This window comes from Colius striatus, chromosome 3 (genome assembly GCF_028858725.1).
Source record: "Colius striatus isolate bColStr4 chromosome 3, bColStr4.1.hap1, whole genome shotgun sequence".
Classification (NCBI taxonomy): domain Eukaryota; kingdom Metazoa; phylum Chordata; class Aves; order Coliiformes; family Coliidae; genus Colius; species Colius striatus.
Window position 1 is genome coordinate 96,835,563 of NC_084761.1, and position 61,847 is coordinate 96,897,409.

Here is a 61,847-nt window from a genome sequence, read left to right on the forward strand (position 1 = left end):
CAAACTCTGCCAGGAGACATACAAACTTCTTGTACCACAACATCCTCTGGCAAGGAAGCCTGCTGTAATTTTTAACTTGAGATAGAATCACAGAAACAGAGAAAGGTTTAGGTTAGCAGGGACCTGAAAGATCATCTATTTCCAACTCCACTGTCACAGGCAGGGACACCTTCCACCAGCCCAGGTTGCTCCAAGCCCCATCCAACCTGCCCTTGAATACTTTCAGGGATGGGGCAGCCACAGCCTCTCTGGGCAACCTGTACCAGGGCCTCACCATCCTCACAGGGAAGTTCTTCCTAATATCTCACTTCAACAGCTCCATGTACTAGACATATTTCCTTCAATGGTCTTTAGAGACTAGGAACAGTTTCTCCTCCACCGCCTCCATTCCATTTAGTTTATCATCCTCATCTTTAAGCATCTCTTTCCTACTCTGAGGTGTCCTAATCTACTTAATCAGACTTCATAGAAAAACTGCTGCTAAGAGCTACATGGATTTATTGTGCTCCTATATCCTGTATATGCTGTTCTCCTATGTCTCCTTTAAGATAAAGGTGTCAAACTTAAACACAGTTTTCAAGATGTGGGTATCCAAATATTAAGGGTTTGTTCCATGTCACAATACTCCATGATTTCTACTTCACTGCTATATTTTTGTGATGCTTTTGGGTTTACTCTGTTGAGCTTTGGGATGTTTTTATCAAAATCTTAAGTATTTATGGAAGTATCTATCATAATGCCAAGAGCTCACTGCATTTTTAGGTTTCATTTTTCAGGTATCTAGTGTGAAAGGAGATTATTTCTGCAGTCCCTGGAGCTGACACCTGAAGGCATTGTTTCAGCTGAAGGTATCACACTGTTCTCACCACATTCAGCTTCAGCTCTTTCAGCATGCTGCAAAGAAACCCAAATTAGTTTTGCCTCCCTGAAGCCAAGGAGGTTTTTCTGACTCCAAAGTTACTTTTCAAGAATTAGATGATGTCCATAGAAGTATTCAAAAAACAGTTACATGGACTCTGAACACAAAGAAGGGGGTTTTTTACACTAAATTATGCCATCAGCTCCTTCTTTATCAGTTTCACATGTCTTCGGTTTCATTGCATCAACACAATGGAAAGAAAATGAAGCCTCTTAGAAACTCAAGAGACCAGAAGTCTGTTCTAAGTGTTACCAGAGTCCTGCTGCCTGGCCTGTGGCAAGTTGTTTCGTCTCTGGGTTCTCTCCAATAATTCTTAACTGTGTTTTGATGGAAAAATCTGCTGGTAAGAGGTTAGTATATCTCCTCATGCAGTGGTCTTGCTCCTCTTTCCACAGTATAAATGTGAAGAGTGACCTTGTTGGGAACAAGGAAAAAGTCTAGAGTCTTTTCTCTGACAGTAGCAAGCTGCATAGGGAAAAGCATAACAGCAGATACAGGTAGTAATATACCTGTATACTCTGGCAAGTATACACCACTTATACTCTCAACAGAGTATATAGATGCATTACCAGTATACCAACCAGAGGCACAGGTGATATCTCTGTTTGATATCCTTACCAGCCTTTTTTCCCTCCTTTACTTCATTTCTTGGCAATTTTGACAGCATTGTGCTTTAACAGCTAATCTGCAGCCAAGAGGATATCCATTCTCAGGCACTAGCAATCTGGCAGCTCTGCCAGGGCCATCACTGTCAAGATGTGCAGGAAAACCCAGAATTTCTCACTAATACAACACTGCACCCAGTTATTTCATAAAATAAGAAGTGATCAGAGGTAGGTCACTGTTACACAAAGGGATTTTCATACCTTTTCATGCTGAAAATATAGGAGTAGGTCATAAGAGGTCTCCTAAACAAGCTCTTTTCCTAGCACTCATGCTAGTTTTGCTCATGTTCATCTTCTCTCTTGACCCCTCACTGCTGTGTAAGATACTCCCCTTACATGCAATTCTTTGGATTTGAGAAGCACACCTGGATGGGGGAACCTGAGTTCTGGTCTTCATTGGCAATTGGTTGTACTCTCCATAAATAAATATAACCTAAGGCAAACATTCACTTTTCACACTTTCTCCTGCAAATATGGCTCTAAATGTGGGGGGAAAACCAAACTCTATGACCACTTCTCAGCTTTCAATAACTTTTATGTTCATTTTTCATGTTTTATTTGCCCTCACCCTGGAAGGAAAGCAGAGCAGTAGAAAACATTAATCTCTAACCACAGTAATTTCCTGAATGCCAGAGAACTGCTGTCAAAACCCAAGGATTCACTCACTGCTGAAACATGTGTGTTAGATTACTGCACTTTCCTTTTTGCTCCTGTATCATGGCCTGCAATCAGCCACTGCTCCAAACCAGAGGCTGGAAACAGCTGCTGACTTCAACACCCTTCCAGGCTTCTCCTACTTAACACAGTTGCAATATTAACTTTTTACAGCAAAGACATCTTTTTGGATTGTGTGGATACTTCTTTATCCAAACATTGCACAGTAACCACTAAATTGAGTTTTCTTCCTCAAAAAGAGCTGGACAAAACCCCTGCATTGTGTCTCTACCAGTCTTTTTAATGTGTCCTACTGATTTCTGTGCCTCACTTTCCAGATTGCTGCCTCTAACGTGAACCATTTTCTCCCATTGCCTTTCAAGCTGCTCATAGCACACACTTTTCTGGAAATGTATTTTTCTTCTTTTTCTCTCTGTATATTTATATTCTAGTCCCTACTAAAAATAATGATGATCATTTTACTAATGGCTGATCTTCCTTGACCTGATTTAGCTCTTTAGCAAGCTGACGCAAGAAGATTATTCATTGTCTTCTCCAAAGTAATTTCAGTGAGTCTTTGGGAGTCATGTCTTCTGTCTGATTGACTCATTAGATTTCAAGATTCCTAACAGCCAAGATCAGAAAGATTGATTTGGATATTACCTTCTGGGAGTTTGCTCATGACTTGCGTGTCAGACCTGGATTTCTCTTGAGAGGTAGCAACACACACAGATCCCACAGATTTATTGCCAGAAGAAAGAATAAAGCTACCAAGTGCCTTGAGATATTAATTTTGACACCTGACATGATGCTGGTATCTTGTGTGGCAGCCACCCTCTGTCAGTGTCCCCACAACAAGCACTCTCTAACTTCATAGAATCACAGAATGGTAGGGGTTGAAAAGGACCTTTAGAGATCATCTAGGTCAACCCCCTTGCCAGAGCAGGTCCTCACCTAGATCAGGTCACACAAGAATGTGTCCAGGAAGGTCTTGAGGACCTCCAAGGAAGGAGCCTCCACACCCTCCCTGGGCAGCCTGAGCCAGGGCTCCCTCACTCAAACACTGAAACAGTTTTTTCTCATGTTCAAATAGAACTTTTTGTATTCCAGCTTCATCCCATCACCCCTTGTCCTGTTGCTAGATACAACAGAAAAAAGGGATGCCCCAACCTCCTGACACCCACCATTTATATACTCACAAATATTGACTTCCCAGGAAATGCTTAAAAAGCAAAAAAATGGGAAGGTAAGTGTGATAGCCCCAAGTAAAACCAATCCTTGTAAAATGGTGGCTGTTTGCAGACTGAACATTGCCAAGATATCCTCAGAATGAAGTTCAACTCTCCCAGCCTTTGCAACCTGCAGTTTTGTGGGGTGACTGAGGCTGGCTCACCAGTGTCTGCAGTGATCCAGGAAATCTAACAGTGGAGACAGAAAATTTGGCTCCTTTCCCTGAAGGATCCTGCTTAATACCTTTGTTTCTTTGTCTTTAATTGGGGGATAACATGTAAAATATTGTTGAAATGTCTCTCTAACCACTTCCTTCCAACTGGGATGTGCCATTTGAAAGGCACACTCAGTAAATGGGGTCAGCTCTTCAGTGCAAACTGAGATCTTATCCCACATTTAGGGTTTGGATCTCCCATCCTTCTCCCTGGGAGGTCAAAAAGTAGGGTAAATGCTGTAGTTAGCAGGTGGTTTCTTGATGTTTCAGCATCAGAAATACACTGGCACAAAGTTTCACCTTACAGTGCTGTTTAAAGCACCTTGGAGGAGCAGATAGGAAGAGGAGAAGAATACCTCATCTTCTCAGCAGTAGTCAGGTATAACAGCCACCAGTACAGCTGCTGAGCTTCTATGGGGTTTGGGGAACAAAGTTCACTTGCAGAAACAGTGAAGAAATGTGGGAACTTGCCAAAGGTGTGAAGAGACACCTTTACAGTGGCACCAGGGAAGCCTGATTCAAGGCTTTCATTTAAGCTTAGCAAAGGCATCCTTTGTGTTACATCCTTGGATTCACCTGGTAAATACATCTGCATATCATCACTGGCTCCTAAAGCAGTTGCTATTTCAAGCTCTGGAGTCCCAGGCATATGTATATCTGTATATCTGTCACTGCTCATTCTCCTCCCTCCCTCTGCTTGCTAACATGAAAGCTCTGCCCTGGAAGACCAAGTTCACTGACTGCAATGACAAAGCAGCACAGAATCCCTTGGGAACAGCTAATAACAAACCAATGCTGCCATCCAAATAGCCCAGCTATTAAAGTAAGGTAATTCCTTTAGCAAAACCTGTCATAATGGGGCTGCTCTGACCAAGTTCATCTCCAAACTAGAGTACTAGCAGCAATATTTCCCTTTACTAGCCAAGACAAATCTGATGTTCCTTTCAGCCTCTAAATCAGAATAAAGCCATGCAGTCACTTTAAAGCCAAGGGAAAGAGAACAAGCCTATCCTACGTGTCATGCTAAAAGTAAACATCTGGCTAATGCCTTTACATGCCCATTGCTACTCCTGTTGCTAAACTCATTAGCTCTTTTAGCTCTGTAGGTTGCATCAGATGGCAACAGTAGCTACATATATTATTCTCCTCTTATGGTAACTTTGTATATTTGTGCATTTGTGACTTCTTCTTTAGAAATAATGTTCTGAGATTGGGGAACTGTTGGGTTGGCAGCACTCATGAGGACACTCTTGGTTGGTTTAGGGGGGTAATGGCAGGACCTGAGCTGAACCACAGGAGAGTTGAAGCAAAATGACCCAGAGATGCATTTCTGACCTTTCACTGGGATCAGGGAAGGCTGAGCTGATCAACAAGGTGTTGAAAGAGGGATAAGGAGACATCCTTCTCCTGCTCACAGTGCTGCCATAGGCTTCCACTTCAGACTGGAATACATTTCAACAGAAGGAAAAAGTCAGGCATACAAGAGATGTAACTCTCTCAGACCAAAAATGCCTTTAAGATTTTGAAACATAGAGGTGGCCGTGTTCAGTCCAGCCTTTGCACACGAGTTCCCAAAGCAGCTGCATTTGAAACACAGGCTGGGGTAAGCAAGCAAATCCTGAGCTGGCTGGTGTTGTATGTCACCAAAACTGGGAAGACAAACCTCTGCCAGGAAGGATTTTGTTTGAGCTGGATGAAGAAGAAAGCCAGCTGGACAGCACGTTGGTATATTGGGCCAAGTTTCTCTGGAGACGTAGAACAAGACGGTGCATTATTTCTGTGGGAGGAAAAGGTGTCACAATTTGTTCCTGGAGGGCTGGTAAATGCCTTGATTTGTACTGAGAAAGACTGTAAGAATGAGCTACTGTTAGAGATTACCACTCACTGCTGGCATTAAAAGAAAAAGAATGGTAAGATGAAGTTCTTCTTCACCACACCTCTTTTGCTTTGCAAATATTACATGGAGACAAGACACTTGCTTGATGTGACCTAAGTACAAGCTCAACTTCCACTGTTTAAAATTTGGCATCTGTAATATGCATGGCATTACATTGAAAAGGAAACACAAGAACAACCCCACACCAGCAGCAAACCAGAAACAAACAAAGCTGGTGAATGAAGGTATTAATGTAAGAGAAACTTTCTTCCAGGTGAGGTTTTCATAGTGAGACTCTCAGGTCTTGGCTGTTCGTACACCAAGTGTCCTTGCCCACAGGGAGCCAGCTTCAAGAACCCATTTTCATGTCATGTATGACATTGTTTGTATTTACTGGTGCTAAAATAGAGGGTGGATGCCTGGGACATCCCTACATTCACTTAAGAAAGCAACCAAGCTACTGGGAGAAATGACAATGGGACTTGGATCTTTAGACACAGTACATTTTATTTCTACTAAATTCATTGTTATATTCACAGTTATATTTATGCATCATGCAAACAACTACCAAAATGTTTTAGGCTGTTGGGCTTTATTGGAATCATGGTGACTATCTTGCTCCTAAAGCACACTCCTGGCCTGGACTAGCACACATACATCAGCTCACAACCCCATGACCACCCATTATCTCCCTCTGTGCTATGTGCTTCTCTCCTTCTGGCCACATCCACTTACCCCTCCCCCTCCTTTTCTGCCATCCCCATTGCCCACATCCATGCCTTCATGGTCTATATGGACACATGGAAAAGTCTAGAGCAGGACCAGCTTGGAAGTGCCTTCACATGGAAGCACCATGCTGAACACTATGTGGTCTCCAAGTTTAAAGACCTTCATGCCCTGAAAGTGTCCTCTGCCCCTGATTGCCACAAGAAAGTCCTCAAGCCAAAGACCCAGGACTCTCTTTACTAACTCTCCCTTCCTTGTGTTCCTGACATCTCCATTTCTCTACCCAGCTCCTATACCCCCTGTTCATTTAAAGAGCAGGTGTTGGGATAATGAATTTCTCAGTTTAGGGTTGCTGGGACAGACCAAGATGATGTCAACTTCTCTTTGTGGGCAAAGCTCTAATTTATCCTCCTTTCCCAAAAGCTGCTTCTCAGAACTTTTATTTATGAGCAAAAGAATCAACCATGAGAGGGACCCACTGAAAATCAACAGGGGTTTGATTCAGGGCTCTAACCATATCTTCCATTTGAGGCAGCTGAGGGTTTGAGTTTCTAACTGGTAGGAAAAAACACAGTGATATTAAACAAATGCTGATGTTTGGAGGAAGAGAAATTTCTCAAAGAAACAAAAAATGCCAAGAGAAATATTTTTGTGTGATAACAGATAAACCCTTTGTTGCAATTTTGACCTTTTGTAGCATTTTTATTTATACATTGAGTTCTGCCGTGATTTATCTTTTACACTGTTATTTGTCTCGTTCTGTCCATCAATGACTGCTCTTTTCACATCTCCATCAGTGATTGTTCTGTTAATTGCTAATCTGGTAGTTATTTCTGAAGTAATTTGCCTTATATTTTGCTCATTCCCCCTTGATAAAGTGTTTGGAAATGCGGATCTAAAACATTCTGCTGGGTATTGAAGTTTTGTATTATATGGCTCTTAACAGAGCAAAAGATCAAAACATCCCTGAGGAATGCTTCATTTTGAACACATCAACATCCCCACTGAAATAACAAACACATCCAGCCAGCCCTATAAACCACACTTATCTGCTTGTTCTATCTCCTCATCCCACCTGCCTTGGGTGCCCAGATATCAGCAGGGCACTCAGAGCTGTTCTCCTTGTACCCCAAAAAATCTGGCCTCTCCCCTTGGCTCCTGTCCATTGTATTCAACTGTGTCTGAGATTTGGGGTGGAGGCTCCTCCTGAAATGCCCCTAGCCCAGGCATGCTGATAGGCACTGATTACTGATGACCTGAAAGATGCTCTGCCACCTTGTTTTATGCCACCTCTTGAGTTCAGAGAGGCTTCTGTTACTTCAGCCTTGCTCCCCAGCTTCTTGTGTCAGCTCCTGCACCCAGGAAGGCAAAACAATTTCTACTTCTGATAGCCTTCACTGTTCAGCACAGCCAGGCTCTGTAAAAGCACTTTCATTGGACTGAGTGGTCAGAAATAAGGAGTTAATGTGCTTGGTAACCCTTTTCCTTTATTTCCTTTCACCTTTTTTTGCCTCTTTATTTTGTCTTTTTCTAATCAGTTGCCCCAATATTAAGTTAAAACCCATCAGAGGAAGGTAATAAATTCCTTTCTGCTTTAGTTGGCAACAAACCATGAAATGACAGCAAAGAAAGTTTTGGCTAGATGAAGGAGACTTTCTAAGAGGATAGAGAGACATTGGAGTCACTGCAGGAGAAAACCACCATGAAGGATGAGTTTGGAAGAGGCAACTCCATCTTTAGTAAAGGATCTTGGGCCAGATCACCACGTGGTCTGGGAACCACTGATGGCTATCAGAACTGTAGTTAAAACCCAAACCAAACCCAAGGCAGGCACAGTCACACACAAAGGAGAAAACTAGCAAGTGTGGCAACGTTGCTGATGTGGCAATGACTGGGATGGTTTGGGGGAGTGGGATGGCAAAGTCCCTTGGCTGGGCAATTTTAGGTAGATGTCACAAGAGGATTGTCTGATTTTCTTTTCCCCTCCCTTCACCAGCCAATAAAATCTGTTTCTTCTCCATATCCTTCTCACCTCATTAATTAAGACACAAACATTCAAAGAGTGGCCTGGCTTTTCCTAGACTTCAACCTAAATTACTGCCCATATCTGGAATTTCTCAAAAGCCCCAGGCTGGTCACCACAAAGTGAGAAGCACAGGTTTGAATAATGTCTTGCAATCACTTCTAGCCCATTTTTCACCATGCTTGAAGACCTGGGGTTGACTGGAGACAGGAGCCAGCTGAGCTAACCAGCATCCAGCTGGATACAGCCTCAGAGGAATATGCAGTGAGGACCAACCCCAGCTTCCCAGAGAATTGTTGAATCACCTGCCCACAGCAAGTCTAGCACATCTTTAAAATCATTGAAATATTATCATTTCAGCACTGTTCTGCATGGAGTGTGAGCAGGCTCTGTTTCACCCAGTTCTAGACCTGGGAGATGCTGCAGACACCTGATCTTCCTTTGGAGGGTAGGGATGTGCCCAGGGCACTGCTCTCCTTGGTATATGTTGTGTAAAGCTGGACTACATGCAAATGTTGATCAAAATCATTTAAGCTGTGGTCTTTTACACCAACAAATTGCTTTTCTTCTTTCTAGGGTCAGGTAGAACAAACCATTTCACTGTGAAAACATTGTTCATTAGGTGTATGCCTCCTTTCTATTTCAAAAGCCCTCTTCCCACTACTCCAGAGCACTACCCAAGTCCTAGGACAAACTCTGCCCCAAAAGGCTAAACATAAGGAGGAAAGAGTAACATGTCAAGAGGGGAAGGAGCTGTACCTCCTTCCAGCTCAAGCCCAACAGATTGGCAAGGTCCCAGGTACTCACAGATCTCTCCCTGTTTGCTTCAAGTCCTTTAGTTCTTCCCCTCAGACCTACCCAGCAGTTGTATTTGTGTTTAAGTGCCTTAGCATAAACCTGTTCCTCATTAGTTTAAATTAACCATAATAGCCCTGGTTTAGACTGAAAGAAGGAGACAGATGGAAAGCAATGAGATAACTGGATCTTAATGAGTTGATGCTCATTAGCTGAGCTATAGTGACAGAACAGGACATGCTCTCTCCCTGTCTTGGTTGGGAGGGGAAGGGCATCAGTGCAACCTCAAAGGTTTTATGCATGGTTGGGGCAGATCCATCAGTCCTGAGCAGTATATGAAGCAGCAGCCCCCAGCCTTATCCCCATCAAAACATCCACCTTCAGCTCAGCTATCCCATCCCTGTATTCCATTAGAACCCTGACAGAACAAGCCTCTTGGCAACATAGGCAAGTTTTCTTCAGAGAGGTCCTGCTCCAGAGAGGAGGAGAGCTCACTCAGAGAGAACAAGATGCAGGGCAGATGCAATCTTCATCCTAATGGATCCTATCATGTCATTTGGGAGAAACCTTTCTTTTCTGACCAAAAAGGTGGTTAAAATCCCACTGTCCATGAGAATCTCAGTCCAGCCTTAACTTTGGAGAAAGGCACATATTTTCTTTATCTCTCTATGTCACTGGATAGATTAGAAGAGATATATTTATCTAGACAGCAATCTGTGTAGCTGCAAAAATCCAGATACAAAATTCCATGGGTTGAGGTCATCCCATGCACCCCAGCTAAGAAATGATACTTCATTTTGGTGGCTGACATGTTTGCATCAAAACATAAGGAAAATGAGCAATTTTAACTTCAAGTGTTGGGTATTTGGGTTTTTTTGTTTGTTTGTTTAATTTACATTTTAAGAAACGTAAAGGTTTTGTTGGGTGGGTTCTTTTAAGCCAAACCATTCCTTTGAACATTTTCTTCATGCAATATTTTTTCCTGTTTGCTTGTATTTTCCAGTTGCTTTGTTTTGTTCATTCCCAGCAGGCTCAAAAACCCAGCTCTAGAAAGGAGGGTGATATCTGAAGGAAAAGTGTATGAAAGGAATAAGGGAAATCAAGAAATGTGTCATTTCCTGCAATGATTGTTAAGGAAAATAACAGAATAAATATACTCATTTTTTTGCTCCTCTGCTATCCACTGAATCAACAGATCTTCATGATCTGACAGAGCAACAGTTAAATCACCTCACTGTCCACTTGGACTGCCCTTTAAAATCATTTGTAAGAAACAAAAGTTTAAAAACCATGGATAAACAGACTCCAAGGAAATATTTCCTGTGTACAGTAGAAAGGAGCTGGGGGAGAGCCCCTGTTCAACACTGGGGTCAGTCCCCGTCACAATGTATGGAGGCAGGAGGTAGGGTCACTGGGAGGAAACCAGTGTAAACAGGATCTTCTTTTATCAGTGGGAAAAGAAAACTCAACTTTAAATTAGCCAGAAATATGTGCCTATATGTTTTAATCATGAGCTGCTCTTTCCAAGTCTTGCAGCAGAGTTAAATCAGACATGGAGCTGTGGATCACGTGCTGTCCCTGAGCACCAGATGCTGATTGTCCCTTCTGCTTGTGGAAGGAACTAGTGATGGGCAGCCTGAGCAGGAACACTGGGCTGGAGAGGAATGATGAGAGGACCAGTGTTAGCTTGGGAAATGTACTTACTGGAAGCCCTGGAGGCAGGGCAAGAAAGGAACCCTGCCAGCCTTTCAGAGAATCCCTACTAGTGGGAATGCTGGAGCTGGAGAGGGCCTCCCAGCCTTCCAGAGCATCCCTAATGGTAGGATGTTGAGACTGGGGGATCTCTGCCAGTCCTGCAGAGCATCCCTCTCAGTGGGATACTGGGGCTCGAGGGGGACCTCTCAGCCTCGCAGAGCATCCGTCATGGAGTGATGTTGAGGGTGGGAGATCCTGCCAGCCTTGCAGAGCCTCTCTCCTGCTGGGGTGTTGAGGCTGGGGCGGTCCCTCCAGCCATGCCGGGCACCCTTGCCGTGGGGTGCTGCCCTTGGCTGTGTGCGGGTGCTCTGCAGAGGCTGGTGCAGCCCCCGGAGCGCAGCGCCCGGACCCTCGGCCGGTTGGGGTTTGGGGTGGGGGGAGCCGGTAACGGACCCACCGGGCGGACCCTGCGCTCTGCTGCCCCCCGGCGGCGGCGGGCGGCGCTGCGGCGGGACCCTCACACCCCGGGGGGACCCTCATACCTCCGAGGAACCTTCACACCCAGGGACCTTCACACCCCCGGGGACCCTCACACACCCCCGGGGACCCTCACACCCAGGGGATACCCTCACACCTCCGAGGGACCCTCACACTCCCAGGGACTTTCACACTCCCGGGGGACCCTCACACCCCCCGGGGAGCCGTCACACACCAGGCCCCCGAGCTGTCTGCACCCTGTGCGCCCCGCACCCCCGCCACGAGTGGGTGCCTGCCCATGCAGGAGGATGCCCGCTGGTGCCTGCCCCCCGCCAAGCTCGCGCCTGTCCCCTCTGTCCCCTCCGTCGGTTCCTGGACCCCCTCGTTGTGCTTTGCCTCTCCCCCACCTCCCCGAGTGCCTGCCTCGTCCCACCGCCCCCTCCCCGCACCATCTCGCCTCCCCAAGCCGGGTCTGCAAGCGCCCGGAGCTGCTGCCGCCTTCATCCTGCCCCGGGCTCGCCCCGCAGAGCAGCTCTGCCGCCTCCTTACCCTCCTCCTCCTCCGGCGGCACCTGACGTGTGGAGCTCCCGACACCCCCCCTCCCCGTCCCGGCTCCCCCGTCGCTCCCTCCCCTCGCCCCTCCCGGAGCTTTCCCGGCGAGCGGGAAGGCGAGCGGAGCCGCGCAGTGCCAGCCGCCCAGCGCAGCCCCCCGGAGCATGCGAGGGCTGAGGGGGGGCACGGACCTCGCTGCCCCCCCGGGAGGGCCGGCGGCGGGGCTGAGCGGCGGCGGGAGCCGCTGGCAGGGAGGGGGACAGCGCGGCCGGCCGGCGTGAAGCGGGCTGGGGGTGGGGGTTAGTGGGGGACGAGGAGCAGCGCATCCTGCCCGCCCTCCATCCCTCCATCCCGGCTGGAGGGATCGAGCCTTGCTCAGGGGCTGGACGAGGAGGGGAGCGAGGTGCTGAGCGAGTCGTGGAGGGGGCTGCGGGGATCATGTCGGGGGGGCTGCGCCTCGGCATCGCTTTCTCCTCGCCCTCCATGGAGCCCGGACCTTTTCTACAATGACTTTCTCTGAGCTAAGCAATGGAAGCTTGAGTGGGAACCGGACAGGACAGGGTGGCCAGAGCACTGCCAACCGATCCTGGGGGCTGCAAAGTGAGGAGACCCCCGAGGGCAACGGCACCACGCTGACTTTTGCCTTGGACGTGCAGGCGGTGGGCGTCGGGGTCTTCCTGGCCGTCTTCATCCTCTCGGCCATCGTGGGGAACATCCTCGTCATCCTCTCTGTGGCTTGCAACCGGCACCTGCAGACAGTCACCAACTACTTCATTGTCAACCTGGCCATCGCTGACCTTCTGCTCAGCACCACCGTGCTGCCTTTCTCGGCCACCTTGGAGGTGTTGGGCTTCTGGGTGTTCGGCCGCATCTTCTGTAACATCTGGGCAGCGGTGGACGTGCTGTGCTGCTCCGCCTCCATCATGAGCCTGTGTATCATCTCTGTGGACAGGTACATCGGCGTCAAGTACTCCCTCAAGTACCCCACCATCATGACCGAGAGGAAGGCTGGGGTCATCCTCGTCGTGGTCTGGCTCTCGTCCATGGTCATCTCCATCGGGCCGCTACTGGGATGGAAGGAGCCTCCACCACCGGATGAGAGCATCTGCAGCATCACCGAAGAGCCTGGCTATGCCCTGTTCTCCTCCCTCTTCTCCTTCTATTTACCCCTCATGGTCATCCTGGTGATGTACTTCAGGATCTACGTGGTGGCCAGGAGGACCACCCGGAGCTTGGAGGCTGGGGTCAAGAAGGAGAGGAATAAATCCATGGAAGTTGTACTGCGTATCCACTGCCGCAGCGTGCTGGAGGAGCCTCTCTCCAGCACCCGGAGCAAAGGGCATAACTTCAGGAGCTCCCTCTCTGTGCGACTCCTCAAGTTCTCCCGTGAGAAAAAGGCAGCCAAGACCCTCGCCATCGTCGTGGGTGTTTTCATCCTCTGCTGGTTCCCTTTCTTCTTCGTCCTGCCTTTTGGTAAGTGATCCCTTTCCCCCCCAGCCCCGTCTCACTTGGCTGAGCCCCTAAGAACCTGCTGCTTGGGAAAAACTTTCAGAACTCATTCATGGAGGCAAGGGATAAGGTAACTGATAGGTGAATAAACCAGCAATGAATTAATTCAATTAATTAGCACTTATTCAATATTTATTAATCAGAGTCACATCATCAATCAAAGCAAACAGCAAATGAATAAAATAGCAGCATAATAATTGGTTTAATTAATTCAATCTGCATTCAGTAGTTTAATTAATGAAGTTCAGGCTAAGGAGGAAGCAGCTCTGTTTCAAACAAGCTGTAATTACAACACAGTGATCTCCAAACAGCTTTGCCATCCCTAACCCCAGCCTCCCTTCTTCCCAGCTTGGGGGTGAGCATCTGGATCCGTGTCCGTTGGCCCAGGGCTCCCAACTCTGTTGTGAACCAGTGAAGATGGACAGGAGTGAGGTTCAATGTCCCCCCAAGGAGAATGTCAGGATGTGAAACATACTCCTGGGATGATGGTCTTGGGTGATTTGTCAGGATTGATCCACCTCCTCCAGGAGTCTTGCCCTCAGGTCCCTGTCCTGCCATGGTGCCCCTGTCACTGGGTGCTCATTTGGGGCTGTCTGCTAGGTTGTACTCTAAAGTTTTGCCAAGAGAAGGAAGCAGCTTTCTGCGTGCAGAGGCAGGCTCAGCAGGCACAGAGCCTGCCAGGGGAATGCAATGTCCAAAGCAACGTCTCCTTCCAGCATCAGTGCTGCCTATGAAGTGCAGGAAAGCCTGAGCTCTTCATGTCCACCTCATCTTACAGCAAGCACTGACTCAAGAGCACCTATTAACCCCTTGGAGTGATGTAGCTAAAACTAAGAAGGGGAAAGAGTTTAAAACAACTTCTGAATATAGACAATGGCTTTTGTGCAGAGCCCAGCAAAACAGAGGGGTCTGTCCCTCCATCTGCAGGGTGGGATCCACATGTCTCACAGCCCACCAGAAACATTTTAGCTGGTCCTGCACCTTTTCTCAGGATTTCTCAAATCCTCTTACTTGGGGCTGCCTCTCAAGTCAGTGGAAACAGCATCGTGTCCACAGAACTGATTTTGACCTGCTGAGGTTTTAATGTCCCTCCAGCATTGTGGCTGAGGACAGGGGGAGCCCAGGGCTGTGAGACACCTCACTGAGGCTACTCAGCCCCCCTCTGTCCTCCAGCAGGATCATTCCCCAGGACCACTGGTGTCTTGGAAGCTGGTGTCCTTAGGCTGGTGGATCAGGGTTGTAGGTGTCTAGTCTCACCTTGCTGCTGTCGTCTACCTCTTCAGTTTCTCTCTCTGGGTGAGGGTGGCACTGGTGAGTTTATCTCAGCTTTCCATAGGGGTGAAATTGTTCCTATAAAGAATTTTTTCTCTATGTGGGCATGGGAGTTCATGGTATAACTCAGTCATGGAGCAGTAAGGCTGCAGTGAGCTTCTCTCACAATGACACCTGAGATGAATTATCCCATCTGACTGTTCCTCAGTTTCCCTTCGTGCATCGGTCAGGTGCACTGGGGGATTTTCAGAGCCTACAAACACACACTATGGAGCTCAGGGAGATGCCAGTACCCACAATCTGAGCTCCCTGGGCAGCCTCAGTCTGGCAGTCAACCCCTTGGCTGGTCAGCAGGGCAGGAATCAGCTCTGAACATCATTCACAACTTTAGACCTTACAGCTAATGAGGCTGGGAATCAGGATTCTGTTCCTTTGAATTATTCCCAGTATTTGGAATTAGAGAACTAACACCAGGCAAAGTAGGAAAAAAAATGACTTCTTTTGTTTCTCCATCTCTATTTTCCCTTGAAACCCTCAAAACAGCTTCTCCACTGGAGTAAATCACCAGCCTTGCACCAAAGTCAAAGGAGATACTCTGATTTACACCAGCTAAAAATCCAGACTTCATTCTTTAAGTACCTGCCATGAACCCACTTGCTTCCTCCAAGCACACACAACTTGCCAAGTTCTTTACAAACATGGCTTTGATCTTTACTTCCTGCAGTGTTATACACATCATATAAACAAGGCAAAAGTTCATTTATTTTATGACTACAAAATATGCTGCCTTTGATTTCAGACACACACACATACTCCCTTGAATTAATAGACATTTCCTATTCAAACCTGAGAGTCATTCAATGCTTTCTAGAAGGAGAACAGAAACCTCTGCAGAGCCTAATCTCTGATTTCACAGCACAGGAGACAGATCTGAAACTTGGAGAAATCAGCAAAGTTCACTGTAAACCCCCAAACTGAAATATGCTGGGGCCAACCTGCTTTGAGAAGATATTAAATGGTTAAGCAGAACAGGGGGTTTTTGTTTGCTGTTTAGACAAACTCACATGGGTTAATTTGGGGCCAAGTGGAAATGATTTTGATACAGATTTTAAATGAAAATGAAACATGAGAAACAAAAATCACTTTTGATTGAGGTGAAACGTGTTGCTTCAGTTTGAGACTCAATGGGAGTCTATTAAAAAACAGGTACTCAAGGCACAATTCAAAATGCACTGTCACAGTGAAATGGATAAGTGAGCTGTTTTCTTTTGAAAATACCAAAATGTTTTGACTTTCTTTTTTCCTATGTGACATGAATTTGCAAGTAGTTGTCACTGACTTCTTACAAGGTTCATGGAAGGGTTGGAAGGGACCTCAAAAGCTCATCCAGTGCAACCCCCCTGCCAGAGGACCATTTATAATAGGTCACACAGGAAGGTTGACTGACTGTTGTCTGATTACACTTTTGTATAAGCAAATTTATCATCTGAAAAAAGCCTCCCAGCTCTGCTTAACATTGACTTAGCAACCAGAAACTTGTGTGCTGGCTCTGTTACTGGTGTCTGTGTGAACCTGCACACGTCTTTGCAACTCTCAGCAGAATAGTATCCACATTAGTTCCACAGGAGTAATATTTAGTGTTGAGAAGCTGAAATAACCAATGATTTTTAATAGCAGGACCAATCTATGTGCCAAATGTTATCAGCCATTTCTCCAAGCTTAAATAATCTACAGAGATTCATCTGTAAATCAGCTCAAACTCCCCAATAGCTCCATAGTCTATTTATCAGCTGAGTAATTTAACTCAGTCTAGGGTTTGTGATACAAGTCCCCAAGCACAGGATGCCATCACCAGCAGTTTTAACATTATCAACAGTTTCTGTGGCTAATGAGACTCCTTAAGCAGCTGGTTGTTCAACAAGAGATGAAATCCCAATTACCCACATAACTCTTGTGTGGGTTGTAGGTATCTTTTGCTGGGTGTGCAGTAGAGCTCTGTTAAGCTGCTCTGTCTAGGAATCTTGGGTGGTGGTTTTTGCCAGGGTCTCTCTTCCCTTAGCTTCAGTCTCGTCAGAGATGTGGGCCAGGATCTTAAGGGTGTTTTGTAAGATAGGAGTCATTTCCCTTTGGTTGTCTGATACCTGTGCCTTCATCTCAGCTAGTCAGAGCATCTTGAAGATATTAGCTGCAAGGGACCTCTGAAGGTCCAACTCCATCTCTGAACAGAACCAATACCAGACCAGTCAGTCATATTAATCCAAAGCTCACTTTACCTTTCTGAGGAGAGCACCTGGAGGTGGAACTCACCTGACTCATTTTGAACCTCCTCATTAGGATGAGATGAATTGTGGTGCCAATCTGCCTCTTCCTCTCCCTTGACTGCAAAAGCAGTCTGTGCTGCAGGTATTAAAAGAGAGGTGAGATATACCCTAGTCTGGATCTTTTGAAGTCTAATGGAAGCAAGATGGCCAAGTGAGAGCTCGATCCCATGTCAGCTCAAGCCTTTATTAAAAGAGAGAGAATGGACAGAGAAACTCTCTTTTAAGTCACACAACCACAGAGGCTCCACTGGCCCTTCTGCTAATGGAAAACCCTACTAAAAGTTAGGTACTGGATTTGCCCTTGTAATAGGGCATCTGTGCAACGGGTCAAATAACCAGAACTAGCCCCATACAACACCTATAGATAAACAGCCACCTGCTTTCTCAACACTGATCCATAAGGAAGTGAGAAGAGGAGGAGGGATGGAGCCTTGCTCCCCATCCACTCCTCAGTAGCTGGGGAGCATGCAGAGACAATGGAGGACCCCAAAAGGGGTGAGTGTGGACGCAAAGACCTTCATCACCACCCCAGAAGTATCAATCCTCATGGCATCAAGGATGCACTAGTCAGTACCCAGGATGGTGATTTACACACTTTAATGGCCCTTGTTTTTTAAGAAGCATTGTCTAGTCTGGGTGGTGGGGTCCCATGTTTGTCATTCCTTGGATTTGATTGCAAATCAAGAGCAGTGTGAGAAAGGCATCAAAGCACCCATACAGGGTGAAGGCCACAACCCAAGGCTCCCTTCACTCTGTCCCTTCACAAGCAGCAGCACACCCAGACAAAAAATGACTGAAGAGATGCCTCAGCAGAAGCAAAACTCTTCACACTGAAGGTCTTCTATTTGCCTTGGGGAAGTGATTTGATTGTATTTGCAGTGGAAGCTGCACTTTCCAGCCACAGTTCAGAAAAACAGAGCACTGGCTTTTTAACCTGCAGTCCAGTGGAAAGGTTGCTGCCACACAAACCAGGCTCAGAAAGGTCTCCTTCAAGCCAAACCAAAAAATGGTTTTGTAGATACTGTGTTTCACAGGGCAGAAGTCCTTTCACAAAATGATTTGCAGAAGATGAGCTCACAGAGGCACAGCAGTGCTCAAGCTTCAGTAGCTGTCACTTGTGAAATAAATGATGGGAAAGACAACGTAGGTAGAAGCACGTTTCAGATGAGACCAAGTCTGTTCTGGTAGAAATGGGGGATCTAATTCTATTTAGCATGGTTTCCTAAGAGAAAAATAAGCTTATGTCATCACTCTGTCTGTATGGATGTCATTCTTTCTTCACCACCTGATGAACTCTTTCATCAATCTCAATCACATGTGAGAAAGTGCTAAAAGTCCTCAATATACCAAATAACTATTAAAACAGGAAGATGGGTAAAGGAGTGGGAATTTCTACAGGCTCCCTCACAGAAGGAAGGTTACAACACAAGCTGAGGCTCTGGTTAGTCATCAGAAAATACTCTAAAAATCCACCACAAGAGACACCATAAGAAAATCAAACATCTTTAGTTTTGTTGTGCACAGGGGAACCTGATCAAAAGTGTGATTTCAAAGGAGAAGGGTGAAAGACAGACCATTGAATTACTTTGCTTGTTAAGGCAGTCTCTTGTATCTCCTGAAATTATCTGAGTCATGGTGGAAGTGACAGAATTGGCATGGAAAAAGGAATGGGCAAGTGCTTTGGAATAATTAGCCTAGAGCATCAAATCAAACTGGAACTGGAGGAATTAAAATGAACTACTCCATCTGCCACACGTTCCCTATTGGTCCCGGTCCACAGGAGCCATATATTCATTTAAAATGCCAGCAAAGACACAGACACAGTCTCAAAAAGCTTCTGGGTACCATGTTGCAGATTGTTTTCTTAGCCATCATCCAGGCAAGAGGCAAGATTCTTACATTTGCACTGTACCGTAGGATGTTTCCAAAGGCTCATGCCAAATTAGCATCAATTCCTAGGGGATGGATGGGTGTTCCAGCCAATCTGCTGAGAGGATGCTGTGGGAGACACTGTGAAATGCTTTACTGAAATCAAGATAAACCACATCCACTGCACTACCACCATCTATCCACCTGGTTACATCTTCATGAAAGGCTATCAGGTTGGTCAAACATGACTTCCCCTTGCTAAAGCCACATTGCTTACAGCAACCTTGTCCTTTATATGCCTGGAGAGAGCACCCAGGATAAGTTATTCCATCACCTTTCCAGGGATGGAGGTGAGGCTGACCAGTCTGTAGTTACCCTTCCATGATCTATGGACTCTCTTCTTCCACTTGAGTTTGCCCAACAGTTCCCTGTTATACTATGTGGGTCTCCTGGTTCACTTTCTTGATTTCCTACCCACTGGGATGCTCTGATCCTGACCTTGGAAAACGTGATCCTTGAATACAACTAACTTGGGCTCCTTTGCCTTCTAATACCCTGTCCCATGAGATGTCCCCCAGCAAGTACTTGAAAAGGCCAAAGTTGGCCCTGCTAAAGTCCAGGGTTGTGATCCTGCTTGGTGTTCTGTATCTACCACACAAGATCCTGAACTCCATATTAATGTAGCTAAAGCGTTTGACAATGTCAATTCATTCCTTGTGCCCTAATGCAAAAGCCACCAGAGTGCTGAATGGGGAAACAGTTTACCTGTGCTTGAAAACAGACAGCCAAAAAATGATTATTTGGAGCCCAAATGAGTCTATGTGGTTCCTTTCCTACCTATTATCCTGTGTGGAAGGCCAGAGATGAAAGGATTTAGGATAGTTTGTTGCTGTTACAATGGATGAAGCATTCTGAACCTCCAATAATGATGTGTGCACCCAAGTTTGAACACATACTTTGCCTCTGCCTGGCCAAAGTAATGCAGTGATTCACAGAAGTGACTGAGAACGGGACCCAGATCTCCCATGACCTATGTATGGGATTATTCTGTTTCCAGTCCACCCACCACACCACCAAATAAAACTATTTAAAGACAAATGCCTCTTTTTATATCTCAGTGTCTTGACGCATCTGGAGGCAGTTGCTGTAATGGATGTACCATAAACAGGAAAAAAATAGATCTTGAAAAATGCAAAACTCTGTGATTCAGTGGGCAAATTGTTATAAAACCTCTCAACAGGAGTTTTGAACCAATACCAAAATACACTATATTACTTTAAATCATTACAGAATCCCAGAATGGTTTGGGTTGGGAAGGACCTTAAAGCTCATCTGGTTCCAACCCCCTGCCATGGGCAGGGACACCTTCCACCAGCTCAGATTGCTCCAAGCCCCATTCAACCTGCCCTTGGACACTTCCAGGGATGGGGCAGCCACAGCCTCTCTGGGCAGCCTGTGCCAGGGCCTCACCACCCTCACAGTCAAGAACTTCCTTACATCTCATCTAAATCTCTTCTCTTTCAGTCTAAAGCCATTATCCCTCATTCTATTGATGCAACTACATGAAGTTGGGTCTGACAGGCTTATTGTATTTGCAAACACAAAACTTTGTCCAGGATATTCTGGCAAGGAGCTGGTATTTAGCCTAATCTATCTTATATTTGCTCATTAATTCTGATAATCTGTTCAGTGAGATGCAACGAAGATTGAGCTGAAGGATGGGATTGCTCTTTGATGTGATCATGCAAGGTGGTTGCTTAACCTCTTCCTACCATCCTGCTTTTAATTGCTTTTGCCACAACAAACAGCTTGAACGAGGTACCAGCAATTGTGTCATGTTAGCAAGAGACAGTGTAAAGGCTTCATGCTACCTGCATGGCTTTAATTAGGAGTGTCCTCACTTATGTGAGTACATCCTGCACTTTTGTTCAAGGGTCTTCAGAAAATGAGTATGTTTTCTTGGGAAAGCAACCTGAATAATCTTCTGATTGATCAACTCTGACTTTTACTTGATGTGATTGCTTTGCTATTATTCTAGGTTGGCCTGATAGCCCCTGTTAACAATATGAGACCCTTCTGGAATAAAGTCCCAGTTTCTGGTGCCAAGCATTATCTATTAGGTAAAGTTTTCCCTCTGTGTCCTTGCAACAGGCTGCATTTGTTCTGCCAAATGAGAGACAAAACGAGATAGCCATATCTGAGAAAGATGACAGGAAAAAACCCACAGTGTTTGGTTCCTATAGGACGTGTTATGGGGACAGCCTTGAGTTTAAAAGGCTCTGGCAGTACTGTGTGCCAGAGCAAGGCATTTTACTCTATGGGAATTGAGATTGCTTTGTGACAGGACAGGGCAGAAATTTGACAAAGCTAGCCCAATGTGGTGAGTTTATGAAGGAAACACATTCTTAAAGCATTGTTAAGGATGGGCAGTTTAGCAAGACTGGAGCTTGCTGAGGAAAGGCTTTTAAAGAGCAATGATCTGATGGTGTCTGATGGGCATTTCTATTGCTTTGCATTTCCCTGTACTGCCCATTTCCACACTGTTCCCTTCTTCTCTAGTGTCAAGACAGTCCCTGACATTGAATGCCAAATGTAGAAGGTCCTCAGCAAATTGCTTTTCCTCTTTCTACAGAACCAACAATGAAAAACAGGTATTTTGAGGCTACAGTTAATCTCATCCTAATATTTTTATCTAAATGAGGCAGATGAGTCCCAACCTAAGAGCACCAATGTCTCCTCAGTGTCTCTGAGGGAGGCCAAAGACCACTAGCTCCAAGGTGCACAATACACATCTAAAGTAGCTGAGATGAATCTCACTGTGAGGCCAAATACAGCCAAAGTCCAACACAGTTGCAGCTGGAGCTGGAGCTGGAAGGAATTACACCTTAAGGATGGGAAGTGCTCCATAACACCAAGGGCTCAGGAATCCACACTAAAAATACAGGCATTTTTTGACATGGTTTGGTAAAATGGTTCCAAATCACCTTTTTCTCCTTGGAGAGCTGTGAAAAGTAAGATTGCCAAATGTTTGGCCAGAAGTGAGCTAAGTACCTTCAGATATTCATCAGGAAACAAGTTCTGGCATCAAGCAGAGCTTGACAGGGTGAGTTTGTAAAGTGTGGGGCTACATACTGACCAGTGAGAAGATATTGAACGGTTCAACCCAGCTATTGAGCACTCACGTCTCCTTACAACTGGTGTGGCAGGGACACCACAGACACAATAGAGCATCATCCTAAAATTAAACTCTTTAAAAGTAAGAAAGGTTTTGCAAATGTGATTTGCACTTTGACCTTGTCAATCTCTTGAGTCTTTAACTTTGCAAGTTCCTTAGTGTTCATTTAGCAGTTTTATTGTATAGGATCCCACATAACTGTTGTTTTGTGTGTTCAGCAGAAAGCAATGTTCAGTGGTAGAGATAAAAAAGACAGTTTTTTAGCACATAACCAAATTGCAAAGCAGAGAATGTGATCATCTCTTACAGTATTTGTTCTCTGTATGGGAAAATACACCTTTACAACAACTGAAGCCCAGACAGCAGTTGCAAAGGCTGTGGTTTACTCACATGTTTCAACAGTCATCTTTCCATGGAAACTGGTGGGGTTTTGAGTGAGGCCTGCAGGAACATCTGCTTTCTAATCTAAATTCAAGTAGCTGAGGAGGACAGGAGCTGCCTGAGAAAACAGGGGTTTACTTTGAGACTTCTCTTTCCACATCAATTCAGTTCAGGGGAATGCAATGCTACACCTGGCTGTTTCTATATGATGCATGGCACAGTGAGATATATATTTTCCCTGTCTCTTACCCTTGTTGCCCTTTACATGCTGATCCTCTTAACTGCTTTATGTTTCCTGATATACCTCACTGTCCCACATTTTGTCAAGATACAAGTGCTAGGTTACACCATACAGTTTACACCATCCTCAGGCAAGCAGGACTAGGAGAGAAACTGAGCTGCAACTCTCAGAAGAATGACACCATTGACAGGATTTCAGGGGTTGGTTTTTGGGCAGAACAAGACTGTAAAGAGCTTCTGGTATGAAATGTGTGTAATGAAAAATCTGGTTTTCCAGCTAAAGGACCTTTAGATATTTTTTACCAACCCAACTTGTTCCACTTTCTTATTCTTTTTACACACAGGATTTCCAGGTCCTCCTAAGGTTAATGTGATTTTTCTGTTCTACATTGTGAATTAATTACCTCCTTCCCTTGTCATGTGATAATGATGCAAGGCTCAGTGTGGTCTCATAACCCTGAGACTGTCGTTTGCCATCTCTTGGGTTGCCATTAGAGCAGATCTGTTGCATGTATCAACCCAAAAAAGTTCTTCTGAGGACAGATAGCGTTTTATTCTTCTGCACATTGGCTGTTACATGGTGGTACAGGCTTTGGTGACTTTTGGTGATGGGCCAAGTCCTAGAGGAGGAATACTGCTGTAATGTTCAGGGAGTTGGTTTTTTGTACTTCACAGCAGCAGCAACATGAAGATTATCACTATGACTATATCCAGTACATGAATGCACTCATTTCAGGATGCAAACCTTTCGCTTTCCTTAGCAAAGCAGTGCAGAGTGATTCACATCCACATAACTCAGGGCTGGTCCTCTCTGGAGGAGACTTACACAACCGTATCAACACAGATCCTCTCTAGACTTCACAGGCCATCTCAGAGACTCTAAGACCTTATTTTTGTTTTGAGCCATTTTTAATGCAAAAGGTTCTACAAGAACACACCAGCTGTTGGCAACTTGTTAAAAAAAAAGGACCTAGGTAATCCAAGTGCCCTTTCTTACAGGAGGACCTCATATTTGGGGCCCATCCATCCCTCTGACTCACCAGGCTACCATGTAGCACCTTTTGACTGTTAAATCCTTGTGGGCAAGGTCTTCTCTGTGATGTATGTGACAGCACTCATCTCTCCATCACAAGGGACCTCTTGAAGGTGACCATGCAGTCAGAGACAGCTATGATGGAGTCTCTCATCCATTGTAGCTTGCTTCTATCCAAAATCTGAAGGCAAGGATGGAGTTGCAGATCTGGAAGGCACAGTAGGAGATAAAGAGGAAGAGTAGGAGTCTTGAGGTACAATGAAGGCTAGTGAGGTGCTGGGAAGGTTGAACTGGGAGCCCTTCTTGTCTCCAGCAGCCCTGAGGTGGTAGGGCTTTGAGCTTCCCTGAGGACACCCTACAGCAGCAAGTGTGCTGAGCTGTAAAACAGAACTGTTCTCTCTTACTCCTAAAGCTCACTCACAAAAGTGTTTCCAAGAGCCAAACGTGTTTTTATGGTCTTGTTTTTGTTCATCCACCTGCTCTTAATTTTGTTGTGGCTGAAAGGTTTTGGGAATTTGGGAGCAAAGATAGTTCATGAGGAATAGCTTCAGTGTTTAGAAGCTGTCTGCTTTCACAGACCTGTATCCAATGGGGCAGTTATTTGACATTCTTATTTGCTGTAAATATGCCCTTTAAACTGCTATTAAGAACACTGAGTGATGAACTCTTCCTTCTGAAGGCTTTGCCTTTATGAGCAGGAATCTCTCATCCAGGAATCTCTCAGCCCTTTGCACCTGTACCTGAACACACATCCCCAAATATCCTCATCATTCTCCTGCCTCCAAAGCAAACTGCAGCCACAACAAAGCAAAAATGAAGTCTCTGGTGTGTATTGATTTGTGACATTACTATCTGCTGTCCAGGAAGGTGAGTGGCAGAGTAAGCATTCACCTCTTCCCACACAGCATGTCCTGGGGACAAACTTATCCCAGCAGTGCCAGTTCTGTAATTTAAAGGACTAAATGGGAAGAAGGGGACCACACACAAATGACATCAGGGAGGGAGGCAACCCATCTGTTTCAGTAGTGTTCAGCATCATTTTTGTCTAGGGAAACTGAAGCACCACTTACATACCTGCAGTCACTTGGTAGCTCTTCAGTATCACTAACACACCAGCTACTCCTGACTGTCCCATGTTCTCTGTTTCAGTGCTGTATAAAACTGTCACATGGAAACAGAAGGCTGTACTTCTCCTTGCACAGTAATTTATGTGTGCAATTAACCCAAGGATGGGTTTACTGAAGTGGCTGGAACAGGATATGGCTTTTTAGCTACCCCTAATGAATAGTCTTTCCCTAACAGAGCTCCTTGGCTAATGCATTTGGAGCCAAGCCAGAGAACCACCAGGTCTGGTGGCACAAAACCAACTGCCTGCTCACTAAAGACAGGGCATTTCCTTCTCCTGGGAAGTTTCCAACCCAAGGCAATTCACAACTCAGTCATGAGGGCTTCTGAAACACAACTTTTATTTTTACCCACTCCACTAGCTGAAAAAAAATCCTCTGTACATTTGCAAGGGATTCCTGCTGGGAGAAATCCCTGTCCCAGATATGTCCAACACGCTCTTCGAATCACTCACAGTGGGTAGGCTGATGGCACTCAGTAAAGGAAGACCATCAGAGATGGCAAATCCCTGGACTAGTCCCAGACAGCTCTCTCCAACACAAATCTGCCCAAGAAGTGTGCTTGGAGCAGTATGAACATGAGGTGTTGCCACATGGGTTCAGGACTTGGAATCAGATCTCCCCTCTTCTGTTCAACAGTTTGTTTATCACAGTTAATGGGATTTGTGTTTCCCACAGTGAGCCAAAGGCTAGAGCAAACCACAGGGGTTATCTCAGCTGTTCTCCTGAATTAAAGAAGTCTTGACTGCACTCCTCTGCGAGACAGTTGCAGGTTGCAAGTGCTGTGAAGCCCAAGAGGTGGTCTGCAAATACTCCAAAAGATGTCCATGACAGCAAAAAAAATGACATAAGGATGTCTTTCAAGAGATCTTCTGTGCAGGGATCAAGTACACAACACTGAACAGGAGATAGCTGCCACTACAAAACAAGGAACCACAGCCTCTGCTTGAAAGGCTATGTTGGAGCTCAGTCAAGGTCTTCAGATCTGGATGAGGGAATTGAGTACACTCTCAGTCAGTTTGCTGATGACACCAAGCTGAGTGGGTGTGTTGATCTGCTTGAGAGCAAAAGAGTCTTTCAGAGGGCCCTGGCCAGGCTGGAGCCATGGGCTGAGGGCAATGGGATGAGGTTTAAGGGCAAGGGCTGAATCCTGCCCTTGGGCTACTCCAAGCCCAGGTCCCGCTCCAGGTTGGGGCAGAGGGGCTGGAAACTGATGGAGGGAAAAGGCCTGGGGAGGGTTGGTGCCAGCGGCTGAACAGGAGCCAGCAGCGTGCCCAGGGGGGCAAGAAGGCCAAGGGCAGCCTGGCTGGGATCAGCACTGGGGTGACAGCAGGAGCAGGGCAGGGACTGTCCCCTGTGCTGGGCCCTGGGGAGGCTGCAGCTCCAGGGCTGTGTCAGTGCTGGGCCCCTCACTCACTGCCACAGGGACACTGAGGGGCTGCAGCATGGCCAGAGCCGGGCACAGAGCTGGGGAAGGGGCTGGAGCACAAGGGGCTGGGGAGGGGCTGAGGGAATGGGGGTGTTGAGCCTGGAGAAGAGGAGCCTGAGGGCAGACAGCAGCACTCTCTGACACTCCCTCACAGGAGGCTGCAGGGAGCTGGGGTCTGTCTCTGCTCCCCAGTAACGAGTGACAGGACATGAGGAAACAGCCTCAAGTTGCCCCAGGGGAGGTTGAGGCTGGAGCTGAGGCAGAACTGTGTCCCTGAGAGGGGTGTCACCCCTGTGCCAGGCTGCCCAGGGAGCTGGGGGAGTGCCCAGCCCTGGAGGGATCCCAAAGCCATGGAGCTGAGGTGCTGAAGGCCATGGGGTAGTGCTGGGCTGGGCAGGGTAAGGGCAGGGCTTGGACTTCAGGAGCTTAAAGGGCTTTCCCAACCAAAAGGTTTCTATTATTCTATATTTTGGCCATGAACAAGATGTTTGTGAAATCATTTAGATGGGGAAAAGATTACAAAGAATCCAGCTTAGAGGGAAATTCAAACTCTAAGACTAAAACTGATGGTTTATTGTATAGAGACAGTGAGGAATGGAAGTATCTTCATGGCATATTGTTCTTTCCTTGTGGCAGTGGGCCAGGAGGAGTTTAAGGTAACATGACCAGGAAAAGGACAGGAATCCTGTCTGCAGCAGGAGGATGGTTTGTAGCCAGGCATTGCTACCTCAGGGTATACCAGGAGGAGATAACAAGCACACTGGGTCAAGCCACATCTCATCCCTGGCTGTTTTCCAGCTGCAGATTCCCTCAGACCAGCCTGTTGTTGAGAAACAGCCAAAGGGTACCCATAGGGATTGTGCAGGGCACAGGTTCCCAAATCCAGGGACTCAGCACCACTTTTGAGCCTCTAGGTCAACAGATGAAGCCAGCAATGGTGTCATTTCATACCATAGGTAAGAGACCTCTCCCTTTCATCCCAGGCAGAGGACTTGACCCTTGTATTCCCACCCCAGATGTGTTTTCAGAAATGCAATTTGGAAGGACATGGGACACACACATGCACAACACAACAGTGGTGACACCATCAGCTGCTCACAGACCTCGTTTGAGCACAAATAACAGTTGGGTTCAGAGCAGCTGCCAGCTCTTGAACCTCTGCCTGTAAGGCCAAGTTCTCTAGGAGAGGCTTGGCAAACTGTGCCAGAAAAGCCTTTCAGCCATGGGCTATTTCTGTTCCTAGGGTCCCTTCCACAGGAATTATCTGAAATGCTGTGAGGATGCATTGTGAAGTTGAGCTGGCAGCCAGCCATGAGCTTGTCTACCTCCCTCCAACACTGCACTCAGGCTGTGGATTCAGGGAAACAGAACAGAGTGACTTCACATCCCAGGGTTTGCTTTCCCTGTGTTCCTCACTCAGAGGGGAGCATGCAGAGACAAGGGAAGAAGGAGCACAGCTCAGAGTTTTCCAAACATTGCATCTCTCCCTTTCTTCTGCCTTACAATAGCAGAGTTATTTGGGATTAATCACGTTGTGCTTCATTTCCAATGACACCACACAGTTACAGCACTTCAGGGCTCTCTGCAGGCTGATCTATCTGAGATCCCTAACAACACACCAAGCCCATTAGTCATGTGTTTCAGCCCTTCTGTGTCAGGTACTGTACAAACAGTAATGCTATTTGTAGCCTGGAGAAGCTCAAAGTAGTGGGTCCAGATGGATGTGGGAGGCAGGAGAGCACCCAGTGGTATCTGCATGTAGACAGACTGTCATTTTGCTGGCATTCAGGTAAAGGAGCAGGAAATAGTGGTGCAGAAATTGACAGATAGCTGCTGCTATCCCAGGAAAGCAACAAAGGAGAAGAGACCAATTCCCATTGCATCTGATCACCTCCTACACCACTGCCCTCCTTCCCTGGGTCCCTTTCCTTGACCATTGCTTTCCCTCTAATCCATGCCTCTCATAGTAAAGCCACATGGTTATTTCTGTTGTGAAGGTAGACAAAGAGAATAGGTGTAGGACCAGACTCATAAGTGAAGACTTCTGTGTGTAGTTGCCTATGGTTAGGTGTTTGCATGTGAGCTGGATGTCTCCACTCTCATTTCTGTTCATGTCTAAATAGCTAACCAGACTTGGATTGCAATTTACTTCCCTAAAACATGTTCAGTGCTGTCCATAATCCCCTAAAGCTGATGAAGCAACCATGTGGGGTTTTTGGTTGCAAGACAGGACCTAGAGAAGCTGTGAGCTCTTCTAGAGGGACATCCAGAGACCAAGGACATTCCAGCACATTTATTGTATATGGCACAAGACATGTAGGCAACCTCAGTGCTTACTTTAGGATGACCTGGATTGCACCCTGTATTGCTTTCCCAAGACATTGCAGGTTACCAGAAGTATTTTCCAGAAGGATATCTGTTTTTAATGTCTCAGGAAAGCAATTCAACATTTCTTTCTCTATCCTATAGAATGTAGGTGGTGCCCTGAAACTTGGTATCTTGGTGTGTCAATGCCTTTCCTTCAGATACAGTCTTCCACAGGCTACTTCTGAAGCTAAGACCTGAAAATAAAAATAAAGGGGTCACTACTGCTTTCTCAAATGGTTTATGAGGAGTAAGTCTTCCTTTACATCTCTATTAAGCAGTAAAAAGCACAGCTAATGCTTCAATGCAGAAATAGTAGGACATCAATAGAAAAGTCTTTGAAGGTAGGGCTTAATCTTTGCTGACTGGCAGAGGCAGAGAAGAAAAGTCATCTGAGTAACTTTACTTGTTTGACCCCTCTGTTTCTCCTGTAGGCTCCATCACTTGACACATTTATCCAGGTAAGCAGGACCCATATGGCCAAATAGGTGAAAAATATGAAGGTAGCTGCCAGTGTTGGGTTTGGCCTCTCCATCTAGGACACATAGGCTTTAGGTCTTTGCCCACCTGTTAGAACTGAGAACCATCTCAAAAACACAGAGCACAACACAAGCAATACTCAGTCTCTTCCTGGGCTTCATTAGCATCCCTTGATGAGCCCAAAGTGGCTGCTGCTCCACTACAGGATGCATCCATGAACTTCCCCCAAAGGTCAGGGGAATCAGGACGTGGGTGGGTTTATTTTCCTTCTGCAATGAGAGGGCAAGGGAAAAGCATTTCCAATCAAAACAGAACTTTCCCAGTGTCCGAGGCTGTTTGAGTCAAAGGCAGCAAGGGTAGGGGGCTGAGTTGAGATTGTTTATGTTCAACGTGGCCATCAGCCTGTCAGGGTTTATTCCACACATTCAGCTGGAAAAGGTCTGTTCCTTCTCTCTGTGTACTCTCTCTGCACACCCATCAGCATGCACTTAGCAAAACCACAGCTGATTAAATTAGCAGCCTAATGTATGGAACAAAAATAATTTGCTCCAAAAACAGGCATTTTCACTGCTCAAAGCAGAACTGAGTGACTCACAGCAGAATTCAGACAAGCTACCAGAGAGCATCACAGCCAGAAATGTCACGTCTCCCACCAAGTGCATTGGCAGTCCTTTGAGTGCCTTCTTCCTTTGTAGCTCTTTGTCTTCTTCTTCTTCTCCCTGTTTTCTCTCCCATCAGTACCCCTCTGTGGCTCTGCCATGCAAGTAACACAGGAGGTTGTCACTGTTTTGAGAAAGGAGTGGCTGCCACTGCACCATATTGCATCATCCCATTCCAAATCACTTCAGCTTCATGTGTGTTCTGTTCCCTCACCTCTTATGCCTGTGCCTTCTGGGAGACCATTCTAGTTCTTATTGCACCCAACTCTTAGAAACTTTACTGTTTGCAGTGAGAACATACCCATGCCTCATTTGCAATCATATCATCTTCTTCCTTAAGTAGCTATATTCTTTCCTTGGCTTTCACTTTTCTGTCAGATAGGTGGTCAGAGGTTTTCTTCCCTGTAGGCTTTTTTTTTGCTGCATTTCTCAGCAGAAATGCATCCCATCTAATGAATTCCCTTTTGTCTTTAGCATCCATTTTCTTCTACTGGTCTATCTGGATTTATTCTGCTTTAGATCATTGGTGGTTTGGATGCTTTGAGAGAACAACCTTGTACTTTACACTGAAACTCTTGAAGGTGAACCAGACAAATGAGTATCTGGGTAAGCAGTCCTTGGTGTTAATCATAGTATCATAAATCATTTAATCTGGAAGAGGTCTTTAAGATCATTGAGTTCAGCCTTTGTCCCAGCCCTCTCAACCACTAGACCATTTCCCTGAGTGCTGATGTCCATGTTAGCAAAGGTGGTGGCAGATCATGCCTCCCATCCAGAGAAGAGATGGAGAAGGCAATCACTTGCCCTGTGTTGGTGGCTATTCCCTGTGATTGCTACCATGCCACCTATGGCTATTAAGTCAGTGTTGGGTTTGGAGTCTTCTGATTCATGCCACAGAGATCTCCAAGGAAGAGGATCTTAAAAAATGAATAGATGCTAGCTGCTATGTCCAAGTACATGCTCAGGATTGTACCAGAGGAATTATGTCTGAAGACCATATTTTCACTGCCATCTTGCTCTATAAGGGACTCTCCAAAGGATCCATCTTCCCAAGTCAGCTGGAAACAGCTCTCCAGGTCACTGGAGGGAACACACCTCAAAGCTGAGAGGGCCCCATCAGCCAGTGCTGAAATGTGGACTAAGAAATGCTGCTCCACTGCCAGATATGAGTCATCCTGCCTCTTGAACACACACTTACAGTCACCATGGTGACTGGGTCAAGCACCTCAGAAAAAAAATGATCTGGGAAAGTCCATTTTTCTTTCTCCCTATTTATTTCTTGGCACTTCCAAATGTCCACCTTTCATCCTTCTCCAGACCAGGAATGACCTGCATTTCAAGGATAAAGCAACTCATGAGGGACTGGAGAGACTTTATTTCACTCCAAAGTGCAGTCATCAAGGAGCTAATTCTGCATCAAGGGTTTGAAAATGGTGTCACAGCTCATGAGAATCCACTGTACTTGTGAAGAGAGCGAAAGAGGGACTACAACAGCCATAGGTGGATCTGGTTGCCCCACTCTTTTCCCATCAAATACTCCATCAGTAAGCTTTGCAGGTGGATAAGTATTGGAGGTTAGTCTGGGCTGCAATAAAGCAGCCTCTCTTCCATACAGCTGGTCATGCACCCAAGAAAAAGAAGACACCTTTGCACTAGTCACAGAGGCAAAGGATCCCAAGGTTAGAAGCTCTCCTTGGATGAAAAAAAAAACAGGAATCTCTTTCTTTGGCTAGCCCTTTGTTTATGCCTAGCCTTGCTGTCCCATCCTTACCCATCTACAGTGCCCAAAATGTCACCTCTCTTTGCCCTCGGACTGGGGGCTTTGTTATCTCCCTCCCTCCCTTCTCACAGCGATGGACATCTCTGTCTCTTGGTGTTAGAAAATCTCCTATTCAGTGGTCTGGCATTTTTAATAGCTCTGCAAAGTGGAACACTGAATTTAAGTGTCTGCTTTGGGGTCCTCACTGAGATCATCACTGTTGTAACTCTGATACCTGTACAAATCCTTACACACAGAGCTTGTTTTCTTCCTTCAAAAGGTTCAATCTTTCCTCATTTAGTGGCTGTGGGTCTCCCTCTCTCTCTGAACACCCCTTTTAAGCTACTTTGATGGTGCTAGGCTTGTCACTCAGATAAGTTTCATCCCTAGGAACTTCTCCATTGATTTCATTCTCTCCTTGGTTGTCATTGTTGCACATTGTTCTTTTTCATTCTCTGCACAAACCAGAAACACTAAGGCAGGTTTTCAGAGGTAAACTAGAGTCTGAGTCCTGTAGATTTTGACAGAAACTACCAAGATTGACATCAGTGTTTAACAGTAGCTGTACCTCTATCACCCTAAATACTGAAAAGGAGCAAAAAAGCATCCTACAAGACAGATGCTTCCATTAAACTTGGAAATGCCTTCAAAACTATGTAGACAAATCCTACAAATGAGAAGCAAACTGAGCTGTTTATTTGCTATTAGCAAGCAGAAACAAAAACCCAACCCCAAACCAACAACAAAACAACAGAGAATTCAAGAATGTGATCACTTGGGAACAATTTGTTATTTGTTATTTCTGCTAATAAAATCTATTTGTACTGTGGTTACATTCAGGAGGGTACATGTAGGAGCTGCAGCTTCCATAGCAAAATGGTTATTCCTCATCCTATTGACTTTATTGCTTTGGTTTTGTGAGCTTAATTGTTTAAATTTTTGACCTTTGTGCAGCATTAGGTTGTGGGACTGTCACAAGTGGTCCACAGCAGATGCACAGAAGCACATCAAGCATTAAAATGTATATGTTTTGAGTGAAAAGTTGGATAATGAGGTTATTGAATCACCCAAGGGAGATCCAGAAAGCTGATAATGGCCTTTTATCATCAGGTTTAGGATCTAGTCAAGGAAGAGAGAGAATTGGTGGGTCAATAGGAGAAAATGATACTCTGTTTCTCAAATTGACCCATAGTGTCCTACATCCTTCTTGTGTTTTGATTAAGTTGGGGTTGTGAACTTCAATGTAAGCAAACTTCAATACAAAACACTTTGGCATGATTGTTCCTCCCTGCTCCAATTAGAAAAGTTTCAGCATTGAAACTTTGCATTTGTTTTTCAAACACTCTCTATTTCTCTCTCATCTGCTTTGGCAAAAATTATTTGACAAGTTTGCCCTACATGAAAATTTGTGTTGGTCTCCTCCAATCTCTATGTTTTTCAGTGAATGAAAGAGGCAACTATTTCCCTGATAGCATCAAATGTCTCTCTTCTGGCAGGCTGCACAAGAATGGTGTCAGGAGACAGATCCTGGCACAGCCTGGAAAACTCTTGGGAATTTCTGTGTATAAAATGATGAAGGAAATTGGATAATAAAGCAGAGACATGTTATTGTTATGAACAACTGTAACATTTCTTGGTTGCATCCACTTTTTCACTTTTCTTTTGCAGAACAAGTCCCAGGCTGAAAAGCATCTTGTTGCTCTCTTATCCCAAAAAGCATTTTAAAGGAGCAAGTTTTCTCTTTCAAAGGAAAGTCTTGATTATTAGAAGTGATAAAGAATATCAGTCATCCTGAGCTACCCCCAAAAATACAAGCAGAAGGGGTCAGTTTGACATTGTTTGCCTTCAAATTGTCAGCACACTTGGCCGTGGGAGCAGCACTGAGCACCAGGCACCAGGTCAGGCTCAGCCATGGAGCCAAATTCTTCCCAATCTTACCTCAAAATTCCTCTCTGGGGCTCTGGGCATAGGTGGTGTCACCCACACCTCCTCATACTGACCACAGCTGGGATACCTGTGGCACAGGACATGAGGAACAAGGGCAATTCATGACCATGGAGGTTCCCAGACTACTAAGGGAGCCCTGACAGTCTGCAGAGCCAGACCATAAATTGGACCATTTCCTCTCTCTCAAAGGGAGCATCCAGGGATTTCTCTGTGCCAGAACATCAAAGTGGAGATTATAACCAGCTGTCTCATACAGCTAATTGATACCAGGCCTTTTTGCTCCTCAGGGAGGTCTCTGAGAGAAGCAAGCCAAAGGAGGTCCAAAGGAATGAACAAAGGAGCACAGATGTCCCACAGTGTGAGAAGGGCAGAGACCACCTTCACCTCAGGGTGTCCTCTGGGGAGTAATCTCCCAGCCAGTCCAACACTCCTTCTCTTTCCCTGAGGGCAGATTCCATCACTGGAATCTGGACTGATTTATCACCCAACACCCAGGGGAATATCTCATGTCACCCAGCTTCTTCATCTTGTTTAAACAGCCTGGTGCAAGGGCAGGACAGGGTGTCAGTATAAGCTGGGGGATGAAAGGCTTAAGAGCAGTCCTGCAGAGAAGGACTTGGGGATAGTGGTGGATGAAAAATTAGACATGAGCCCATTAGACATGGGCTCATAGCCCAGAAAGTCAATCATACCTTGGGCTGCATCACAAGCAGTGTGGCCAGCAGGTAGAGGGAGGGGATTCTGTCTCTCTGTCTCACTTTGGTGACACCCCAGCTGCAGCACTGCCTCCAGATCTGTGCCATTCCCCAGCATGAGAAAGACATAGACCTGTTTGAGCAGATCCAGAGAAGAGACGTAAAGCTGAACACATCTGTGCCATGGAAAGGGGCCAAGAGAGTTGGAGTTGTTGGAGAGCAGGCTCCAGAGGACCTTATTGTAGCCTGTCAGTGTATAAAGAGGGCTTCTGAGAAAGATGGAGAGAGACTTTTTACAAAGGCCTATAGTGACAGGACAAAAGGCAATGATTTTAAACTAAAAGAGGCCAGGTTGAGATTGGACATAAGGGCAATATTTTTTACAATGAGGGTGGTAAAACATTGGAATAAGTTACCCAGAGAACCTGCGGATTCCAGCTCCCTGGAAGTGTTTCAGATCAGGTTGGATGGAGCTTTGAGCCACCTGATCTAATGAAAGATGTCCCTGACCATGGCAACAGGGATGGATTAGATGATCTTTAAAGGTCTCTTCCAACCTAAGCCATGCTGTGATTCTGTGATGCTAAGTCATTCTAGTTACTGGGACTCACTTGGGCAGCAGGGTGAGAGAGGTTGTGCTGCCCCTCTGCTCTGCCCTGCTGAGGCCTCATCTGGAGTCCCGTGTCCAGTTCTGGGCTCCTCAGCTCAAGAGGGACAGAAAAATGCTGGAGGGAGGCCAGTGCAGAGTTACAAAGATGATCAGGGGACTGGAGCATCTTCCTTACCAAAGGCTGCAGGACCTGGGGCTGTTTAGTCTGGAGAAGAGAAGGCTTCAGGGGACCTCAGCAACACTTACAAGTACCTAAAGGGTGGGGGTCAGGAGGTTGAGGCAGCACTTTTTTCCTGTTGTATCCAGTGACAGGACAAGGGGTGATGGAAAGAAGCTGGAACACAAAAAGTTCCATTTAAACATAAGGAAAAACTGTTTCAGTGTTTCAGTGAGGGAGCCCTGGCCCAGGCTGCCCAGGGAGGGTGTGAAGGCTTCTTCTCAGGAGGTTTCCAAACCCTCCTGGACACGTTCCTGTGTGACCTGATCTAGGTGAACCTGCCTTGACAGGGAGGTTGGACTAGATGACCTCTAAAGGTCTCTTCCAATCCCTACCATTCTGTGATTCTATGATCCACTTGCACAGTCAGACAGAAGGTTTTGCGCTCTTCAGGGTCTATCCAGAGTCAGCAGCAAATGCAAATCAGTCACGTTTGACCTTCTCATTTTAACATTTGAGGCATGGATTCAGCCTCCTGCACATCTGCAAAGCCCTTGCCATTCCCCTGAGTGCAGTGGCCCAAAGTAAGTGAAGCATTTAATCAGGTGCTGAACTCATGAGGTCACAAGTAATGAGTGTGGATGCTGGTCAGCAGGGGAAGAATTCATTGGGAAATGCCAGTTGGAAAACCAAGCGGAAATGTCCCAGGTTTAACAACTTCTGCTTCAATCACTATTCATGGCCCCAAGACAGCCCCTTCATGCCAGGTTTCCATGGCTTTCTTACCACACAACCAGCAGTGAGAACCTTGGCAGCTCTGTGCTAAGTTGGGGTAGACTCCTGGATCCCAACACAAGTAACCTGGAAGCCCTGAGCACTCTGGCTCCAGAAAGGGTTTGTCTTACTCTTCCTGCTACAAGTATGTTAATTTAGGAGACTTGAAAACACTGCAGATTCACAGATTCATAAATTCCAAGGACTGCAGGACTTCCATTGTCTGATTTCTTATGTCACCCAGCCCAGGGAAAGCCCAGGGAGTGTAGCTGGCCAAAACTTTGCATCTTGAGGAGGCTGAGAGGAGACATGAGCACTCTCTGCAACTACCTGAAAGGAGGCTGGAGCAAGGTGAGGGTGAGTCTCTTCCCTCCAGTAATGAATGATAGTACAAGAGGAAATGAGCTGAAGTTGCCCCAGGGGAGGTTGAGGTTGGAGATGAGGCAGAACTGTTTCCCTGAGAGGGGTGTCACCCCTGTGCCAGGCTGCCCAGGGAGCTGGGGGAGTGCCCAGCCCTGGAGGGATCCCAAAGCTGTGGAGCTGAGGTGCTGAGGGCCATGGGGTAGTGCTGGGCTGGGCAGGGTGGGCTTGGACCTGATGAGCTTAAAGATCTTTTCCAACCTAAAGGATTCTGTGATTCTATGATCTTCTGCACTTTGTAGCTAGGGAGGTTTGAGAATGGGGGAAATGGGAGCCTGCCCCACCATGCAAATCCATCTAGTGGTGGTTAACTGCTGACACGGTTGTGTCCATGCATTAACAAGTATTTCCACGTCAGCTGTTAGTTGTCAGGTTTCCAGGGATACATCCCTTTTAGACAACAGTGTGCACTGAAGGTTCATAGAATGCAGTATTTTAAATGTACAGTTCCTCAGAAACCTGCTCCTTTTTTTAATTACATTCTGTTTTTTGAAAGAAAACAAATATCAAACACTGACATGTCCCACAAACCAAGCATCTGGATTTCCAGACAGCTCTGTTTCCTAGCATGGATTGACCCACTCGGAGAAACAATTCCATCTTGTCACATTAAAATCATGGGATTTGTGCCACTCTCCAAATTGATAACCAGACACTCTCCTACCACCTCTGCACAGGCACCAGAATTGAGCCTTTCACTCACATGCATTAAATTTAGATGTTGATTTGTGAGATGAATGACCCTTCATAATCTGGGTCCCAGCTATTCTAAGCCATTGAAATAATCTCTCTTATGCTTTCTCTCTGTCATTTGGTGGATCTCCTTTTTAAACAGCTTGTTTCAGTCCAACCATGAGGATCGACAACATCTAGTATTGTACAAATGCTTTGTCCACTCCCTGCATATCATTGCCTGCATTTGTTCCAACAACTGCACCTTCAAGTGTCCATTGATTTCATGTGTGCACCGAGGTGAATGTTGTGCCGGTCTTTTGCTTGTACTGCATTTTGCTGTAGGATCCACCACCTCCAGAGGTAGCTGGGATGCATGAATCATAGAATCATAGAATCATAGAATCATAGAATCATAGAATGGTGGGGTTGGAAGGGACCTTTAGAGATCATCTAGTCCAACCCCTCTGCAGAAGCAGGTTCACCTAGATCAGGTCGCATAGGAACGTGTCCAGGAGGGTCTTGAAGACTCAGGAAGAAGCCTCCACAACCCCTCTGGGCAGCCTGTGCCAGGGCTCCCTCACTCAAACACTGAAATAGTTTTTTCTTATGTTTAAGTGGAACTTTTTGTGTTCCAGCTTCATCCCATCACCCCTTGTCCTGTTACTATCTACTATAGAAAAAAGGGATGTCCCAACCTCCTGACACCCACCCTTTAGATATTTATAAATGTTAACAAGATCCCCCCTCAGTCTCCTCTTCTCCAGACTCAACAGCCCCAGGTCCCACAGTCTTTCCTTGTATGAAAGATGTTCTATACCCCTGATCATCTTGGTGTCCCTGCACTGGCCTCTCTTCATCACTTCCCTGTACCTCCTGAGCTGAGGAGCCCAGAACTGGACACAGGACTCCAGATGAGGCCTCAGTAGGGCAGAGTAGAGGGGGAGAAGAACCTCCCTTGACCTGCTGGCCACACTCTTCTTGATGCATCCCAGGCTGCCATTGGCCTTCTTGGCAACCAGGGCACATTGCTGGCTCATATTTAGTTTATTATCTAGTTTATTATTTAATTTATTATTATTATTTATTAGTTTATTTATATATGAAGCCTGTCCTTGTTTTAAATGAATGTGCCACTATCAAGGGAGGGCTCTGAACTGACACTCCAGTTTCTTTACTGAAGCAGGGCTCAGATGTGTCAGTCTTTTCATTTGTCCATGTTTTTCCCTAAGCATGGAGTGAGGGTACGTGTGCTGAACAGGCTGATGATTTGCTTTCCAGAAGGGAGACGAATACAGCATCACCCCATGCATTTCCAGCTGGGCAACCACATAGACTTCGTGGGGCTGTGAAAAGTAGGTTGCAGAGGAATGATGCAAATTCTGATCTTTGATTCCTTCGTGTCTGCTTTGGTAGCACAAAGGGGATGATGCCCAACTGAATTCAGGAGGAGTTCAGCCCAGTCTCCTTCCCTGTTAGCAGATAGTTAGAATGACCTGACTGCCCTGATGAGGCAACTTTCCTACAGCCTGGTGAGCCTGTGATGAAACCTGTGATTGCTTTGAGCTGCTGTTCAGGTCTATCAGACAATTTGAAACAAGGTGTTTGGAGAAACAGCAAAGTTTAGGACACTGCACTTTATCAGTCACAACTTGAGCAACATAACATCTTGAAATGTCTGTTACAAGCTGACTTTTTATCTTCAGGGGAGTTATGGAGGTACACAGGAACCTCTACATCTCTTCCTGCAATCTGTCTTTGCTGTTGCTATCGTCTCTTCTACTACCAATGCACCTCGGCCCAGTCCTGATTATCTATTCCCACAATGATGTAGCATCTGTCACAAGGTATAGAGACCTATCAGCAAACCTGAAATGAGTTTATTTGGATCCAGGATCAGTCCAAGGTCAACTCCACACCTGGCAAAAAGCTCCTTCTTTTCTGCTCAGACATCAACTCAATGGTACTAGTAATGGTAGTGTATTGATGTTTTGTAGTTACTTCTCAGAGGTATTACAGAGGTTATCAGACCAGGCTAAGCACAGCTGAGCTAACCTGAGCTTTCAACCTTGGAGAACAGAAGGAGGAAAACAAAACAGTCAGAAAGACTCAACCTTAGAAATCAGACATTGGACAGCCTCATGGCTCTATGCAGTTTTCAAACCAAGTAAGCTCAACTTTCAGGTACAATGTATCTGTGGAGTGGAGTGACTTGAGCCTTCCAAGCTTAATGAGAGCAAAACTGCTCAGGGGTGTCAGGGAAGGCCTCACTTTCAGATATCCAAGGTTGAAGGCAGAAGTGCCAAGCCTCAATATATCCTGTGTTTTGGGCCTCTTAGACTCTACTCTCTGTGTTTTGGGCCCCCTAGAGAGGAACAGCAGCCCGAACACCTTTCACTTCATGCACACATCCCAAGACATGTGTACATCAAGATTTCAAGGGAGAGCTTGATTTAGCTAGGAAAGCAACTTTCTTTCAAACAAGAATTGTCTGGCTGCAAACAGCAATTACTGCCCCATTCCCTGATATCTTGGGTCATGCTCTCTGGAAGTCAGATGCATATTCTAAAAAGACCAGGATATTGAAACGATGCTCTGCAGCCTGATGCATAATTGGGAGATTGCATCCATTGGCATATAGTGTTGGAAGAGCTGGGATCAGGGGATTTATCTGCTTCCCTCTGGAGATAAATGCCAGCAGGTCACACTGCGTGTCATCAGGCTTAGCCCAATGCAGAGCTCAGCATCCAAGGTACACTCAGAATAAAGTATATTTATTAAGGCACTCAACAGCAGTGATTGCTTGGCAGGCAGTGGAGACACAAAGCCAGGCCAGGCTCTTGGCATAACTCTGCACAGCCTCATAGAGCAGCAGCTGGTTCCTCAGCAATAACAGCCTGTTCCTCCCAAAAAAGGGGCACAGCAGTGAGAGAGAGATCCAAAGTGCTGGGCAGACCTACAGATCTGACTTCTAGAAAGGAAGAGTATTGAGACACAGGCGTGATTTTTCATGGCCTCATGCATCCCCTTTTCAGCCATCCAGGACGAGTCCAGCATTGCAGAGCCTGCTGAAAGGGAAAATATGTTTGTTGGCCTGCAGTACTCTTCAAGATATTCGTTGAAAAAGAGCCATCCCCTTCTCTCAGTCCTATGCTGACATGTTTCCCAGGGACAGAAGAGTCTCAGATCCCAGCCACTGCTGGAGAGGCTCAGAGGAGAGCAGCCTCATCACCCCTGGGCTAGCAGGAGCTAAAGGGGCTTCTCAAAGACAGAAGCAAGGTGGTGATTGTTGAAGACCCCGATGTCATACCCTGCAGACAGGATAAAACAATATCCCAGATGGTTTTGTGCTGTAGTTATGGCATTTGAGACCTTCTTATGATAAAGCCTGTACTTCCTACAAGGTGTCTGACAGCTGGAGTCAAAGGACTCAGTGTGAAAAAATCCACAATAACAAGCTGCTTTTGCACTGATCTGCATGGACAGGCATTCAAGGGACAGGTTCACTCACCCTGAGAGACATATGAGGGCAGTTTGCTTGCTTTCTCCCTGACCTGCTCTCATGGGGCTGAGACATCTTCATTGAGGGAAACTAGTATATTCCTGAAAAAATACAAAAGCAGCTGTGGTGGCATCCCAACACTTGCTTTTGTTCCTGTCTTGCCTTGAAGACTTAGACTAGTTTCGAACTACTACTGAGGCTCTCAGCAGACGTCCATCTCATTCCTTATGGGTGGCGAGGGCATGACAAAGGCCACAGGTAGACAACATTCAACAGGATACTCATGGAAATAAGGTGGAAATCTTAGCAAAAAGCCAATCAAATGAGATGAAAACACCTTAGGGAGAGGAATCAAGTAGAGTCAATGGAGAAATAGGCAGTCATCCACCCAACACCAAGAGGAGAATCAACACAGGGCGATGGGTACACCGGGAGGCAAAGCCTTCCATCTCTGAGTGCTGATGCTGTGCACGTCTCTGAGCACTGAGCAACTGGCAAAGTTTGCCAAGTGTTTGCAGGCAGAGCTGCCCTGGGTTTAATTTTCCTCATTTGGGCATGATCAGGAGCAAGTGTGTGTCCTTTGGCACCTGTCCCTGTGAGAGTGAGACACAACTATGGAAAGGAAGGCACAGGAGAGAGTCGGTGGCAGAAGCCATTTGCCTGCCCCAACAGGGATATTTTGGTGGGAGTCTTAGGACAGTCTCCACAGAGAATCTTATGAGGTGTAGGAAGGAGAAGGAAGACATGTGTTTTAGTTAGCCAGTTTTGTTTGTTTGAGGGGTTTTTGGTCTCTTGATTTTGATTATATATTTTTCTGCTGGAACTGAGAAGGGAAAGCTCACAGGTCAGGAGAAAGGAGAGTTGTTAGGAAAGCTCCTTTTCAAGGAGTTGTACATCAGTACATCTGCTCTTCCATCTCCTTTGAGGGTCCTTAGATCCACTCCCAGCTGGGCTGTAGGCCTCATAAACACAAGGCAGAGTAGGAAGCCAGGCATCAAACAGCACAGCACAAGAATACCCAAAGGTTCGTATCTAGTGACAGGACAAGGGGTAATGGAAAGAAGCTGGGACACAAAAAATTCCATTTAAACATAAGGAAGAACCATTTCAGTGTTGAGGTGAGGGAGCCCTGGCCCAGGCTGCCCAGGGAGGGTGTGGAGGCTCCTTCTATGGAGGTTTCCAAATCCACTTGGACACATCCCTATGTGACCTGATCTAGATGGACCTGCTTTGGCAGGGGGGTTAGACTGGATGATCTCTAAAGGTCCCTTCCAATCCCTACCATTCTATGATTCTATAAAAGCTGCTCCCACCAGCCATCCTCAGAGCAGTAAAGCAATATTAGCATGCCATGCCTTGATTTCTTCAGCAGCACAAAAATATGCAGCTTCAAAGCTGCTGAGACCTGAACAACTGTCCAAAGCTGAATCAGGTCTCTGCTCATGGCATCCACAGCTTGCTTTGAAAGGAAGGGCCCAGGAAGCTCTCTGTGGTGCTTATTTCTTCCCTTCTTTGTTTGCTCTGGGTAAATACTAGCACACCAAAGGATATTAGCTCTGGACATGAGTGGGGAGAGACTAACTGTTCTCAAATACCAACATTGTAGCTCATGGTAATTAATTAAATGCTGGCATTCCCAACAAGCAAAATCTTCATTAAACCCCTTGACACAGATGCTTGGCTCATTGTCAGTCCCTCTAAGATCAAATGCATAGAAAGGTAGATGTCACCATACACGTGTGTCAAAGCCAGGGAAAGATCCTGCAGCAAGGAATAAAGGTGCACTGCTACTCCCAATTAAAGTAGTTTCTGCAACTGCTTCCAAAACAGTTCTTGTACTTATCGTGTCTGAAGACCCTGTGTGACATGGTCATTTACAGCTCTTCATGTTCAAGACCTACTGCATTTTGGAATGGAGTTTGCTGATCACAGTCATAGTTTGCAAGGCTACGAGAGATGGCTCCAACTGCCTGCTGTGATTTACAGATGACTGCAGCCCTAAGTGTCTCATTCAATAATTTCTTCAACTCCCCCATTACTCAGAAGAAGTTTTCTCCTTAGAAAGACACTCAGCATTAACTTGGGACTGCAAATAATGGAGAACCCATGTCTCTAGTTATGCTTTTTTTTCCCAGTTGCTTTATAGCCTTGCTATTAAAGATGACTGCTTTCTTCCCAGGGTAAATTTATCTAGCTATAACCTCAAGCCATTAAATTTTTCTATCATTCTTGGCTAGATTAAAGATAGGTTTGCTGTCAGGAACAGCTTCCCCTCTATTTCACCACAATGCATGAGCAGGTCGCTTCAATTTCTCCTGGATAATGCCAATATCTAGGATAATGCCAATAGATCAAGATCCTTTAATGTCACGCTCTAAGTTAAGTTTTCCAGACCTTTGTGTTGTCTTGTAGAGCTCCTCAGAATATTTTCTGCCTCTTTGGTTTCTTTTCTGCACTGTGGGACATGATTTTCCATGTGAACAATCTCCATTTTTCAGTCTTCCTTGATCTGGTTCATCTGTTCCTGTTCTTGGCCTTTTTTATAGTCTGAGCTTGTGTTATTATTACTAATGCTCTGTGAAATGCTGCTCCTAGGTAGATCACATGGGCTTTTTCACCAACAGTCTTGACAGCCTTTTTGTGAGAAACAGAACTGGAAGAGCAAGTCATCAGCTGCTACTGGAAGGGAAGATACCCCTGGAGGTATTTAAAAGATGTATAGAAGTGATGCAGACATGATTTAAGCAGTGGACTTGGCAGTGTTAGGTCTAGGGTTGAACTTGATGATCTTAAGTGTCTTTTCCTACTTAAAAGAATCTATGATTCTATGATATTCCTCTAAAGAACTGTTTCACAAAATATTCCCACGTGCTGCTATTCAGGGCAAGCATGAAAGCTGATCCAGAACTGCCAGTATTGCTAATGTATGTAGTACTCAGATTGGCACTGAGAACCCTCATGTTCAGAAGATATTTTCACACTTAATGCCCACGAGTTTAATGAGAGTTCAATGTGTAGCTGCCTTCCAAATGTGTGCCTTAACACTTATGTTAGGGATCATCAGATGTCTTAGCTTCATTTGTCTCTAGATACAAACAAGTTGATAGTCTTGAAGAAGAGTATCACTGGTGTTGTCTGAGACAGATGGTTCCTGCTGCCAGAGAAATTGCTCTTTTCAGCATTTTGAATGTCAGGAGGCAATTAGTAGGGGATTCTGCAGTTGTAGGGAAACTGGCTTCTGTCTCATAGCAAATGTAGAATCCTTACCCAGCCACAGATTCACTGTACAAGGCTTGAACATCTCTGTCTTCAGACCTACTGACCAAGATATCCTGAGGATCCATTGGGAAGCCTTCAATGGACTCCTGGACTCCCTGCTTTTAGATAACATTGATGGTGGAAGTGCACAAGCAGGTTTACATGGCATGGGGGGTATTTTTGTTCCCTTGACATTGAGATCTTTCACAGTTTTATAAGAGGGAGATGACAAGTCTCAAAGTAATTCATGGTGATGGAAGAAGAGGAGATAATAACTACCTGGTTGACACTAGTCTTGAGAGAGACTGTCCTCAAAAGCAACCCTTTCCTAAAGAGGGGTGGAAGGTCCACTAAGAGTCACTTCCCTGCAACAAGTGAATATGTGACATTAACGTGTCCAAAAGTTAATTAGGAGTCAATGCCACATCAAGACAGAGACTGCACCTGAGATCCCATGGCTATTACCTCTGAGCAGTGAGTGAAAGTCACAGGAGGCAAAAAGCCTTGTTTATCTAACACAAAGGCAAGAGAGGCAGGCAAATATCTCATGGGATGTACTCGAATTGCCATGAAAATTGAATGCAAATTTCCATCTTTCCCTTTAGGATCAGAGATTAAAAAAGAAATAGAGATAGGGCAGAGATGGAGCAGGAAACATGTCAGTGGATAATGAGGCTCATCACCATAATGAGGCACTTTGAGATACTCTCTCTTCTCAACAGAGATCCCATTGCCCTATGCAGGCATTTAAACAAACCAATGCAGCAAGTTTCTTGCATTCTGTCTCCTGAAATGTTTCCTTAAAACTCCATGTGTCTATAAAGCTTAAACAAAACCAATGTGATGCTATGATTCTTGGTCCTTCCCAGTACCTCTCTGAGCTTGTACCAGGCTCGGGTCTGTGGCTAAAACAATGAGGTAGACAGTTTTTGCCTCTTGTGATGTTTTGCTTTCTAATCAGCAATGTCATCCAAATGGATTCCTCAGGTGACAAAAATATCAACAGTCAGGGTTTTCTGGGCTTGTCTCTCCTTCTCTTTGATGGGTCCTGACACCACTGTGCACTGTTATAGCACGTTACTTGCTCTGCTGGAGACTGCCCTAGTTAGGGCATTGCAAGCTCTCTCCTCATCTGACATGGTGCAACCCATGTGGTTTCTCCCATCCACATTGCTAGCAGTATTGCTGGATCAACAACCCAAGGGTACAAAACTGGTGTGTGCCATGGGCACACAGGAAATCCCTTCTCAGCACTTGGTAGCAAACATTGCCTTCAAGATCAGGTTTTCTCACCTCTCTGTGTTTGTACAGCACCCAGCACAAAGTGTGGTCCCCTCATCATATCTCTGCTAGCAAATAAAAAACATTGGGGTCAATTTGTTAGCCAGGTGCCTGACATTACCATAACTGAAGCTTCCCAAACAGGGATATGCACACAGGTACATTGTTCATCTCTGCCACTCATTGCACCATGTCCATTCCAAAGTAATGCCAGGGTCTGCACTAGCAGCCTGGGAGTTCCTCAGTCAAAATCTGGTCTCTTATGCTGTACCTGTTCACTATACCCACAGAGATATGGCTTAAGTGCATCACTGCCATATAACCAGATAAGAAGCCTAAAGCTGGTCATATTGGAAAGATGATCAACCCCATGGAGACAGAGAACAAACCAAGAGGGACCCTTCACAGGCAACCAGTGTATCCTTAAACAGGAGATTTATTCCCTTCAAGTTAAAGGCTTCAGGAACTGTTGGGAGTGATGAGGATGTTGTTATCTCACCATTCCTGTTATATTTTTGGAGCCCTGTTACACTGACCCATTGTTTCTGATAGGAGGAAAACGTCTCTTTTTGAAGTGCAACATTTTCAGAGCTTGATATCAGCTGGGAGCTCGCTTGCAGGGCTGGGGAGAGACACAACAACTCTTTGCTATCTCCTCTGGATAACACCAGTTTGGGGGAGAAGGAAAAATGTTATTTTTAAGTTTCCCTTCTTGGGAAAAGAAACAACCCAAAACAGAAAGGAGAAGGTGAGCGACAAGGAACTCTGCAGATTTTTCCATGCAAGCTCAAGCCAGAAGGGCTGTGCCTTGGAGCTGGCTGCGGAAACAGGGCAGGCGTTGGAGGATTTTCCCCTCCAAGCCTGAAAAGAAAAAACAAGTTGGCTGGCTGGTCTTGAATAACCCCTTCTGAGACTGCAAAGCCAGTCCCTGGTTCTTCATCAGACCTGAACATACCAACCTCCCCCATTCCTTTCTTCCCCCACCCTTCCTCCATGACATCACGGTACCCACGTGTGAGGGTCCAGCTCTCTCGAGGATGCCGTTCAGCATCCTTCACAGCCAGCAACGCCAGGAGCAGGGCACAGGCTGCCAGTGCTGCTGTGCCAGGCTCCAAGGCTGGTGACGTGCTGTCTGCCCAATTCTTGATATAAACAGAATGTCCTTGGGACCAGGACGGTGGAAAGGCTCTGAGGAAGCTCCCACACCTCCCCCTGATAGCATGTTTGCCAAACGCTGGCGGCCCGCCACTAGCAAGTTCTCCAGACTCGGGGCCACCAGCGTTGCCAGCAATCAGCTGAAGTAAACCTTCCACTGGAGCATCCCTCTAGATGGTGCTATCTCTTCTAATGGTGTTATCTCTGTTTGGGTCCTGGTAGTGCTCATCCACTCAGGGTGAGTTCAGCTCACTCCATACTGTAAATTAAACTCAGGACTCGCACATTTTGTGTTGGGGGAGAATTTTTTCCTGGATCGGGTTGGGCTTAATGAAAAATTGCCTTTTTCCTTTGTGCAGCTCAGATCTGGCCTCGCTGTACATAAAATGCCATGTGTTCCCAGCAGGATTCAGCCCTTCCAAGGCCTACCCTGCAGCCAAATCTGATCTACATATTTACGAGCTTGTAAACAGGACAGGGCGGGTGAGTTCACATTCTTAGAAAACCAAGTGCAGAGAAAAGAACTTCTGAGTTGGAAAAACAAGTAGTCTTGGGTCTGACCCAGCAAACACAGTGGTTTTTCCAAGACTTGGATGACTTGCTTGGGAATCATTCCCCTCCACTCCTTTTCTACAGGATTTCCCAAGCTTGCTCCTAAGTTGGAAAAAACACACGTTCTCAATGTTCCTGACCAGAGTGGAGGAGACAGCTCAGTAGAAAGGGACACTTTATCTTGGAAGCGAGTTGAAGCCAGGCTTCTGTTTGCAGTAGCCACAGAGGAACAGCAGTTACTTTCAAAAGGAGGCTTAAGAAAGCTGTTGAAAAGAGCTGCACAGAAGACAACTGTTGGAGCGCTCGCCACAAAGTGCTGCTCTATCTGCCAGCAAATGCAAGAACCAGTAGCCTAGAACAGTGGTTTCCAGATCTTGGTGGTCCATGAAGGCTTGGTAAGTGGTTCATGGAAAACCAGAGTACAAGAGAGTCAAACAGTCTGGGAAAACTGATGAGGATTAACAGGTTTTGGATCAGCAAAGCTGGAGAACCAGTGGTCTAAAGCCCTGTGCTATGTCCATTCACTATTCATAGATGTGGAAGCAGAGTGTTCTTTGTGGCTTTTTGCTACCTTCTTGCAAAAAAAAAGCCCTCTTTGATGATATTCCATGAAATATAGGTGCCAAAGGAGTTACAACAGGGTTGTCACAGCAGTGCTTCTACTATCTTACCCACCTCAATGGGAAGTTTGTCATTGTTTCTGTACCTAGGGCTTTCTAGAAAAACTTGCCTCGGGTTCTCTCAAGTAGATGAATTATGATGAATCTTCATCTGACCCTCCAGAAACCATTTTGGCACCTCTCTTGAATTTGGGAGTTTATTCTTAGTTCAGTATGTATTTAATTAAGTTCTCTGCCTTCTATATACAGTATTTTCATTTCTCTAAAGAATAATGTTGCTGGTCATAATAGAAATAGTATAAAAACCATGAAAGGTAACTCCTGGCTTAGAGGTTGGTGCCAAGCAGAAGGTTTCAGTATTTACAACAGGACCTTCTTTGATGATTGTAATTTAATAGTGCAGGGTGGACTGCATCTGTCTCACAAGGGCACTGGTATCTTTGGGAATAAACTGGCCAACTTGGTTAAGAAGGCTTTAAACTGACTCAGGGAGTGAGGGGAGAAATGGCACAAAGTATGTGCCACTTCATCTAACAGGGTAACAGGTCAGAGCAAGAAATGCAACTATGAGTGCTCCTGAGACTTACACCAAGACAAGAAGCAGAAGGTTGACCACCCTGAGGGATTCTCAAATGAGGAAGGATGCTCTTGCACTCATCCAGCGAAACCTGTGTGTACAAATAAGACAAGAAACTGCTGGAGAGAAGCTACCAAGATGATCAGGGGACTAGAACATCTTCCTTATGAGAAAAGGCTGTGGGATCTGGGGCTGTTCAGCATGGAGGAGACTGAGGGGAGAGCTCATTAATACTTAACAAGTATTTAGAAGGTGTATGTCAAGAGGATGGGGCAGAACTTTTTCTGTAGTGTCCAGTGATAGGACTAGGGGTAATGGATAAAGGCTGGAACACAAAAAGTTCCACTTAAACTTAAGGAAAAACTACTTTACTGTAAGAGTGAGGGAGCCCTGGCCCAGGCTGCCCAGAGTGTGTGGAGGCTCCTTCTCAGAAGGTTTCCAAACCCACCTGGACACATTCCTGTGTGATCTGATCTAGGTGGTGGTTCTATGATCATTAGTTCTTGTTGGGTCTTTAGAGTAGTCCATGAAAGGAGCATTTAACAAACATCACTCAGTCTTTCCTAATATCAATTAGATGTCACATTAGTGTGAGGTCTATTGGGAACCTCTCCCAAAATTTGTCTCTTCCACAATCTGTAACTTCTACCCCACGAAAGCACCGATTCTGCCCTCTGCTCATCCCAGGCTCTGAAAGATAAACTTTCAGAGAGACTAATCATGAAGCCCATCATGACAGGAACAGAAATGCATTACTGATGATACTGATGTCCTGTGTTTCTGGGAAGCTTCTGCCTGTGTCTTCTAGAACAGGATCACTTGAGGCAATTCTTCATGTCACAGAGTGAGGAGATGAAGACTTTTGGTTGTGATGGAGTAGCCTACTGCACCCTCAAACCGGCTGCCACATGAGTCCAAAGCAAGGAGTTAATAATAGCCATTCTCCCTTCCTCTTCTGTGGATAAAGGTCTTTGTTGCCCCTACACTGACAGCACAGTTTTTCTTAAGAGATGGATAGAACAAAGCTCAAGGTCATTTGTCACTGGTCATATGAAATTCATTTTACTGAGCTGGATTTGTGCTAGATTAAAATCCAGATATGCAGGGCTCAATTCAGTAGCCTAAACACCAGTCTCTAGTGCCGTTCAAACCATCTCAGGGTCTCTGAGGCCCCTGCACAGATCTGTCTGACAGGAGACAGTTTACAGAGGATTCACATCCTTTTGGAACATTAGCAGTAGACCAAGATACTCTAGTGGTTTTGCCTGGGTCAGTTCTAAGATGGACCCACAGCTGACCAAGGCCTGGCCAGTTAGTGATTGAGATAACCCAGGACAGATACTCTGGGGTGTCTAAAATGTCTTTGGCCTCCTGTGTTTAACCAACCAAGTGATACCAGTGAAACAGGAAGGAAAGGATCAGGAAGACAAGGGCATAGCCTCCTGTTGCAAAGTTATGGTCCACCAAAGGGAGCATTATGAAAGCCAACAGTCAAGGACAAAGCCATCCAAGGCCAAGAACTTACACAGTTAACCATTATACTGGTTGAGTCACCAGTAGGCTCACACAGGACTTGAACAAGCAGCATCTTTGCTAATTATTGTTTGCAACCTGTGCCTGTGGGTGGATTTTTGTCCATGAGACATTCTACCTGTGAGTTAGTCCTGCTGCAAATGTCAGCTAGTCAGCTTGTCCATAAAGGCTTCCCATCATAGAATCATAGAATGCTGGAGGTTGGAAGGGATCTTTAGAGATCATCTAGTCCAACTCCCCCTGCCAAACCAGGTTCACCTAGATCAGGTCACACAGGAAGGTGTCCAGTGGGGTTTGGAAGACCTCCAAGGAAGGAGCCTCCACACCCTCCCTGGGCAGCCTGGGCCAGGGCTCCCTCACCCTCACAGTAAAGTAGTTTTTTCTTATGTTTAAATGGAACTTTTTGTGTTCCAGATTCTTTCCACTACCCATAGTCTGGTCACTAGATACAACAGAAAAAAAGTGCTGCCCCAACTTCCTGACACCCACCACTTAGATATCTGTAACTATTAATGAGATCCCCCCTCAGTCTCCTCCAGACTAAACAGCCCCAGGTCCCACAGCCTTTCCTCGTAAGGAAGATGCTCCAGTCCCCTGATCATCTTGGTAGCCCTGCACTGGTCTCTCTCCAGAATTTCCCTGTCCCTCTTGAGCTGGGGAGCCCAAAACTAGACACAGTTACCCAGGGAGTGCCCCCAAAATGCCATTGTGCAGAGAAGAGACTCCCAGGCTCAGATGAAGCAGGCCATTCCCTCTCAGGATCTCCCCCATTCTCAGAATGCAGAGCCACTGGAGTGCTCCTCTCAGAGTGCTCCTCTCTTAATGACAGGCTGATGTTGGCATCGCCCTGGAGGGAACCTAGCAACCCCACAAGGCCATTGTGTGCCTTCAGATCCCCAGCCAGATGGAAATTTGTTCTTCAAATACCACCCCAAGCATGTTTGCACTGTTGAATCCTCCAGGCAAGAGTAGCACCGTGGTCTGTGCCATGCTCACTCCAGCATCAGCACACAGATTCCAATCTCTTTCCAGCTCAGAGAGCAAGACAAGAGCTCTTGACATGCAACTCAGTTATCCTGACTTTTGCCTTCTATTGGGAGACATTTTTTTATCTCTGTTTGCGTCTGGCAAATAAGAACCTTCTTGATATCTCCCTTTGGATTTGCCAGATTGGTCAATCTTCCAGAGGTTTTTTTCCTCCTAGTTTTATTTATGTCCTTTTGCTGAGTCCCATGATTTTAAGATTTGTTTTAAAGTTCCCTTTGGGGCTGGAGTCTGGCCATTATCTGTGAACCATTAAGGAATAGGCAGATACACATTTATCTTTCCCAAGAATAAAAAATACTGCAAAAATATTACCTTTAAGGCTGTGGGTACTGGAAGCAAGGTGAAAGAAGCTTAGATCTTTACCTCCTTTTTAATGCCATGACTTGCTTTCAAAGCCCATCTTCCTACTGACTTTGCCATGCTCAACACTATCTGAGGGCCTGAATCTGCTGCCCAGTCCTTCTTTTTGGAGGATGAACCAAGCAGTTCATTCCTGGGCAGCGCAGTGTTGAGGTGAATTAATGGAGTTTGGTTTGAGGGTGTGGAGAGGACAATGTCTAACAGGAAGCTTGGAGCTACCCCCCATACCATCCCCTTTGAACCAGTCATGTTCTTCACCATAGACCAAGCAAAGCATGCATCATGATGATGATGATGATGATGATGATGAAGAATTCATAAGACAACCCAGGATTGATAGTCAGCAGTAGCATTAGAGCCCAGATTCTGGTTTCATCACAGACATGAGAAAAGCTGATGGACCAACATTGCCTTCCAGAACATGTAAAAGAGATATTTGGCCCGGATCTTCACCCCCTCATGACAGCATTTGCCTTAACCATTTTAAAATTAGCTTGCAATATCCAAGTCTAGGTGTGGTTTCAAAATCTCCCTTTCACCTGCTTAGTCCTGACTGAGTAGGGCCTCCAGAGCTCCTCTTAAAATTCAAGAAGCAAGGAAAAACTCTCAATCCTCATCCTGCTGGCATATATACTTCAAAAGGATGGTTTTGTCATCGTGTCACAGGGCTACAAAGGTGGAAAACAAGGGAATCCCTTCTTGCTCCTTCTACAGACACGGGACCCTGTACATCTTTAGGTTATTCCCTGGGCAGTGGCAGGTCACAGTCCCTAGAGATACATTAATTATTCTTTTCTTGAGTACAACTTTCTTCTTTCTAGATCCCTAATGAAAGATGAGGAGCAGTATGGTCAGTTCAGGGCAATGAAGCTTTGTGCATAACATTAGTGTGAGACATCCAGGTCCTTGGAGGGAGAATGCGATGAATGCAATGGCTTTCTTGGGGGGTTCTGCTTCTGCTTTCAACTGTGTGTCTCCAAATGTGTCTTTTTTCTGTGGTGGCCAGTTGCAGGACAAGGGGTACTGGGCACAAACTGGAACACAGGCAGTGCCCCTGGCACAGGAGGAGAAACTCCTTTGGTGCTGAGGGGAGGGAGCCCTGGCCCAGGCTGCCCAGGGACGTTGTGGAGGCTCCTTCTTGGGAGGTTTCCAAACCTTCCTGAACACATTCCTGTGCCACTTGATCAAGGGGAACCTGCTTTATCAGGGGCTTGGGCTGGAGCAGCTCTGCAGATCACTTCCAAACCCTCTCATTCTGGGATTCCAGGTGTCTGTGATTCTGTGGTTTTATGAAATGAAGGGTCACTGCTCTCTCAAGAAGCTCAGCATATTGAACCTTCTTGGCCCCCCTTGTCTGTCTACAGTATCACATAAGCACATGCCCAATGGCATCCAGCAAATCACAAGTTCAGCTACAACTTGCTCAGGAGCCAAGATAAGGGGTCAGCTATACTGCTAGAAAGAAAAATAGGAAAAAGACAGATTGTGGTCATAAGCCCTCAGAGCAAGGACTGCTGAGTAGGCCAGAGGAGACTAAGTACTCAATCACAGAATCAAAGAATCCTTTGGTTGGAAAAGACCTTTAAGCTCACCAAGTCCAACCACTAACTTCACACTGCTAAGCCCACCACTAAACCATGTCCAAGGCTCTCTTAGGCCCCACATTGTGGTCCTGTGACATAATTCCTCTCCCATGGGAGTTGTGAATCTCTGTTGTGTGGCAGACCACCAGAGTGGATCTCCAGTCTGAAACAGATGCTTTCCATTGTGTGCCCTGTGATGTGGCATGAGGGCATAAGGAGGTAATTAAGGGTGCAGAGCCTGCTGGGAAAATGCCAGAGGACTGCACAGTCAGGTCCTTATGGCCTTTTGGGAATGATCTCTGTAATATACTGTTCCCTGGACCAAATTTATCTGGAGAGGTCTAGCTGGACCATGCTGAGCAAATTACCACCATGCACAATGCAAGGTGTGAAATTACTTGCTAGGTAACCATGTGTATTTGTGTGGCTTTTCACTATTGGCTTCACCACTATGGGAGGTTCATTGGCAGTGTTCTACCAGTGATGTGAGTCTTGTCCTACACTAGAGAGAAACTGACACATGGGAAGTTTTGGCAACTCCTCCCAAGAGCAGAGGAGACCATCAGATGGCAATGACATCAAGGGTGAAATCCATCAGGTGGAACCTTGGATGCCCATGATGAGGTCGCCCATGAGCCAGAAGTCAAACAATCTGACACCTAGTGTGATTCATCTGCCTAGAACAGGCTTATACTTGGGTTAAGATGGATCACTCCATTCTTACCACAGAGTCTACAGAGTAAACCACTGACAGTGGAGGTAAGGGAGCAGCTCAGATGGCTAAATTCAGTTAGGTGAGTCACAAAAGAAGCCCACAATTTTCAGGAAAAATAACAGAAATACCTGTCTCAGAATTATCCTCATGGCAATGACTCACGTCAGTAGTCCAGGCTCACAGGACTGCTTTGAGAAAAGCTGTGACATGATCTTTGAGGGGAATTTCAGTCAATTTCAGTTGAAAATGGGCTGCTGCTTAGAGGAAAGCTTCAGAGATAGCATTAGGACCATACTGCCTAGAAGTTAGGGAACAGACTTGGGAATCATGAATTAGACCAGTAAACGATCAGAACAAGGCTCTGCTGCATCATCCTTCTCTTGCTGACAGGCAAACTGTACTCAGATCAGTGTTGAGGCTGGTATCTCTTGCCTTTGTATCCTCCCCTCCATCCCCAGGCTAAGCCACGTTTCCCTGAGCCTCACCACAACACAGTCTGTCCTCCTTCACGTCAGGTATGCACATCCCACCATGGGCTTTGGCACTGCCAGGCCCTCTCCAAGCATCAACCTGGGCCAACACAGCACTGACTAGAGAAAGTCAGCAGTGGGCAGGGGAGGGGGTGGCCTCTCCCTGCTTTTCTTCTCTACTGATCAGGGTACAGAAGCTGGAGCAAGGAGGAATGGCTACGTGTAGAGAGGCTTTCCTTGGCATGTTGGAAGCTGTCTCTTATCTGTGAGACAGTTTATGGTGTCAGCTGGAAGGCCTGAGGAATTCCACCCACTCTCCCAACGCCATCGGCCTCCAGGGAAAAGGCTGGAGTCACTGCAAACATGCTGTCCCCCTCCTTGGCCCAAGCAGCTCTTGGATCCATCCTCAAAGGGCAGTGAACTCCCTTCTCACTCCAAGACACACCACCAGCTGCAAGGAGCTGTTAACCCTCTAGGCATCCTGATACACCTACAGATGCCCAGTGGAGTTGGGCAAGAGCAGATGGAGCAGGAGGTCGGGAAAGACTGGTCAGAGGTTGACTCCCAGTCCCACACTAAGGTAGAAATCCTTGCTGACACCCAGTCTGTTCTCCCATAGCTTGGCAGCTGCCTCAGGGAGGTTGTCTGTCATGGGGAGCTGGGAAGGAGCTGGCAAAGACGGATGCAAGCTGGGTAATGAGCACAAAGTGGCAGCTCATACTTACTTTGGATGTGATTTAATTAACTTGCTTTGTGAGAGCCAGAAGAAGAGAAGGAAGAGACTGACTCTTTCTTTGGCCAGGAGAGCACACAGCATCTTCAGCAGCCACAGTACCTCCTACATCAGGATTTTTCCTATACCAGCTGCAGTCTGACTTGCTGCTCTGACACATCCTGAGGGAGTCCTCAGACCCCTTCTGACCTTTGGAGAGCATATCAGATGATGGAATGCCTGTCCCCAGCACTGGCCTCATCATACATTATAGATTTCCAGAGCTTCCTAAGTCCAGAACAGACTTATTTGCACCTTGGTAGACTTTTTTTCTTTCCATGAGTTTGATCAATCAACTTTTAGCATCCACAGTCTCCTGCAACATCACTGCTGAGCAACACGCTGTGAGATGAACCATCTCCTCTTCTTTGTTTTTAACCTACAACCTACTAGTGTCCACCTCCTGTGATAATTCTTGGAGTGGAAAAGGTGATGAATAAACTTCACCTCTTCCATGGCATTCCACCAACACCTGCAAGGTGCAACTCCCCAGAAGGCATTTTTGTCCAGGGCCATTCCTCATACAAAGCCCACACTCATCAACAGAGGCCTCTTGTCAGTGAGAACAACCCTGCAGGTCCTCACACTTCCCACTCACAGTGACACAGCACTGGGGCATGACTTTGGCATTTTGTTTTACCCACCTTCTGTCACGTCTCCAGCCCTTCTGTGCCATGGACTATTCAGGACATGATGTAAAGCAGGGACCTTTTAAAACAAAGATGCCTCTGCCAACTGCAGCAGAAAGCAACTGCTCAGAGATTCTGGCTGCATACTGGCAGCCAGGGCCAGAATTTAGATTGGACCAGGTCCATTTTCATTTGTGCATTTGTCTTTGTTTCTTGTTTTGCTTTAATTTTTTGAGAGCTCAACACTGGGACCAGCAACTCTCCAAACAATCCACTGATATCACCTTGGAGTGAGACAGGGTGGAGAAGTGCAGACAAGGAAAGATCCTGGGATTGTACTTGCTCAAACAACCTAAAAATAATGGGATATGTGTGTGGATAAATGGAGATTGCATCCCTTAGCCATGCAACACAGGGAGTTACAGCTCTGAGGAGCATGCCTATGGTTTCAGAGATTTGTACCTGGCTGGGTTTGTTCCAGATATGAGCAGACTGGCTCAACTTTTGCACCATCAAAAGATGAAAGTTAGTCTTCAGATCACATTTAGCCTGTGATTCCAGTCATTTGGCACTGTGGGAAAAGGCTTTCCCTAAGCTCACCTGCAGCTTTCCTAATGATCCTGAAGGTGATTATCTAGGGTTACAACAGGACTTGTAGCCTTTGGTCAGACCCAGGTCTATCACTAGTATTCAGATTCTGCAAGATGTGGAATGACCTTTTATAAAATGGCAAGTGGGATAAAGACTTTGAGCAGATGTTCAAGCCCCTCAGCAGTATTATCATAGAATTTGTATCTATTAGGAGAAAAACAAAGTCTTCAGTAGCATCTCCATAAGCCAACACAGAGCTTTCTCAACAAGGCATTTGCATTGCACCCTGTCTACACTGAGATACAATCAAGACCCTCCATTCACCAGGAGACAGAGCATCACTGAGTAAGCAGTCAGGATGGAGAAAGGGCACCTCAGAGGTCTGGCCCTACTCTCCAGGCTATCACTGTGTTTCATATGTGGATTTGGTCAGGTTGAATGGAGATCTTCTTGCTGGGAGCACTACCCCCAAAAGTAGAAGTCCTGTTCAAGCAGGGCAAGTCATGTCCCTTCCCTGTGAAAGCTGTGGGATCCCAGATTATCCAGCATGGCAGTGGTTGCTGGATCCCAGCACACATGCTGCACTGCTCACCACAGCAATACCACTCCCTTTGGAAAATACACCAAACTTTGCCATGAAATATTAAGCTGGATGCCCAAGAGAAGTGTCCTGAAGGCTGATTTTCTGTGAGCAGGAAGATCTCCTCTTTGAAACAAGACCAGGTTTTACAACCTGCAACTGTTATTTGATATTGGCCTGCTCTGGCTTTTATGCTTTTGGGGACACATCATCAAAAAGTGCTCTCACACTGAGCTAAAGTGCTGGTGCATCACTCTCTGTTGCTATACCTGATGCTTTATTCCTGTTTTCTACTTCTGGACCTTGGAAGCATCTGTGGTTTTATTCCTATTTTCTATTTCTGGACCTTGGAAGCATCTGTGTTTCCTTGAGCTCTTCAAATGTCCATTACTCATCTTCTACTACTCATCTGTCTTCCACCTATTCTACATCTATACTGTCTGTTACAAAGCCCAGTCCAAAAACCCTCCCTCTCTCAAAATGTTGTTGCATATTTGTGTGTATGAAAGGAAGAGTTCTTTTCTTCCATTCTTTGCTCATTCCCTAAATAAGGCCCCACAATTCTTCCTTACAGCCTCCCATTGACTATACAGAGGATCTAACACTCCAGCATGCACAATTTCACCAGCCAAGGACCAGTGCTAGGGACTCCCTGCCCAGCTCTGTTCATCCCAGCGTGATCAAATGAGGAAACTATGGATGCACTCAGTAGTCTCCTCCTAGGGGCACACTTATTTGCATGGTAATGAGGATGGTAATGAGCCCCTTGTCTTCGGATGTACACAAGGTTCTAGTGGGTGAAAACCAGTCAAAGTTGAAATTCAGGCAATTCACAGCTTGCTTGCTTGCTTTCTTTTCAATTTGTACTTTGTAGCTGGGTGCAGAAGACAAAGAGAGTAGTACAGAAACTGCATTGGGCAACGAACAACTACAGCTAGAAATGGGTTATTGTTTTAACAACCACCAAGCTGTTTAAGCAAGCAACAATCTCTTAAGTAGCCTGGCTCAAGGAGTAATTACTGATCTCATTTCTAAAGAGATCCCTCTTTTATTTGCTTTGTTACTATAGCTTTTTGTTTTCCTTTCCTCTCTCAGAGTTGAAAAATGCTGCATAAAGCTACAGCTCCTCTGAGAACCCAACACACGCTGCAGAGGGAGTTTGCAACAGGGAAGGAGATTCTGGTTATTAGTCCCGTTCTCCTGTGGGGAAACTGAGGCATGGAACCTCTCCCCAAAGAGGCTATGAACTGAATGGCATGTTTAATGAGCTCCTTCACCTGTATTAGATCCAAATGCTCAGGCTGAGTTGTGGCTGGGTCAAACATGGACAACACAATGTCTTAGGGCCGAGAGCCAGGGTTGCCCTTGCAGAAAGCACAGGGCTCTTGGTAGAGGCTGGTCCTCAGGCAGAATGGATAGAGGGAGTCTGGGCAGGAAAAGAGATCCACCCATTATTTCCAAATCTGAGAGTGAGGAATGGATGCTGAGCTTGGAAAGTCACTGCTGATCCACATTGCCCAAAGCATCAGACCGTGCCTGTAGGCCCAGGGTGGTGGGTTGGGGGGAGTGAGTGAAAGGGAGAAGGCTTTAAGCCATGGTCACATATGGAATGGAGGAGATGTTACATGCAATGCAAAAGGAGACTGTCCTCAGCACCACTGAGGTGTTTAAAAGCTCCTGGCTAAACCCTCCAGGGTGGTGTTTCTGCTGCAGTTGGAATTGGATGTGATGACTCCAGCCACACACGGTGCCAACCTATAAATCCCAGAAGGAATAAACTCCTTTAATCAAAACCAACCAAACTGGGGTCATTACCTCAACAAAACCTAACCCTGCTGTTATTGCTCTGCTCAAAACCACAGCCTGTGACATCAGTGGCTGCTCATTCCACTGCAAATGCCATTCATTTTCATACAAGCCCCAGGTCTACCCAGAACAGAGATGTCAGGCTCTGCTTAGCATCCCCATTCAATGCCTCATTCAGCACATATTGACAGCCAGTGTGTACTCCAGCCCTGCAACTCGGGTTGGCCTTCAGCAGACATTTAAGCTGCGTGGCTGCATCTGTGATTTCCCTGCCTAACCATCAGAAAATGCCAAGATGTGTCTCTCTTCTCCCACGCCTCGGTGATGGAGTGGCCCACGTACCTAATGCTGAGTCTGGCTGGAATGTCTGCATTTTCAGTGATGGATGTAAGAAAGCTTTGCTGGAACCAGTGCTCTGGTTTTCCCAGATGATGTGGGGTTTTTTTTCTCCAGCAGTTTGAGGAGTTTTTATGCAGTGTCAGTCCCAAATTTCTGGCTCCTAGCACCTGTTTTACTGTTTTGACACCAGGCTTTTGAGAGTAGGGAAAATAATAATGATACCCAGAGCTAATGTTATTTACTCAAATACAAATTAACACTCAGTCACGTGGCAGCAGGGTTTGTCATCCAGAGCTAAAATTAAAAGAAATTAAGGCTGAGTCAGAAAGTTATTTCAGCTGCGAGCTGGGAACGCTGCAACGGGGCCATGTGGGAGCAACACTGACATCTTCTGGCTGCGAGAAAACCTCCAGCGCCTTCAGCAAAAAATACACAAAGGCAGGAATAGGAGTCGAATCACAGAACTGGAAAAGACCTTGAAGCTGCTGCAGTCCCAGCCTTCCTCTCACCTTGCCCAGCCCAGCACTAACCCATGGCCCTCAGCACCTCAGCTCCATGGCTTTGGGGTCCCTCCAGGGATGGAGACTCCACAAAATAGTTTTCAAGTAGCAGGTACAAGCTTTGGTGCTGGATATTATCTGAGCCCACTTTAAGAGTTCACCTTAGCATCACTGCAAGATTTGAACAAGGGCAGGGAGCTGCTGGAGAGAGTTCAGCACAGGGCCACAAAGATGATGAAGGGATTGGAGCATCTCCCTTCTGATGAAAGGCTGAGAGAGTTGAGGCTCTTCTGCTTGGAGGAGACTGAGGGGTGACCTCATTCATGTGCACAAATATGTAGAGGGTGGGTGTGAGGAGGCTGGAGCCAGGCTGTGCTCAGTGATGGCCAATGATAGGACAAGGGGCAACAGGCACAAGCTGGAACAGAAGAGGTTCCAAAGAAATACAAGGAAGAATTTCTTCCCTGTTGTGGTGAGGGAGCACTGGCAGGGGCTGCCCAGATGGGCTGTGGAGGCTCCTTCTCTGGAGACATTCCAACCCAGCTGGATGAGTTCCTGTGTGCCCTACTCTAGGTGGTGCTGCTCTGGCAGGGGGGTTGCACTGGATGAGCTTTCCAGCTCCCTTCCAGCCCTTAAGATTCTGTGACTCTGTAATTCTGTGACACTGAGAACTCAAAATACATGAGTGTAGGGGGTTGTGTAGGAAGGTGATGCTCTTCCATCACCATAGGTGACAGGGCTGTATCCATCTCTTATGTTGCAGTGCAAGATATAGGAAGAGGCAGGCACTAAGAACTGCAAACCAGACAAGTGACAATTTTCTCCTCTCTAATCTGGAATGGGACAAGGTCTGGTTGCCTTGTGTTGATGAACCAGGGAGGCATGGGGACCACTGAACCTGATCTCAACAATTATGCCCTTAGTCTCTGCTATAAGGATCTCAGGAAGCAGCCCAGTCTCCAGGTATGGAAGATCCCTCTTTGGTGCAAATATCCTGCATCAATTCAGAGCACAATGGCTGAACCCACAGGGAGGTAACCAGGTTTGTCAATGGGGCTGTTGTGTCCTGCACCAGGACTTTCTCCTCTGGAGTGGATTCCTTTCAAAACACAGGGGTGAGGGTTGTTTAGCTGGATTCTTGCTGGGAGAGAGATGTGAGAGAAATCCTCAATTCTCAACGTCTCTCATACAGGTGTAGCTTTTGCAGTAATTAACAGCCTGCCTCCAAGCTGTGTGGGTTTGCCATGATGGTTCACAGCTGTGTTTGAGGGCTTTCAGTCCATTGATGGGAACTCTTTTGCAGTGGGAGCAAGGAGTCTCCTGCCAAAGACATGATATTATTGATCATCATGACTTTAGGGTCAATGCTTTGCAATCCTGTAGTGACCAGACCTTCACTCTGGTGGCAAAGGCATTGCTAGCCAAGGACCTAATAGCAGGATCCCATCTTCAGCTTTTTCTGCAGGTCTCTCCTGTTCCAGACTGGTCTGACCATTGCACTGCCATACCCTTCTCCTTCCTCTAACCATATCGCTTTTAATCTCTCCTAAGGTTCTTTCTTCCCATCTCTGAAACCCTCTGAAATTGTCTTCAAGATCATCTTCTGGTTGGGATACTTCAACAGCTGCGTGAACCCCATCATCTACCCGTGCTCCAGCAAAGAGTTCAAGCGAGCTTTCATCAGGCTGCTCAAGTGCCAATGCCAGCGGAGAAGACGACCCATCTGGCGTGTCTACGACCACCACTGGCGAGGGGCCTCTGTCAACAGCTCAGTGCAAGACTCTGAGACAGACTTGAGGCCCAGGATTAACACCCTGAACAGCTCGTTCATATTTCACTCCTCCTTGCAGGAGAGAGATAGTAAGAGGCGAACGCTCAGCTTCAAGGGCTGGAAAATGCTCACTCCTTTCCAGAAACCAGCATCCACTCAGCTGAAGGAGAAGATGAACAGCCTTTCTAACAAAATCCGAGGTGGCTCCAGCAAAGGGGGGGTGACAGCCACCTACAAAACAGAGGTGGAGTCTGTCTCCATTGGGATCCCTCATGACTTCACAGAAACCATCGACTATCAAACCTATGACTTAACAGACTGCTGCAGGCTGCGAGAAACAGATATTTGAAGCTACATTGGGACAGGTGTCGATGGTTCCTTTAGAGGTATCTAGCAGAAAGGTGAAGAGATACCACCTGTGGGTCTGTCAGGCAGACTGGAAGCAGCAATCAGGTATAAAATGCAGTTGCCCAAAGGTTATACAAGCATTCCCCACGCAGAAGTCAGCCCCTTCTGTGGGATTATGGGTTCCTCAAAAAAGAGCCAATGGCACATCCCATTTTAATGAGCAGGAGGGGAAGAGCTGGGGTGGATATGGCCTTAGGACAAGAGCTGGTTCCTCCAGTGGATGGTTGTCTTTGACTTTGGAAGAAGCTGTGCAATTAAGGGAAACCAGGATGTCTCCCTTGCCTTAAAAACACCACCGTGAAATCTAACAGAAAGATGGAAGCCCAAAAGATGCCAACCCTGCCTTAGTACATGTGGTCATGTGTTCATCCAGAGGCAGCACCCAGAAAGGACACTGCCAAGCAGTTAGCTGGCAGCTGAGCCTTTAGATAACGGGTTGGGATCTTGTAGGTCTGCAGGGCTGGACAGCTGAGGCCTTCTCTTTGGAGGGTGAGCAGACTGTGGTATTCCCAGGCAGAGTGGGAGGATCCTGGCTCTCAGCCATCATGTCTGCAGTGACCACAGCTTTACCCATTCCATCTAACGTGGTTTTAGGCCAGAGGAGCAGTCTAGATGTGTACACTGATGCCAATGGGTGTGCAGGTCTCTAATTCCAACCTGAGAGGTGTGTGTGATTTCCCTTTCCAGTGAAACACGTGCAACCCACCTTGCTCCAGTGTGCATCTGTCTGTGATACTGACAGAAAACAACCTCTTTTGGTGTCAACCATCCACAGCTGTTTCTATCCCCTTCTGGCTCTTGTCTCTCTCAAACAACATGGAATAAAGTTGTACCCCAGGGGCTTTGCTCAGGTCCAGAGTCAACCTGCTCTGTAGCTCAGGAAAGGTGGGATGGATGAGTTTGGGGCCTGTTTCTACCACCCATAATGTCAAAGTGAAAACAGAGCTGATGTGCAGTTGGAGTTCCCTCATGCAGATGGATCTTCTCCTGAGCCAGGGTCATGCCCGTGACTCTTCTCTCAAGTGGCTTCCCACATACCTGGTCCATCAAAGCCTTTGGTGGCTATCCATAACTGCCCTTGG

General features: G+C 46.2%; 2 protein-coding genes across 2 annotated transcripts; both read left to right on the forward strand.

Moving 5' to 3' along the window:
* The first annotated feature begins 11,114 nt into the window (after positions 1-11,114).
* On the forward strand, positions 11,115-11,849 carry LOC133625159 (uncharacterized). Its single transcript, XM_061993230.1, has one exon. The coding sequence runs from the start codon at positions 11,115-11,117 to the stop codon at positions 11,847-11,849; it is 735 nt and encodes a 244-aa protein (XP_061849214.1).
* A 483-nt stretch (positions 11,850-12,332) lies between these two features.
* Positions 12,333-60,715, forward strand: ADRA1D (adrenoceptor alpha 1D). Its single transcript, XM_061993665.1, has 2 exons — positions 12,333-13,299; positions 60,138-60,715. Exons 1-2 carry the CDS (start codon positions 12,333-12,335, stop codon positions 60,704-60,706), a joined length of 1,536 nt encoding a protein of 511 aa, XP_061849649.1. The 3' UTR covers positions 60,707-60,715.
* The last annotated feature ends 1,132 nt before the right edge of the window (positions 60,716-61,847 follow it).

What these genes read in the sequence shown, in the direction of transcription:
- LOC133625159 (XM_061993230.1), top strand. Translation starts at nt 11,115, where the DNA reads ATGCCGGGCACCCTTGCCGTGGGGTGCTGCCCTTGGCTGTGTGCGGGT.
- ADRA1D (XM_061993665.1), top strand. Translation starts at nt 12,333, where the DNA reads ATGACTTTCTCTGAGCTAAGCAATGGAAGCTTGAGTGGGAACCGGACA. An exon ending in CTTCTTCGTCCTGCCTTTTG is followed by an intron (nt 13,300 to 60,137) that starts GTAAGTGATCCC and finishes ATCTCTCCTAAG; the next exon opens with GTTCTTTCTTCCCATCTCTG.